This window comes from Notechis scutatus, chromosome 4 (genome assembly GCF_049901735.1).
Source record: "Notechis scutatus isolate UNSWTSFEM ecotype Mainland chromosome 4, rNotScu1.2, whole genome shotgun sequence".
In the NCBI taxonomy this organism is placed as follows: Eukaryota; Metazoa; Chordata; class Lepidosauria; order Squamata; family Elapidae; genus Notechis; species Notechis scutatus.
The window spans coordinates 92,149,036-92,219,076 of record NC_142012.1 but is presented as its reverse complement, the minus strand read 5'-3'; the positions used below and the strand labels follow the sequence as shown (position 1 = coordinate 92,219,076).

The 70,041-nt window shown below is 42.0% G+C and overlaps 1 protein-coding gene across 2 annotated transcripts; it reads left to right on the top strand.

Annotated features, from left to right (window-relative positions):
- The first annotated feature begins 28,800 nt into the window (after window positions 1-28,800).
- Window positions 28,801-61,864, top strand: DNAJB12 (DnaJ heat shock protein family (Hsp40) member B12). 2 transcript variants are annotated; one of them, XM_026681255.2, is made up of 10 exons: window positions 28,802-28,984; window positions 36,372-36,546; window positions 37,602-37,747; window positions 41,777-41,956; window positions 44,607-44,726; window positions 45,373-45,452; window positions 47,709-47,818; window positions 54,311-54,483; window positions 55,220-55,372; window positions 59,445-61,864. In XM_026681255.2, exons 1-9 carry the CDS (start codon window positions 28,852-28,854, stop codon window positions 55,339-55,341), a joined length of 1,239 nt encoding a protein of 412 aa, XP_026537040.1. In that variant the 5' UTR covers window positions 28,802-28,851; the 3' UTR covers window positions 55,342-55,372; window positions 59,445-61,864. The 2 variants fall into 2 exon arrangements, with proteins under 2 accessions (XP_026537041.1, XP_026537040.1); XM_026681256.2 differs by lacking the exon at window positions 44,607-44,726 and having other exon boundaries at window positions 28,801-28,984.
- The last annotated feature ends 8,177 nt before the right edge of the window (window positions 61,865-70,041 follow it).

Genomic DNA, 70,041 nt, shown 5'->3' with positions numbered 1-70,041 from the left:
GGTTAAAACCAGTCAGTATGGCACTACAATCATGCCATGAATCTATACCCTTTTTTTTTTTTTTACATTTGTCACATGCACTTAAAAAATGGGGAAGACTTAAATTGCACAACTGTAATCTCCACCTTGATTTTTTTTTCTCCTCTGGAGACACCAGTCCAGCACATTCTTCCAATTCTCTCGGCCATTTGCTACAGAAATGATTGCATATTGCATTGAGTTCCTTAAGGGTAAACAGTTGCACAAACCTCATTTACATCTGCTGTTGTAGTAAACAGCTCACACAAAGACAGGTGCTCCTTATATAAGTAATCTGAATCCTGGGCTACTACTGCCATCACTCACTCCCGGTTAAGATAGCTGCAAGCATTCAATTGAAGGTCATGTCTCCAGCAGGGTTTCTGAGAACCTCAGAAGTGGTCCTTGCAGTTCCAAGAGCACCTCTGCCATCTGGTGGCCAAATGGACTCATAGCAATGTGGTCTTTTGCTAAGACTTGGCAAGATGTCTCTTCTTTCATTAGACTTGCATTCCTCCTTTTCTTCAAGAGTTCAAGGTGACGTGCATAGCATTCTCACTATTCTTACACCAGCATCCATGTAAAGCAAGGAGGGATGTGGAATTCTGGGAGTTGAAGTCCACCTATTATAAAATCCCCAAGATTGAAAAACACTGCTGTAAAGTATTTATACTTTATACTTTATACCTGTATACTGCATGAGTCAAAAAGAGGGCTGTGAAAATATTTACACAGAGACCCCTCACATTCCGGACATAAAGGGTTTCAATTTCTTCCCTCAAAATGACGCTATAAAGCACTGCACACCGGAACAACTAGACACAAGGACAGTTTTTTCCCAAAAGCCATCACCTGCTAAACAAATAATTCCCTCAACACTGTCCAACTATTCACAAAGTCTGCACTACTATTACTATTAATCTTATCATCACTCCTTATCACCCATCCCTTCCCATTTGTGACTATATGACTGTAACTTAGTTCCTTGTATCCTAACTATTTATATGGACTGTTTCCTAGTATGATTGATTGCTTATTCTACCCTATGACTATCATTAAGTGTTGTACCTTATGATTCTTGACTCTTGATGAATGTATCTTTTCTTTTATGTACACTGAGAGCATTTGCACCAAGACAAATTCCTTGTGTGTCCAATCCTTGGCCAATAAAGAATTCCATTCTATTCTATTCTTTATTTACTGAATTTATATTGCTACCTATTCACCCATGGCGACTCAAGGTGGCTTGCAGAATATAAACTAACAAAAAGAATCAAATAAATTAATAAAGTACAATATAACAAAATTACTCCACAACTTCCATCCTCCATCCTGTGACAGCAGATCACACTAGCCATTTGATGGGCTCCATCCCACTCTGGGTTCCCCAGGCCCACTGGCAAAATCAGGTCTTCAGTGCCTTCCGAAAAAGTGCTAGAGTGGGAGCCATTCTAATCTCTGGGGGAATGACATTCCAGAGAGAGGAAGCCACCACGGAGAAGGCCCTTCTTCTAGGTCTCACCAGGTGTATCTCCCTCGGGGATGGGACCCGCAGCATTCCCTGCCTCCCTGCTCTAATGGGTCGGGTAGATGTGACTGGCAAGAGATGTTCCCTCAGATAACCTGGTTCCAAGTCATGAAGGGTTTTAAAGGTGACAACCAGCACCTTGAATTGCACCCAGAAGCAAATCGGCAGCCAATGCAGCTCCTTACAGAGAGGTGATACATGAGCACACTGGGGTCTGCACAAAACCATGCAGGCCGCTGCATTTTGCACCAACTGGAGCTTCCGGATGCTCTTCAAGGGCAGCCCCATGTAGAACGCATTGCAACAGGCAAGACAGGAAGTGACTAGGGCAATGGTGGCAAACCTTTTTCGGCTCCTGTGCTGATAATTGCGCACGCGCTCGGGCGTTGGCACTTGCATGCCAGCACCCAGAAGGCAATGCATGCTGGACCCCACCTCCCTGCGCATGTGCAGTGATCCCCCCACAGAGTGCAGCGCATCTGTGCATGTGCGCACAATCCTCTTGCCGCACGCCGCTTGTCTGTGCATGCGGGCGCGATCACCCCCCATGTGGTGCGCGTCTCTGCGCATGCTCAGGTGATCACCCCTGTGCTCCATCCATCTGCGCATGCGTGCACAATCCCTCCACGTGCTGAGCATCTCTGTGCATCCATGTGCAATCCCAGCATGCGCTGTGCATCTCTGCGCATGTGCATGTGTCTCCCACGCACCCCCATACCCCCGCGCATGCGCGCCAGATACCCAACAATCAGTTGTCAGGTGGCGGCATGCTGCATGCGCAGTTGGGCTCTTCCAGGTGATCTCTTGCGTACCGAGGGAAATGGCTCTGCGTGCCACTTCTGGCATGCGTGCCATAGGTTCTCCATCATGGGACTAGGGCATGAGTGACTGTGAGTACAACTGAGAGTCATAGACCAGACATTACCCAGTGAGCTTCAGTACCAATGGATGGACCAGAATCTATATTTCTTGACTCCAGATCCACACAACACCATGCTGGCTCTTCTTGTCAAGTAGTACAATAGGTTGCCTTGAATGTGAAGGAATGGCAGTTCTGGGAACTTTAACTGCAGGTGAATTCCTTTTAAGCAGAGCTCGGATCACAGAGCCCTTTCACTGAGATCCCAATCCCAAAAAAGATCTGATGGATTAAGTGGAACTATATCGGGTAATGTTGAGCTATTATTGATACTCTGCATCTCCAACGACAAATGTGATGCTCTGGTACCTAAGAACATCCTATTTTCAGTTTACTTATTCATGGAACACAAACATGAAGGATGATATCAGAGATGACACCATCATCAGAATAAGAGCTGGAAGGGATCTTGGAGGTCTTATAGTCCAACCCCCTAATCAAGCAGAAGACCCTATACCACAACTCTCAAACTCGCAGCGTCACATCATCATGTGACATTTTGCGACATTTTTCCCATTCAGGGAGCTGGGGTGGGTGTGGCCTGCGTGTGATGCATCCAGTCCATGGGCCACCAGTTTGACACCCCTGCCCTATAATATTTCAAACAAGTGACTGTCCAGTCTCTACTTAAAAACTTCCAGTGATGAAGCACCCACAACTTTTGACGGCAAGCTGTTCCACTGGTAATTGTTTTCATCATTAGGAAGTTTCTCCTTAATTCCAGGTTGCTTCTCTCCTTGATTAGTTTCCATCCATTGCTTCTTGTTATTATTCTGCTATCATAAACATAATTATTTTGTAGAGCTACCACTCCTGGTGGCTGCCTGGACAAGTTTTCAGAAGTGGTTTGGTCTTGCCTTCTTCCTAGGGACGAGAGAGGAAGACTGGTCCAAGGTCACACAGCTGACTCCGTGGCCAAGGCAGGACTAGAATTCACCGTCTCCTGGTCTCCAGACCTGACTACTACACCAATCTGGCTTTCATTCTTTAGCCATCTTTAAAATGAAAAGTTCTGGTAAATGGATAGAGCTTGGGAGACAACCAGTCTTCAAATATAGACTATCTGGTGACCATGGACACAACCAGGCAAGAGTTGTTGCTCTCTTGGCACTATTGCAAATGCAGTCTAGTCTTTATTCCCTCTCAGGATGCTGGGATATGTAGTGACAAGTGTCAAAGCAATGATCAGGTGCTGAGACAGTTCTTTTGGATCCAGAGACAATAGCACACCGGTAAATAAAGGGATATAAAGCTTTATTATTAGCTTAGGCAAGCAGATTGAAAAGCATAACATTAAAAGCATATATACAAACCAGATCATATCTGAATCTCTTCCAAGCTGCCAGAAGTTCCTTAATAATGGTGCAGTGATACCCCAAGGGCGGCCAGTTTCCACAGGACCCAGACCTAGGTTCCATACAGAAGTTCCCCATGAACAACACAACCCCAAAGTTTTTCTCAAAATCTGGCACCATGACTTCATGACCTTGCTATGGTCAAGAGATCGCCAGACCTAACTTGACTAATTGAACACACATGACTCTGGGATGGGAATCGAAAGTGTGAGACTTTCACAGCTTTGAAGCTACGTGAAAATTCTCCCTTTCTCCATTATTCAGGGCGACAAACAAGCACGTTAGCTCAAAGTGAGGTCTAAATGACTAGGATTTTCTTAAAGTGGAGGAAAAATCAAAACATGACACTAAACTTCTTGTGAGGACCCAGGGCAAGGCACGGAGGCAACACAGTCAGCTGACAGTTCAAATCGCCCCTTTATTGCTCCAACTTTCCCTCAAACGCTCCCACATCCCAGAGCAAAATGATCACACACACACACACACACACACACAACCTCCAGCAGCCTCTGGCTGCAAGTAGTCCAGCAAAACGCTGTAAGCACAATGGCTGCAAAGCAAGAAATCCAGCAGGGCAAGGGATTAAGTCAATGAGTCCAGGAAGCAAAGGAACAAGGCAATTAATCCAGGAAGCCAAAAATAAAGCAAGAAGTCCAGGAAACTCCAAACGTCAGCAACAGCACACAAAACTCCATGAATTCAGCATTTGTTCCCAACACCTCTTCGCACAGCGTCTCCTTAAGTCTCCATCCCCAGGTGTGCCTTGTGAAGAGAGGCAGACCACGCTCCTCCCGTGTCATCAGGTCGGCCTGCGCTGTTCCCACCTTCACTCTCCATGCTTGGGGATTAGGAGGGGGCGGTCCTTCTCATCACCTGAGCTCCTTCGCTCATTTCCACTGCCTGTAATCTGTTGGTCGTCCTGGCCCCATTCCTCCCTGCTAGCAAGCCGTCCCACTCCTGAAGGCCTCTGGCCCACATTCCTCTGAAGTCAATAAAGCCGCCCCCTCGGTCTTCCTTGGCTCCAGCTCCAGCTCATCTTCCTCCACAGATTCAGTCTCCAATCCTTTGCTCTATCGTTATCGGGATGAGAGATTACCATCTTTTTATACCATAAATTGCAGCTATGCAGAGAATTGGACATTGAGATGAATCTCGACGTAACTGTGAGTTATCTTGAGGATGCCTGATGAACCAATAAAAAGACTTTGTATGGATGCTTTGTGGAGTTATCTATCTGCCTTTATACATTCAGTCAATAATTATAGAGGACGTGGACATGACACTTGTAAAAATAACAGTGATCTTCTGCATTATCACTGCAGGGTGGTGCTGGGCTTCTATGTTGATTTTCCTCGCAAGTACTAATCAAGCCACAACTTGGTTAGATCTAGAATCATCCATAGTACACTTTCAAACTATTGGACCAATAAGGCAGTGGTGGGATTCAATTTTTTTTACTACCGGTTCTGTGGGTGTGGTTTTGTGGGCGTGGCAGGGGAAGGATACTGTAAAATCTCCAGTCAGAGGTGGTGTTTGCCGGTTCTCCGAACTACTCAAAATTTCCACTACCGGTTCTCCAGAATTGGTCAGAACCTGCTGAATACCACCTCTGCAATAAGGGCTAACACCATTATGGTCTATCACTCAGGGCAAATTATGGCCCGCTAGGCTGACAAACACATTTGCTTCCCTCCCAGCAGGTTTCTTCCAGTCTAGGATTAGAAACAAATTTCAGATCATTTTCTTTACTAGGTGCTCTGTCTGTATTACTGTTTCAAAAGCAACACTCACCAGCGTCTCCCTTGTGTACGAAAAGGCAATTTAGGAGTGTTGATTAAGCACAGCTCCTGCTGAGAAAGATTGAAGAGAGTGCCAAGAACAGAGAAAACGAAGCCGGAGGCCAACACACCACTACGTTGTTCAAAGGCACTGCTTTCCAAAACAGGATAAATTAACCCAAATTGGGTAAAGATGGTTTTTCTTTGGGTAACGATACATGAAACTCATTATCCATCACAACCGGGACATTTAAATTGAGTTAAAAGTTTGCCACGTGTACTGAAATATATTCAACGCTTCCCCAAAGTATTCCTATTAAGATAAAAATAGATGAAATTACCCAGGGTAATTTATTGAAATAACACAAAGATGATGCAATGACATTGTTTTATAATGCAAGTAGTCCTCAAGTTGTGACTATTGATTCAGTGAGTTTGAAGGTACAGTGCCCGTGGTGGGATGCTACTGGTTCGGAACGGTTCTAGTGAACCGGTAGCTCCGACAATAGCTGGCCCCACTCACCCACCTGCCCCCACCCTATCCTGTTCTATATTTCCACGTTTTTCAGCTCAGCTTATTTGCATGGCACAGTGGCAGAGGTGGTATTCAGCAGGTTCTGACCAGTTCTGGAGAACCGGTAGCGGAAATTTTGAGTAGTTTGGAGAACCGGCAAACACCACCTCTGACTGGAGATTTTACAGTATCCTTCCCCTGCCACGCCCACCAAACCACGCCAACAGAACCAGTAGTAAAAAATGTTGAATCCCACCACTGTACAATGGTATCGAAGGAAGGGACTTATGACTAGTCCTCAAGATTCATAAGACATTTTGATAAGCAGTTTTGGTTAATGAAGGGGGGGAAATTTGGACAGCACTGCTAAAGAGCTGTAAGAGCATGAATATTGAAGGGAATAGCTTCCACTCAAGAATAATCGAGCAAATACCTTGATAATTGCAGTTGACATCATGTTGTGTCTAAACACATTGTCTAATTGAAGTTTTATTAATTGGGGTCAGCCTGTACGAGCGGCGTGATTTTGCTTCCTCTTTGAAAAATCTAGCCATCTCCATGCAGAGCTCAAGGATTGCAGTCCCAAATTTTACAATTCTCCCACCTTCTTTTCCAGAAAAAACCCTTCATCCTACTCTAGCGTACTCCTTGTAGATTAGTTTGCTTGTCCACGCTTCTCTTCTCAGTTAATAAGACTCTTCACAAGGATGATATATCATCACATATTTTCTATCATCAAATTTTATCTATAACAATCCCATTATGGTAAATAGATGTGAGATATGGATGCTCTGGAAGCAAAACTGCTCCTTTAAAAAAAAAAAAAAGTATTTGGATAACCTTTCCATTCTGATAATGGGGCCATTAACTTGCAATATGCCATGAAAATCATAAATCGTTCCCTGGGACTTCTGCTTTGAATGTGAGCCAAGGTGATTCCTTCATAGAAGGAGAGCAGCAATCATGTAATGATGCGTTGTTAATATGGGGCTTTCTTTTGCAATACGTTGTCCAGGCACTTCAGGAGCGTCTACAGACCGAGAAATTTAAAAAGTCAAGGTGATGGACACAACATTGCAATAAAAGCTTTGCCGCTCCTTAAGTGTGCTCTGGAGCAAGGGTCTCCAACCTTGGCAACTTTAAGCCTGGAGGACTTCAACTCCCAGAATTCCCCAGCCAGCAAAGCTGGCAAAGTTGCCAAGGTTGGAGACCCCTGCTCTGGAACTTCAGTTGGACTGTTGCAGTTGTCATCGTGGCTTTTTTTTTTTTTTTAATTACAGCTTCTAGACACCTCTGGTGTGCTTGGGAGTAAGAAATGCCATGTCTGAAAAGATGCTCATGGGAACAGAGAAAAATGTTGGATTCCATCTCAAAGTTCAGGGAGTAACCCTCATACACATGTGCAATGCATTTCTCAGGTGTTCCTTCTTCCCTTCCCTTTCTTAGTTTTCTCCTCTGTGGAAAGATCAAGGCCATAAGTAAATCGATTTATTGCTCATGCCTATGCACAGGAGTCTAGTCAGCTAAGGGTTAGCACTATTTTGGCACCAGATAAAGTTAACAGAATTCAAGAGGGGTTGGAGTTGGATTTCTTATGTAATGCAGAAACTCTAGACTAATTCCTCATTTGACTCTGCCCTCAGGTTCTGCCACACCTTCTCCCACATCTGGGCACTCTCTCTCCTTCCTCTCCTGTGGCTTTCTTTCCTCTTTCCAGCAGTAGCAATTTTTCTTGCCTTCTTTTCTCCAGGGGGTTCCTGGAAAGTGGCATGATTGTGACATGATCCTGACTCTATCTGTGAGGATCAGGATACGTTGTGTAAGGTCTGGCAGCACACTTAAGCCAAAAATGAACCAAAACAAAGACTTAAACGGAGGCTTGCAAATCAAAGAAAGCAGACTTTATATTTGATCAAAGTTAAAATTCTGGGTAAGAAATTCCTAGCACATCACAAGAGACATGGGAGGAAAATTCTACAAAATACAGAAGGATGTATACTTCCTTCTAATACACACAAAAGTCTTTGTTCTTAGTTCTCTAATTACCTTGTAAAACTCTAGTCATGTAATCTAAGATCTACATCTTCCTGCAACAGACAGATTCTTTTCTGGCGGTGTTATCTTTTTCCATTGTCTTCCTAATCGGTCATTTTGGCCTTTTGTTAACACAATAGGTGTCAAAGGTGTGTGTGAATTGCCTTGACAGTTGCAGATAGAGACAGTTACGTGCCGATTCCTGGAGGAAATAGGGGTGGCATTTATGAAAGGATCATTTATGGAAGGAAGCATGAAGGATATATATAACAGGACTATATACTTGATACAGGAGGATGCAATTGATTTCAGGCAACACTATAGAGTAAATTTCTACTTGATGCTATAATATATTCTACTACATTTCTTTATTTATTATTACTATTCCCTTCAGCTGGAAATCGGTGACTCTCCAAGACTTTCCACTTATCAGAACCCCTAACCCTAACCCCACCGAGTCTCAGCAGCAGTTGATAGACACTCCAGATCAGTAGTGGGATACTACCTTAGTCGCTACTGGTTAGGTGGGTGATGGTGCGTGTGCACCCCTAATGCGTGAGCCCCTAACAAGCCAATCAGCTGAGAGGATGAAGAAACAAAAAGCAAGGAGTGACCCTCCCATCCTCCCATGCGCTTTTCGGTCTTTTATCCTTTCAGCTGATTGTCAGAGGCCTTTTTCCCCTCCTCTCAGCTGATCGGCTTTTTTTAAACTACCGGTTGGGCCTAACCGGTAGTGATTTTTATTACCGGTTCGCGCAAACCGGGCTGAACCGGTAGCATACCACCACTGCTCCAGATTTCAACCACCTCAACCACTCAAGGCTTTCAAGGCTGACTGTAGCTGGGTTCCCAGTTGCTTTCTTATAAGAACTCTCTTGGCTGTGAAACATCACTGCAGGCAGTTTTTACTCCTTTGCCTATACGCTTCAGAACTCAATTCTCCATCAAGGATGGCTTCCTGGTTTCTCTGATCCTTTGCTTCCTCCTCTATCTGCTTGTTAATGATCCCATTCTGTAGACTGCAGTTTGCAGTGCATTCAAACACTATGAAATAGGAGGAGGAGGAGGAGGTGAAAGAAGGAGAAAGAGAGAGATTGTTGGGGATACAGAACAGTGAAGAGAGACACTAATAATGAGCAGAAGCAGGAAGGGCAAGTCTCTTCTTATTTTTATTTACTTTTTAAAATGCATATAGTCAGAGGTTGTATTCAGCAAGTTCTGACCAGTTCTAGAACTGGTAACGGAAATTTTGAGTAATTCAGAGAACCAGCAAATACCATCTCTGACTGGCCCCGCCCCCATCTGTTCTCTGCCTCCCGAATCCCAGCTGATTGGCTAGGTCTTCTTTTGTTGCCCTGCACAGGAGAATGGAGCTGGAAAGCAGGTTAGTGGGGTGTGGAGGGAATGGGGATTTTACAGTATCCTTCCCCTGCCATGCCCACCAAGCCACACCCACTGAACAGATAATTAAAAAATTGAATCCCACCACTGCATACGATACTGGATTTAAGAGTTTTCAAGCCACTCCTGATGTTCTGGGAATCAGCTAAATCAAAAGGACCAGAATGGCCCAAATTCACTTCAAAACAGCAACAGATCTTCTACTCCAGGCAGGAAAATCACCGAAGGAATTGAGTAGCCATCATTATTAAATGAGCCACAATTAGGTTTGACCTAAAACATGACAGGATGCTCTCAATGTGAGGCAAAGGCAAGCCTTTCATTATGAGGAGAACCAGGTCAATGCTCTAGCCTCAAATGGATAATGAATGGCTTTATGACAGCTTACAATACCTGACTGACATACAACACTAAAAAAAAAAAGATAGCATGCTAATCATAGAGGAATGTTAGAAGAAAAATACCATCTGGGGCAACAGGAAACTCAGTTTGGTATTAGAAGGAAACTAGATAATAGACTAATAAGGGATGGTGACTACATTATGACACAGAAAAATCTTTTCTCAGGAGAAAATCGGTGATAATCTATACAAACGCACAAGACATGATGCTGTCAGCAAAAAAGACTGCCTGAAATATCAACCTAGACCTTGTTTTTAAATTCCACTTCATGTCTTCCCAATCACCTGTACATCTTCTGTTAATATCAAACATCTCCAAGGAAGCAGTGTATGGATTTTACAAGCTGCAAAAGACTTTGCAATTTGCAAGAGTTAGCTTGTTCTCTTTACCTGCTAATGAAAATTCAAAATACAATTCTTCCATTTCATCCCAGAAGAGGAGTTGGAAGAGATATTAAGAACTTTTTCTATATGTCTTGATAGAAATTACAATATAACAGAATATGAGTTTGTATTTCAATATTACCATCTTTACAAGAACACAGCCTTTCCGCATATGGAATGTTATTAAATTTTCCTTCTAGCTCTGTTGATAATATTAAACTGCAGAAACGTAAGCGCTTGTTGAAATCTATTGTTTATAAGTTACTCTAGCTACAATACTTCTTTGAAGTGTGTAATGGCCTGATTGTATCTTAGGTGAGAGTTTACTACATTCTAACTGTAATTCTATATCAAGGATCCTTTGCTTAAGTGCCACCACTTGTCCTATGGTTATGAGTATCTCCCTTGAAAAACCCAAAATGTGTATACCTTTTTTTTCTCAATTTGAAGCATTGTTTTCCACTTCGTTAACTTAAGATGGACGAACTTCAACTCCCAGAATTCCCCATGTTGGCTCAGGAGTTCTGGCAGTTGAAGTCCATATATCTTAAACATGGAAAAATTGGGAAACACTGATTTGGATTCCAGGAAGAATCATATTTATTGATTAATGTTAGTTGTGTCAGATTTTGAGATTGGAAATTAACCTTCAGCCAATATGTAACACATATAACTATATCCTAGTTTAAATAAAAAAAAAAACAGATTAACAGAGTTGGAAGGGACATTGTAGGTCATTTAGCCCAACCTCCCCTTCTCCCACCCACGCAGGAGATCTTATAACATTTCTGACAAATGGCAGTCCAATCTTTTATTGAAAGCCTCCAGTGAAGGTCCCACAACTTCCAAAGGCAAACTGTTCCATTGGTTGATTGTTCTGTCAGAAAATTTCTCCTTATTTCCAGGTTGAATTTCTCCTTGATTTGTTTCCATCCATTAACCCCTGTCTGGCCTTCGGGTGCTTTGGAAAATAGCTTGACCGACTCCTCTCTGTGGCAGCCCCTCAAATATTGGAAGACTGCTATCATGTCTTCTCTTGGTCCTTCTCTTCACTAGACTAGCGATGCCCAATTCCTGTAACTGTTCTTCATGTGAGAACTGAATTATTCAATACTCACAACACAGGAACGGGTCTGGTTCACAATTCAAAGGTTTATTAAAGAAAATAAAGCGTTTGCAAACAGGCCTTCCAGTCCCTTCCAAAGTGGATTGGGTACAAGAAGAGCAAGCTTCCATATTCAAACAATACATTTTATACCCCTGCACAGAACATGCCATGCCTAAGGAGCCCTCCTCACGCACCCCTTATTCTCTATATTCTATACTACAAGCTTGATGGTCAGCATGACATTGTTTTCTGTGTTTCAGTGTCTTATCTTGGTTTTACTGCTGGGCTTTGGGCTTTACCTTGGGAGGATATTCCCTTGTTGCCTAGCCCGGGCAGATCTTCCCATTCTCCAAGAAGATTATAACAATGTACTTGTGACTGAACACATTTTAGGTATAGGGTGGGGGTTTTATGCAGAAAAAGAGAAAGCTAACAGAAAAGCATCAGAAAGAGCAAAGAAGAATCTTCTAGTCTAACGACATAAAAAATCCATTATAAAAAAGTAACTTATAATTTTTTTCTCTCATTCATATGTTTTAGTCTCCAGTCCCCTAATCAGCCTGGTTTTTATAGTTTTTATAAACCCAGTTGCAGGCATGTTAGGCCCACACATTTTGCACACTTGGAATAGCTTTTTTTTAAGGAATTTTAACTATACTCTTTCAGGTTTTTGTAATTCATTCGTTTTAACTAGGTTTCATATAACAACCAGGATAACTGTATATGAGTCACCTTTTTTTGGGGGGGGAATAAAGAACTGATGCTGAACTCTTCTGGGCATTTGAATCAAACTGAGCAGTGTACATGTGACATGTTATAGTATAGAGCAGTACAAGACAAATATTCCAAGTATTTGGAACTGGGGATGTGTTCTATTTTATGCCCTTCAAAAGCCCAGCACATTTTTAAAAAAACCTTGTAAAATACATGACCTTTGTTTTGTCATGATTGATCTGTAATGAATGCAGAAATGGAGCAAAGCTCCTGCGGCTCTTCTGAGGCCTATTTTATTTCTGCTAATAAAGTTGCATTGTCTGCATAAAGCAGGGGTGGGCAAACTTTTTGGCTCGGGGGCCGCATTCACTTTTAAAATTTGACAGACGGGCCGGGTCAGCACAAGATTTTTTGGGAATCGCCCCCCTTCCCCCTTCTTCTCCTCCTTCCCCTCCCCCTCGGAGGCCCCCTGAGTCAGGAGTTGCTACTGCCGGCACGGCTCACGCGGCTCCAGTCCCACGTTGCCTCGGGAAGGGAAAGGCAAAAAGGAAGAGCCGCGCGGTGCTTTGCAACAGCAGCAGCGGCACCGGAGGTTCAGGCTCAGCGGCTCCTGGTTTTGCCTTTCCTTCCCAAGGCAACGCGGACTGGGAGCCGCGCGGAGCTGTGCCGGTGTGTAGCAACTCCTGACAGCCCCAGCTGGACACCTGAGCAGAGCCCGGGCAGAACTGCCTGTTGCTGCTGCGGGCGCTGCTGCGGGCGCCTGGCTGCCCAAGTAAAGAACCGCACCAGCTCAGGGCAACTGTGAGGAGCAAGAGGTGAGAGGCAGAGAAGGAGGCAGAGAAGGAGGAGAGCACCTGGCCAGTTGGGGAGGCTTTTGTGCTGCCAGTTGGGGAGGCTTCTTCTCGGCTCCACTCTGCTTCTCCAACATCCGGCGCTGCCCTGTTCTGTGCGCCGGCTGCTCAGACTTGCTGGGCCTGACACAGAACAGGGTGGCGCCGGATGTTGAAAAGAAAGAGCAAAGAAGAATCTTCTAGTCTAACGACATAAAAATTCCATTATAAAAAAGTAACTTATAATTTTTTTCTCTCATTCATATGTTTTAGTCTCCAGTCCCCTAATCAGCCTGGTTTTTATAGTTTTTATAAACCCAGTTGCAGGCATGTTAGGCCCACACATTTTGCACACTTGGAATAGCGTTTTTTAAGGAATTTTAACTATACTCTTTCAGGTTTTTGTAATTCATTTGTTTTAACTAGGTTTCATATAACAACCAGGATAACTGTATATGAGTCACCTTTTTTTGGGGATAAAGAACTGATGCTGAACTCTTCTGGGCATTTGAATCAAACTGAGCAGTGTACATGTGACATGTTATAGTATAGAGCAGTACAAGACAAATATTCCAAGTATTTGGAACTGGGGATGTGTTCTATTTTATGCCCTTCAAAAGCCCAGCACATTTTTTAAAAAACCTTGTAAAATACATGACCTTTGTTTTGTCATGATTGATCTGTAATGAATGCAGAAATGGAGCAAAGCTCCTGTGGCTCTTCTGAGGCCTATTTTATTTCTGCTAATAAAGTTGTATTGTCTGCATAAAGTAATATAAGAGACAGGTTCCTGTCCAGTTTAGGGGATGAAACTCTCCCTTAAGGGTATTAGCCGTTGTGTTGATATAGTAATTAAAGACAAACGAGGCCAATGTACACCCTGGTTGTCATTGTGTCTGCTGCTCAGCTGTGGGAAACCTCATCCTCAGACAGGCGTTTTTACATAGTGCACATATGAGGGTGAGCGATCTCCTTCGATGATAGAGGCCTTCAGTGTCTTCTAGAGAATTTTCCTGGAAATAGAATCAAAGGCCTGCTTAAAATCAACACACGCACCATAAAGAGCTACTTTTGGAGTCTGGTAGTTTTTCTGTCAGGGGAGAAAGAACCCCTCCCTGATCTGTCACGGAGAGGCCTTGTTCAGGAACCGGCCTGCTGTAGGAGGCAGTTTTCTTCCGATTAATCTTTCCATTAAATGCGCCTGGCACATATATTGCCGATTAAGCTTAGAAGGCTCACTGGACCAGGGACCTCCAACCTGGGTAACTTTTAAGGCCAGGGGTGGGATTGTACCGGTTTGGACCGGTTTGTGTGAACCGGATGTTAAGTTTTCACCTGGTTCGCCGAACCAGTATTTCAACTGACCTGCCCACCCCTCCCCTCCCCTTCCCTCCCAGGAGTCTCCACATGGCCTATTTTCAATGCAGGTAAATGCAGGGTCCGCGTGGAGGCTCTGGGAGGGGGGAAAAAGTGCCTTCCAGAAGCCCAGAAACGGGCCTGTTTCCGGCTTCTGGTGGGCCTCCCAGAGCCCGGGGGAAGCCATTTTCACCCTCCCAGAGGCCCGGGGGAGGCTTCCAGACCCTTGGGAAGCCAAAACACAGCCCTCCCAGAAGTTCCAGTAGGCCACACCCAGCATGGCCATGCCCACCCAGCAACTGGGCAGCGAACAGGTTGCTGGTATTTTTGAATCTGGGATTCTGGGAGCTGAAGTCCAGGCTTAAAGTTGCCAAGGTTGGAGACCCTGGACAATCATTTGCTTGTCACATCCTTTCTTTCCGTGGTGACAATAATGGCTGTGCCTAAGTCAATAGGAATAGTTGCTGTTTTATTTATTGGGGTGACAAAGAGGACCAGAAGCAGGGTCCACTAATCCAAATGAGAGCATATTAATTCTGGAGGTATTCGATTTTTCTCTGATGCCTTTCACATCCTTTCACCAGAACAGTGAGACTTTGATTGCCTGGGAAGAAAATTACTGATGTCAATAGTTAGGTAAGCAGGGTGGAATAGTCCCCAAATGTTCAACTCGCATGCAAAACTGGACTGTGGAATTAGATTTGGGGTGGAATTTTATGCTTAGAACCAGTCCTGGCTTTTCTTTTCTGGCATGGCCAGTCTTGCCTCCCCAGGAAGAAAATTCCTGAGGAAGGTAAGAAGTGTGTGGTACGCCAAAAAAAACCTTTCACATAAATGCAAAAATGAAGGGCACGGTGAAATTCAGGATGGATTTATTTATTTTTTACTTAGAATGATCCTGGATTCTGTTTTCTGGAACACCAGAAGCAGGATAGTTCAGTGGTTTTGGTAGAAGATGAATCTGAATGTGAAAAGCATTCTAGGATGAGATTTGGGGCTGAATTTTAATTTTAGGGCTGCTTCTGGTTTCTTGATTTGTGGAGAATTAATGTTTGGACCCTGGCGTGGGATGTGGATAGTCGATGTGTGATTCAGAGGTTTAGGAACAAGTTGAGGCCAAACTCAAAAATGATTTCCTGACTTTTCCACCTTCTTGGAATCTGTTCCTATCTCTGGAACAAATTTTCCTCTCTGAGGACTTGAAAGTTAAGTTATGGTTAGGGCTGTTGCAGCTGAAAACATAAGAAATTTATTTCTGGTATGTTTTTGCACTGCTCTTTTGAAGCTGAGGAGACTGATTTCATTTGAAGAATTTATATTTCATAACCTATAAATTGGTTCCCTCCTGGCTCCCTCTCGAAAGGCTCCTTTGATTCCATCAGAACTGGGGGAAATAATAACAATAAAAAAGAACATTGTTATCTTTAGTAAAAAGAGGGGGAGCTAAACGGATTAGAAACAGTTGGCTTTCAGTGAAGAACAGTTGGGTTCTCTGCCTAATTGTCCATGATAGTATTTCTCAACCTTGACAACTTTAACATGCTGGGGCATACTGAGAGTTGAACGTCCACACATCATAAAGTTGCCAAGATTGAGAAACACAAGTCTAGGACTAACATAATCCGGAAAAAAAGCAATCATGCGAACGTTCTAATGATGAACACTGCCTAGAGCAGGGGTTCCTCAAACTTGGCAACTTTAAGACTTGTGGACTTCAACTCCCAGAATTCCTGAGCTAACATGACTGGAGGAGGAATTCTGGGAGTTGAAGTCCACAAGTCTTAAAGCTGTCAAGTTTGAAGACCCCTGGCCTAGAGTCACTTGTTGAGATGGGCAGATATAGAAATCATATATATATATATATATATATATATATATATATATATATATATATATATATATATATGTGTGTGTGTGTGTGTGTGTATGTATGTGTGTGTGTGTGTGTGTGTGTGTATATATATATATATATATATATATATATATATATATATATATATATATATGGTGTTCGGCTTGGTTCGGTATTTTCCCACGCCATTGTAGTTGTTCTTTTAAAGTTGTAGCAACGTTTCAGCAGAATCTCATCTGCCATCATCAGGCTTCTGTGTTGTGTCCGTCTGTGAGTCAGACTTTTACAGTGGTTTCAGATTTGAATTTGGGGCAGCCTATTGCTGTGCCAGAATGGTTTTTTCTTCATCCTGATTGGTTGGGAGTCTTGGTCTGTGTTTATTGGTCTCGGAGTTTGCTGTGTTCTGCTTGATTGGTGTCTCTAATATCTTCTGTCTGTTTTTGGCTCTTTTTGTATCTTGATTGGCTGGCAGCATTGTGTTGCTTTAATGGAGGCCTTTAGTGCAGCTGGCTTCGGGTAAATGGATCGGCTATCATTAGTTGGAAGCTGGGTTTCATCTGGGTGCCTGGTTGGGATGTGTTTGAGCTGGAGGCATCAGGGGGATCTGTTTGCAGCCCAGGTGTTTGCCTGGCTTGTGGTGTGAAGACTTTTTTTTTCGTTTGTGAGTGCAGGCTTCCAAATGATTGACAGCCTGGTGGAATCATCTCTCTTCTATTCATGACAGCACCGGTTTCTGGTCTTTCCGAATCTCTATGGCTTCTCTGATGATCTGGCAAGTCTGTTCGTCACAGCCTGTGCCCTGGCAGGCAGTTTGCCTGGGATGGCAGAGCTGAGTTGATCGGGTTCCCCGGTGCCGGGTCTTCGCGGTTCAGACATCTGGATGCTCAGCCCGTTACCTTTCACCATGAACTGATACGCGCGCGCCGGTGTAACACGTCTCAGGTTCCGGATTGCAACGATGCCAACCATGGGTGAGCCCAGGGCCGGTTTAGGTCCATCCTGAACAAGGCCCAGCAGTCCAACCGCCTTTTGATGCGGCTGTTCCGTTTTCACAAGACCTCCTTTAGCCCAGTGAGGCACCTGTCGCTCACGAGCTGGTCGTGGCACCGATCCTGGCGGCCGCGACCGAGCCCAAACCCCCGCTGCCCCACCGAGATCCGCCAGTGGCATGCCCCAGGTCGCAGTGGCTGCCTCTTCCGGGGAGCCTGACTGGAGCATGGTCTGAGAGCATGCCTTCTTTGGTATTTTGGGAGGTCGCAGTACAGCATCCTGATCGCTGTGTTGGATCTCTTTGCTTATGTGGCCTGCACTTTTCTGGTTATTTTCAAGATGTGGCTGGCCATACTGTCTGTTTTATGGCAGTAAGGAGTCTTGTATGTGCTGTCGATTCTTGCTGAGTCTTTTCTGTCCATTACTAGCAGTATTCCTCCTTAGTTCGTTGGGAGGAGATGATTATGCTGCCATCTTTTTTCAGGTGTGCTTGATTTCATTTTTCTGTAAGTTGCTTTTTGGTGGTTTGCTTGTGCATAAGATGTTGGTAAATCTTGGTGTCTTATTATCAGCTTCATCTGCATTTAATTTAGTTAGGCTGGATTCTACTGCACATATGATGGATCTGTGTGCAGTAGAATCCAGCCCAACTAAATTAAATACAGATGAAGCTGATAAAATAAGACACCAAGTTACCAACATCTTATGCACAAGCAAACCACCAAAAAGCAACTTACAGAAAAATGAAATCAAAGCACTACAAACCCTGAAAAGAGATAGCAGCATAATCATCCTCCCAGCAGACAAAGGGAATGCCACTGTAGTAATGGACAGAAAAGACTACGCAAACAAAATTGACAGACCTACTCCAAGACTCCACATACAAACCCATAAACACAGACCCAACCACATATCTGGAAAAATTAACCAAGAAGAAAATTATAACCAGCCACATAAGCAAAGAGATCCAACACGCGATCATACCCAGAGAGAAATCTTCCAGATGCCCCAAACTATACGGCTCCCAAAAATACACAAAGAAGGCATACCTCTCAGACCATAGTCAGCTCCAGAGGAGCACCACTACAAAACCTAGCTAAACACCTAGCAAAAGAGCTACAGCCCCATGCTGAAACAGCAGCTTCTCATGTAAAAACTCATACCACTTCTTGGAAATGATCAAAGATCTACACGTGAGCAAGAAGATCTGCTTGTAAGTTTTGACGTGGTTTCACTATTCACTCAAGTCCCGATAAAAGAGACCCTTGAAATCATCAAAAATAAATACCAACCAGCTAAACACCTCATGGAACTAACAGAACACTGCTTAACCAACACATATTTCATATACAAAGGACAAAGATACAACAAATAGAAGGAGCTCCCATGGGATCACCACTGTCACCTGTCATTGCAAACCTGTTCATGGAAGAATTTAATCCAGAGCCCTGGCCAATGCCATCCTCAAACCCAAACTATGGTTAAGATACATCGATGACACATTCGTGATTTGGCCCCATGGACAAGAAAACCTAAACAATTTCCTAACACACCTAAACAGCGCACACCCCAAAATCAAGTTCACCATGGAAACAGAAACAAACAACAACTACCATTCCTAGATGTACTAATCTACAAAAACAGATGGCACACTAGGACACACCATATACCAGAAGAAAACCCACACCAACCGCTACCTCAACGCCCAATCCCACCACCACCCAGCACAGATAAACTCCGTGGCTAAAACACTAATTACCAGAACCAAACGCCTGGCAGACAAGACACACATTAAGACTGAACTATGCACCCTGACTAAAGTACTGACAGCCAACGGCTTCCACAAAAGCAAAATCACCAGCTTGATCCACAAAAACACACTGAAACATAATAGAGACCCAGAAGATGAACAGACCTATGGAACAGCTGTCCTGCCCTACATAAGAGGTACTACAGACAAAATTAGTAAGGTACTACACAGACATCACATCAGGACTGCCTTCAAAACAGACAGAAAAATAGCAGCCATCCTTAGCAACCCCAAAGATAAAATTGACCTGGAAAACCAAGGCATATACGAAGTCCCCTGTGCATCATGCCCGGCCACATACATTGGACAGACCAATAGAAGAATAAGCACCCGCCTGGATGAACACAAAATGCAGTCAAAAAGCTGGAACACACTTCCTCACTAGTCCAACACATGGAAGCCACAGGTCATAGCATCAACTTCAATGGCACCAAAACCCTGGCCACTATAGAAAACCCTAATCACAGAATCATCAGAGAAGCCATAGAGATTGAAAAAGACCAGAAAGCATGAATAGAAGAGATGATTCCACCAGGCTGTCAATCATTTGAAGCCTGCACTCACAAACAAAAAAATCACACACAAGCCAGGCAAACACCTGGGCACAAACAGATCCCCTGATACCTTCCAGCTCAAACACATCTCACCAGGCACCCAGATGAAACCCAGCTTCCTACTACGATAGCCGCCCATTTACCCGGAGCCAAGCTGCACTAAAGGCCTCCATTAAACAACACAATGCTGCCAGCCAATCAAGATACAAAAAGAGCCAAAATAGACAGAAGATATTAGAGACACCAATCAAGCAGAACACAGCAAACTCCGAGACACACACAAGATCAACCAATCAGATGAAGAAAAAACCATTCTGGCACAGCAATAGCTGCCCCAAATTCAAATCTGAAACCACTGTAAAAGTCTGACTCACAGACGGACATAACACAGAAGCCTGATGATGGCAGATGAGATTCTGCTGAAACGTTGTTACAACTTTAAAGAACACTATAATGACGCGGGAAAATACCCGAACCAAGCAAACACCATACATGGGTAGTAGCTCTGAAAACTTAAGAAAACATATATATATATATATATATATATATATATATATATATATATATATATATAATTTGTTTTCTTAAGTTTTCACGGGTATTTATATGTATGGGTTTTTTTTCAGCTTTGTTCGGGTATTTTCCCACGTCATTATAGTTGTGCTTTTAAAGTTGTAGCAACGTTTCGGCAGAATCTCATCTGCCATCATCATGCTTCTGCATTGTGTTTGTCTGTGAGTCAGACTTTCACAGCCATTTCTGTTTTAAATTTGGTGCTAGCCTACTGCTGTGCCAGAATGGTTTTTTCTTCATCCTGATTGGTTGGGAGTCTTGGTTTGTGTTTATTGGTCTTGGAGTTTGCTGTGTTCTGCTTGATTGGTGTTTCTAATATCTTCTGTGTTTTGTAGCTTTTCTTTTTTGTCTTGATTGGCTGGCAACATTGTGTTTCCTGTATTGGAGGCTTTTAGTGCGGCTTGGCTCCGAGTAAACGGACGGCTATCATTTATTAGGAAGCTAGGTTTCATCTGGGTGCCTGGTTGGGGTGTGTTTGAGCTGGAGGTATTGGGTGTGTGTGTGTCTGTTTGTGCCCAGGTGTTTGCCTGGCTTGTGGTGTGGAGATTTTTTTGTTTGTGAGTGCAGGCTTCCAGATAATTGACATCTGGTGGAGTCAGCACCAAAACCCTAGCCACTATAGAAAACCCCAGCTACAGAATTATCAGAGAAGCCATAGAGATTGAAAAAAGACCTGAAAGCATGAATAGAAGAGATGACTCCTCTCTTCAAACTATATAAGCTTGTCAATGTTCCACTGCTTGTCAACAAAAGTTCTTTCCCCCCCCTAATTCTGCTTTGTTTCAATAGCGTGACTTTCCTTTACAGTCATGTTTAATCGAACCATTTTTCAGAACTCTGGGATGGAGCTTCTGACTCAGAGCCATCTGTCTTGCTGAACCCCTTGGCAACCAGCAATTAAAAACAAGGTCTCCGCTGGCCAAGGGGGCATGGCTGCTGATGACTTCCTAATTTTTGGATCCAGCAAGGCTGGGGTGCGGGGGTGGGAATCTGCTCTTCAGTTCTCCCAGCAGCATTAGCAATCTGTTCTGCCGTTGTGCCGTTCTTGAAGGTGACCTGTTCTGACAATCTGCTGATGCTACTTGGCGGTTTCCTTTCTAAGCAGTCTTCTTCCATCAGCCTGATGGGCCTGAGAAGACACCATCCATCTTAATAAAGACCGTAACCTTTGTCAGGGCAGCCTGAATAAAATTATCCCCTTTTCCCCACTTTCTTTCCTTAAGCAACGTTCCTGTAACTTTCTGCCACGGCAGGTGTGTGCCCTTATCAGCGCCATATGGAGGGCCCACTTGAAGTGCAATGAGCCACCTGGCTTTCTTGGTGGCTGGTAATATTGCTGCCAGCTCAGTTCCACTTTGTCCCCAGGCATCTGTTTGTTCCAATGTTGTCTAGCTTGGCCATCTTCGAGTGTCATAGAAATTGAGAGTAGCATAGCCCTAGCTGCGTTGTTAAGGAAGAGTGGTGCATAGTAATGTTGGAAGAATTATCCTTCTGGGTTCAGTTCCAAGTGGGGAAAAAGACACTGAAAACATGGAGGCTGCTTGGAAGGTTTGATGGTGGACAGGATCACATGGCTTGGAGCTCCAAAAGTGAAAAGGATGATCACATGCTTCAAGATGTTGGGTGAAGGAAAAGAAAAAGGGGAAGAGATGCTGAGAGTTCCTGGGTTTTATGACCTCTGTTGGGATTTGAATTTTGAGCTTGTATTCTGATTGGTTATCAGACTCCCATTGGGCCATGCAGGGGAAACTCTGTAGGCTGTCCTGAGCTTGGTTGAGCCTTGCTGGATGATGATGTAATGAAAAGGCTTTGGGCAATTCCTATTATAGCTCTACCTGGAGTAGATCTTTGTTATGTAAAATAGACTGGCTCAGGCCAGAGTAATGGTCCATTAGCAAAGGTGGGGGGAAGAGCTGAGTTTCTGCCTCTTTGAGTTTCTACTTTTCTTTTTAGAGAAAATATTCTACCTTTTAAAATATTTCCTAGGATTTTTCTAGGGGAGGGGTGGGTGCGAACTTCCTACAGTAACCAAACTGTTCTGTTTCTGAATGGAAAGAAGATGGTTCCCCACTGTTTTGACACTGACAATTGTCTCTGACCCTTTCCAAAATAATTAGAACGAAAGGAGGGCAGTGTGTTCTGCAAATACCAAAACAGGATGAATTGACCCATCAATAAACTTGCTGGGGTTTAATTGAGCCCCAAGTAGGCCCTGTCGTGCACAGTATCCTTTACTCAGTCATATTGCAGAAATATCTTCCATTTATTTTTCGTCTTTTTTTTTTTCTAAATCAGCCTTCTTTTTTTTATATTTTTTTTTTATTTTTTAAGACAAACATATACAGACAAAACATAAAAACATAAAACCATCTGCCAGTTATATACATAGTGTGTCAGTTGGTTACAAATCTTTTGTGCTATCCTTTCATCGTCCTTACTCACAAGTTGTATAGATTCTCAGATTGTCAATCTAACATATGCTTATATATTTATCAGTTATTAATCATTCATTTGACTAAACTATTATTCCATCATTTTATATGAGATATTCTAGATTTTATTATAAATTTCTATTTTGCATTCAACCAATGGTTATATATTTTGTATTGTATTCTATATCAATCTATTAATCTTCTATTATGTTCCTAACCTATTTCATTGCCATGTCTTTTTATCTAACCATTGATAAAATAAGTCCCATATCATATAAAATTGTTTATCTTCTTGTTCTCTAATTTCAAATGTCAATTTACTCATTTCAGCACAGTCCATAATTTTCTTGCTAAATCAGCCTTCTTGAAGTTCCCTTTCAAATACGGGGATTATGACTTTTGCATCTCAGGGGCTGCCACAAAGAAGAGGGAGTCAAGCTATTCTCCAAACAAAGCACCTGAGGGCAGGACAAGAAGCAATGGGTGGAAACTGATCAAGGACAGAAGCTACTTAGAACTAAGGAGAAATTTCCTGACCGTTAGAACAAAACAGTTAGAATCAGTGGAACAACTTGCCTCCAGAAGTTGTAAATGCTCCAGCACTGTTTAAGAAGAGATTGGACAATGATTTGTCTGAAATGGTATAGGTCCATGATGGTGAACCTATGCCATGCCTGCCGGAAGTGGCACGCAGAGCCATTACTCTGGACACGGCAGCCATCACCCGTTGCTCTTTCGGTGCGCGCATGCATGCTGGCCAGGTCTTCATCCGTGTGGGAGTGCCAGAAAGCAGAAGAGCAGCTCCCTGGAGCGCATGTGCACACCGGCTAGCTGGTCTTCACGTGTACATGCACATTAGAAACCGGAAGACCAGGTGGCCGGCACGCATGCGCGTACTGGGAATCTAAGCTTCCGGCTGCCAGTGCTCCCATGCATGTATGTCAAGAGAGCTGCTCTTCCGGTGCCGAAAAGGTTAGCCACCACTGGTATAGTTTTTCCTGCCTAAGCAAGAGGTTGGACTTGAAGACCTCCAAGCTTCCTCCCAACTATTCCTGTTTCTATTCCTATTCCATTACCACGGCCAGAAATGAACTGCGAGAATCCTCATTGCACCAGGTGGCAAAGTCCTCATTAAGTCAGGAATACAAGAGCCTCGCTTTCTCTCGTTCTCATTTGGCCTCTATTGAATTCAGTTGAATAGGTTCTGAACCCCATCAGCTTTGGAATTAATTCACCTCTTTAAGTTCAACAGCTGCTAATCCAAGGTGTGCAATCACCTTTGGCCTGTGCAAGTGCAGGGAGTTGCGGGTAGCTGACTTAACATGCTGACTGTGGGAGGGTTTAGCAGAGGAAATTTGCTGGTGCGACCTGATTGCTACTTTTCTTTTCTTTTAAAAAAAGAATCTTTATTTTTAGACAAACATACACAAACAAAACATTAAACATAAAACCATCTTCCAGTTACATACATACATACAGTGTGTCGGTTGGTTACAAATCTTTTGTGCATCCTCTCCGTAGTCCTCACTTACAGTTTGTATAAGTTCTCATATTATCAATCTAATATATATGTATACATTGTTATCATTGTTAATCCTTTTATTGACTAGACTATTATACTCTCATTTTCTACGAGATATTCAAATTTTTAAGTTAATTTATATTATAACAATTCATTACACCATCCTAAGTCCATCCAATGGTAGTACATGTTTATATTATGTTCTATATCATTCTGTTATCCTGATTGCTACTTTCCCGTCCTTGGAACCTGACCACCTAATTTGAATGGGCATCTCTGAGGCCATACAGCCTACAAAAGCTCCAGCAACATATATTTTTTTCCCCCGGGTGCTTCCATGACATTGAATTTTCCTCACACATAACGCCCCCAGCCCAGGAATGAAAAGAGGCTTCCCCTGTCCTTAGAAGTACAAACAATCTTCCCTTGATTCTGAGGTTCAGGTTGAAGGTGTACAAAATCAGCTGGGCTATTACCTTGGAAGGAAATTTGCAGTGACTGACAACAGAGGGGAGGGAAAAACACAAGACAGATTGCCAACGAGGATGGTGAACTTCCTGCAGGTATAGTCCTTCTGCTGATTTGAAGATGGATGGACAGGACTTTATCTTGATAGTGGAGGCACACCTCGAGATTTATATTCCACTCTCTATATCTTTTGCCCGAACTGAATAACCCTGTGAAAAAGATGCTTGGGGGACACAAGAGCTGATCTCTACTTCCTTATCCCAAAGCTCAGTTTCTCACATGCTTCAGAGGGCACTGCTGTGCCACACTGAAACCAAGCATTTTCAAGATTGTATCGTCTCAGTTTGATAGGAATCAGCCAAATTGTCTCATTATTTTCCTCTGTAAGGAATAAAAAATGTATTAAGCTCTAAAAAGGTTTAGTATGCCTATTTTGACTTTTAAACATCTTTCCCCTCCACTTCTTCTGTTCAAACGTGTCTGATTCTCGGAGCCTGTCTGGACAAGTCCCTGCAGTTTTGTTGGCAAGGTTTTTCATCAGTGGTTGCTCTTGCTTTCTTCCTAGGCCAGAGAGAAAGATGGGCTGGCATAAAGTCAGTCAGTGGCTTCATGTCCAAGGCCCAAGGCAGAGGTGGTATTCAGCAGGTTCTGACCAGATCTGGAGAACCAGTAGTGGAAATTTTGAGCAGTTCGGAGAACTGGAAAATACCACCTTTGACTGGCCCCGCCCCCATCTATTCTCTGCCACCCAAGTCCCAGCTGATTGGCTGGGTATTCTTTTGTTGTCCTTCACAGGAGAACGGAACTGGAAAGCAGGTTAGTGGGGTGGGGCGGGAACGGGGATTTTGCAGTAAACTTCTCCCAGGAGTGGGGTGGGAATGGATTTTACAGTATCCTTCCCCTGCCACGCCCTCCAAGCCACACCCACAGAACCGGTAGTGAAAAAATTTGAATCCTACCACTGGCCCAAGGGTATTAAATAGGGTAAAACCAGGACTAAATTGTACCTTATTTAATACAGGTAGTCCTGTTAAGTGAATCTGATTTCCTCATCGACTTTGCTTCTCAGAAGGTCGCAAAAGCCGATCACATGATTCCAGGATACTGCAACCGTCATAAATGTGAGTTAGTTGACAAGCATCCGAATGTAAATCATGTGACTATAGGGATGCCACAATGGTCGTAACTGTGAAAAGGTCACTTTTTTTCCAGTGACGCTGTAACTTCGACCGGTCAAAGTTTAAAGGCCAAAGGTCAAAGGTTAAAGGAACTGTTGTAGGTCGAGGACTAGCTGTACCCTTAAATCGGTGGCCTTCAATGCCATCAACCATGGTATCCTTTTGGGGCGGCTTCAGGGGCTGGGAGTGTGGCCCTGGTTCACTTCCTTCCTCTATGACTGCTCTCAGTCGGTGTTGATAGAAAGCGAGAAGTCCAGGCCTCGTTGACTGTTTTGCAGGGTTCTGAGAGACTCGATACTCCCTCCCTCTGTCTAACATCTACATGAAGCCGCCGGGTGAAATCATCCACCACCATTGACTGAGATATCATCCATACGCTGATGACACTCAGCTGTACGTCTCGTTCCATGGTGGTTTAAGAGCTGCCATGACCTCCCTCACTCAGTGTTTGTTAAGAGCTGGATGGGGAGTAACTGGAGGAAAGTGAACCCTGGCAGGACTGAAGGGGGTTCTTTGCTCCCTATAGAATTGCCATCTTTGGTCTTGGATGGGGTGCCATTGCCCCAAATAGACCCAGTGCATAAACTGGTGCGGGGGGGGGAGTTTCCTCTGGATTCGCGACTCCTGCTTGAAGAGTTGGTGGTAGTCATGGCCAGGAGTGCCTTTGTACAACTGTGTGATGTGTGCCAGTTACGGCCTTTCCTGGACTGTCACTCATGCCCTAGTCACCTCCTGTCTTGACTACGGGATACACTCTACACAGGGCTGCCCTTGAAAAGCATCTGGAAGATTCAGTTGGTTCAAACTGTAGGGGCCTGCATGGTTTTGTGCAGATCCCGGTGTGCACATGTGTCACCTCTCCTGCAGTAGCTGCATTGGCTACTAATTTGCTTCCAGGTGCAATTCAAGGTGCTGGTTGTCACCTTTAACTGGGTTATCTGAGGAACCGTCTCTTCCCAATTACATCCACCCAACCCAACAGAGTGGAGAGGCAAGGAATGTTGTGGGTCGTGTCTCCTAAGGAGATACATCTGGCGAACCCAGAAGGAGGGTCTTCTCTGTGGTGGCTCCCTTCCTTTGGAACATCATCCCTGCAGAGATTAGACTGGTCCCTCACTTTAACTCTCTTTTGCAAGGCTCTGAAGACCTGGTTCTGCCAATGGGTCTAAGAAATCCAGAGTGGGATAGAGCCCATCAAGTAGTTTGTTTGATTATGTGTTGTCTCCAGGGGATGGATGGGTGGGAATATTGTTTTTTATTCTTTTATATTGGGTTTTTATTGTTTGTAAGCCATCCAGAGTCACTGAAAATGAGGGGCGACCATATAAATCTTCTAAACAAACAAACAAACAAATAAATGAATATCTATTTGTAGATTTACTTTTAAATCTATTCCACCTATATCACCCTTAGTCTTACAGATTCCCACAATGGAAGAATGAATGAAGTTCATGGAACTGCCTGGGATGACAAAATTAACTACCTCGGTTGAAGAAAAACTTCTGTGTTTCCACCTGGAAACCACATTTGGACTTTTTGATAAAAACCAGATGAAAGGCTATATCAATTTTGTGATTTGATGAAATGTTTATGATTATAGAAATAGTGGGGGTTATTGAATTTTAGATCTAAACATTAATGTATTTCATATTTGTACCTGTACCGAAGAAAGTTGGAAGCTAATCAGAATCACTGCGGTCCAAGAGTCGAATGAGGGCCAGAAATACTTTCAAAACACGCATAAAATATTCATGTTACTTGTATATAAATACAGCAATACTATCCTCATGCTGTTCAACTTTCCCAGTGTCTTAGCACATCAAGGCAAAACATTAGAAGGGAAGAGAGCCTTTGGCTGCCAACATACCCATATGTTTCTTCAGTATCAGCCCAAATCAAGAGGGACAAGAAACTGAAACGTTGATGTTGACTTAAAATAGGCTGACCAATATCCACAGATGTTGAATTGATCATTGCAGTGATGACCACAAACAGTGATTATTAATGAAAGCAATTGTTGCCCAAATCCAGTTAAGTGGGATTACGTCAACGCAGAATTTCTCAACCTCAACTCTGAAGATGTGTGGACTTCAATTCCCAGGGTTCCTCAGCTACAGTTGTTAAAGTTGAGAAAGGATGGTCTAATGCTGTGATGGCGAACCTATGGCACGCGTGCCACAGATGGCACGCAGAGCCATTTGTGCCGGCACGCGAGCTGCAAACTTATCTCACTGCGCATGTGTGTGCCTCACAGCTGATTTTTGGCTGGTTTAAGGCCTTTTTCGGCCTTCCAAAGGCTTGAGGAAGGCTTCTGCAGGCTTCTGCAAGCTTTGCAGGCTGAAAACGTTTCGTCACTTCTGGTATTTTCGGAAAAACAGGAAGTGACAAAATGGGGCTAGTTTTCGACCTGCAAAGCTTGCAGAAGCCTTCCTCAAGCCTTTGGGAAACCGAAAAAGGCCTCAAACCGGCTGAAAATCAGCTGTGAAGCACAGTGCAGTTAAGGGGGTGGCAGGGAGCAGGTGGGTGGATTGCACGTGCATGCGTAGGGGGGTATGGAGGGGTGCGCATTGCCTTCTGGGTGCTGGCACGCGAGCGTGAGTGTGCAAGTGCACACACAATTTTTGGCACAGAAGCCAAAAAAGGTTAACCACCGAAAAAGGTCAACCGCCATTTGAAGACCTTGGCAAGTTTAAGACTTGTGGACTTCAACTCCCAGAATTCCTGAGCTAACATGACTGGAGGGGGAATTCTGGGAGTTGAAGTCTACAAGTCTTAAAGTTGCCAAGTTTGGACTAACGCATTCCAGGAGAGCTGCTACTAAGTGGCATGCACCTGTAATACAATTTGGGAAAGAACAAATTTCCTACGTTTAATCCTTCCAACTCTTCCTTCTTCCCGCGTTAGCAGCGCAGTTTTTCTGCCATTTCAGAGCTAGAGGGAGACACACACACCCTCTCTCAGCCGTAGATATTATCTTTGCACTGCCGGGCTATTGGCGAGATTATGACATCCTGCGGCGCGGCTATTCCAAACAATACGGCAAAGTTTGCCGCCTGACAATTAGGGAGTTTCCAGCAGGGGACGCTATGACCGTATCATCGTGCGCCGGCGCCTTCCACCGCTACCGCCACCATGGAATCCAACAGGGACGAAGCGGAGCGCTGTATTGGGATAGCGGTAGCCGCCATCAAGGCCAACCAGACCGAGAAGGCCCGCCGTTTCTTGGAGAAGGCCCAGCGGCTGTACCCGTCTCAGCGGGTCGGCGGTGAGCGGGAAAGGGGGCGGGGGGGGGGGAGGCCTAGACGACTGAGGCCTGGAGTAGCCGGTCTGACCTCTCACCCGTACTGCGCGTGAGCAGAAGCGAGCGTGGCGTGAGGCACTCTGGGATTTGAAGTCTCCTAACGCCGTGAAAGGAAAACGCGCGTTGTGAACGGGGGTCTTCGAAGGAGATTTTATGGCCGGCGCAGGGAACAAAAGGAACCCCGACTCAGTGAGCCGGGTTTATGTTGTGCACGAAGAGAACACGACGGTTGTCTTTCCCTAAGCTGAACTGAGGAGACTACAACTCCCAGCGAGCATTGCGCCGAGGGTGAAGCGGGCAACCCCGCACCTGAGTGATAGGGATGGCCCCTGGAGTATTTCCTTTTGCCCCCCACCCCCCACCCAATTGCAATCGCTGCCGGTCCGTGTAGCTTCTCTCCTTCTCCCCTTCCCGCCATGTTCAGGGTTTCCTCCCCGTTTGGGACAGGCGCTGTTTAAGCATTCTCCTCTCTCCCTCTCTCTTTGGCCTTCTCTGCTGGGGATCCGTGGCCCACCTTTGCCAGCTCCTTGCCTAGATCCGCTGGAGGACTGTGCCCCCACCCACCGCCACCTTTAGCCTCGGCCCTGGCTCCTTTCAGATGATGTGGACTAAGCTCTGGGCCTGCTGGGCATTGGCAGGGGCGGTTGGGTAGGCAGGAGTCAAGGGAAGACCCTCTCCAGCTGGGTGGGCAGGAGTTAAGGGAAGACCATCTCCAGTTGGGTGGGCAGCAGTCAAGGGAAGACCATGTTCAGTTGTGTGGGTAGCAGTCAAAGGAAGACCATGTTCAGTTGTGTGGGTAGCAGTCAAGGGAAGACCATGTTCAGTTGGGTGGGCAGCAGTCAAGGGAAGACTCTTTCCAGCTGGGTGGGCAGCAGTCAAGGGAAGACCCTCTCTCCAGTTGGGTGGGCAGCAGTCAAGGGAAGACTCTTTCCAGCTGGGTGGGTAGCAGTCAAGGGAAGACCATGTTCAGTTGGGTGGGCAGCAGTCAAGGGAGGACCCTCTCCAGTTGGGTGGACAGCAGTCAAGGGAAGACCTTCTCCAGTTGGGTGGGCAGCAGTCAAGGAAAGAGCCTCTCCAGTTGGGTAGGCAGCGGTCAGTTCAGTGGGCAGGAATCAAGGGAAGACCCTCTCCAATTGGTTTGGTCCCTGGTGGACATATCAGTGTAATGTTCATGGTAGTAGTTTGGAAACCGTTTGCTGTTCCCTTCTTGCAACGTATTTTTTTGAATAGCCCTCTCTAGCCTACAACTGTTTTCCTAGTCTTCTGTTCAGAGACTTCTCCCAACTCTACAAAAGTTTCAGGGTTAGCCAAGATGGGCTGGATGCTGTCCTCCCTACACACACCCTAGATGGGTTAATGGCAACAAGGGATCCAAAAGTTGTGCTCAGCTGCCTAACCTGCTTAGTTTTCATCACTCTAATCTCTTACCACACTTGAGTGTCCTCATTCCACTGGGGAAGTATTGGAACCAGCAACAGCATTCAACCTAATTGGACTTTCTGTATCCCAAACAGTACTGTGTATTGTACCTTTTGAGTACATGATGTTACAGACATTGTAGGGAGTTGTTGTTTGTGCACGTCCCAGAGACAATTCGAAGGATGCTGGAATATTTCAACTCTCCGTTTGTATGCAGCCTAGATTTGTGAAGATAGGTAGTTTTCAAATAAATGCATTGTTTTGTTTCAAAGTTTTAATAGATGCTCTAGTGTGCCACTTCCTTCCATGTCCTCAATGCCTCAGTCCTCCATGTGGATTGTCTGAATAACAGAATAGTAGAGTTGGAAGGGACCTTGGAGATCTTCTAGTCTGGCGACACTAATTCTGCCTTATCTTCCCCCTTTCCCATCTTCTTTGACTTTCCTGCTTAATTATTCACTTCCACTGACTTCTCAGAGCACAGTTATTTTTGAGCTGTCGACTAAAGACCTCTTGCTGCAAGTTCTTAGTTCTCTAAATAAACCTTCCAGTCGTAACAGTAATAAATGCAGACTTACATATCTCTGATTAACAGCTATAATAGAAAAATTAAAAAATATAGCCTTATATGAGAAAATATTTAAACACATTGTATAAATGCTGCCTTTCAACTTCTCAGATACCTCAAGAAAGACAGTGATAATTATGTGCCTCCAGAAAAAGGGCTGTGCTCTGAATAGTTATTCTTTTTTTGTTAGATTTATATTCTGCCTTTAGGTGAAGAGCTGAAGTTGGTGCCCTGTGAGATGGGTCTCTCTGGCAGTGAGACAGTGACTGTCCCAAATTAGTCAGTGAGCTTCTGTGGTTAAGGGTGGACTAGAACTTGGATCCCACTTTAACCTCTAATCACATAGGCTTATATATGGATGTTTTTTGATCCACTGGTATTTTGCAAGAGCAGTTAGATTTGGCTGTTACAACTTCAAAAAACCTGAAGGCTGCTACATCCAACAATTTATTTTATTTATTTACCTAATGAGTTAGGGATCAGACTGATTATATGTTTTCTAGTCAGTTACTTTGAAATACACGATCACTTCTACTTCCACTTTGATTACATTTTCCCCTTTCCTCTTGTACCTTATTTATTCCCTTTAAATACTTACCCAAAGGGAGTGATTTGGTGAAAATCTATCAAGAGAAATACTTCTGTCACCTTTCCACTTGCAATTACGAGAGAAGGTTCATCTGCATGCAGAATTATGCACATTTACAAATTTTAACTTGGATTGTCTGGGGTGTAAATAAACTAGGAAGGCACTGTGAATCGCTGTAATTCTCTTTGTTGTATGTTCATGGTATAATGATTGTAGGATTTGACGGTTAAGGGTTTTTTGTGCTGATTCTTTGGAAGAAAATATTTTATTTTAGAAATTCAGGAGAGCTGTAGTCTCTAAAAAGATAATAGCTCATTGAAATGAATTTTAACTGATGTGCTTTGAATGTCATAAATATATGTTTATTCTGCCTTTGATTCCTGCTACTAATGCTATTACTACAATTATTATTACTGTTTACTAGCACATTTTTTAAACATACACTTTTATACTGATTATTGCCTAATTGAAAATTAGTCGGTTGGCAAAACAGCTATGAAACATTGTGAAGGCTTTAATAAGATATTTTTTATTCTGTAAAGGTATAATTATATGTTGTTCTTGAACAAACAAAACCAGTGTTGAAACCTTTGGAAGTAACATGTAGTACAGAGAGATTTAAAGCAATCTGATTAATCCCTTGCATAACACATTATTGCAAGACTTTTTACAAATGGGTTTTTTTAAAAACTCCTGCGTTGTGCCTCTCTCAGTCATCCTCAGAATCAGCGTGTTAATTTAAACTTTTTTGGGGATGCTATTTCCAATTATTGATGTAAAAAAAAGCCTGTAGAATCTGGCGCAAGCAGAATTGCCTGGAGTAACAATCACAGTGCTTGGACAGGTTTAAGGTTACACAGATGAGTATGAAAACTTGAAGCCTGCCCATTTCCAAATCAACAGGCGGCTCAGTATTTTCAGAAGACATGTTTGTGGCAATGGCTGAATTTCACAAACCAGTTTTCTTGCTATTTCCCATTGCAGCACAGGTAGACCACTTAGTGAGTTAACAACAGTTCGTTTAATGACTATTCAAAGCTACAATAACACTGAAAAAAGTGACTTATGGCCATTTTCCACAGTTTACAATCATTGCAGCATCCCCATGGTCGTGTGATCAAAATTCAGATGCTTGGCAACTGACTCATGTATGATAGTTGCAAGTGTCCCGGGATCATGGGAACATCTTTTGCGACCTTCTGACAAGCAAAGTCAATGGGGAAGCCAGATTCACTTAACAACTCTGTAACTAACTAAGCAACAATGCAGTGATTCACTTAACAAGAAAGCGATTTCACTTACGGCAAGAAAGGTTGTAAAGTAGGGGGGAAATTCACTTAACAAATGGCTCACTTAGCAGCTGAAATTTTGGGCTCAATTGTGGTCATAATTCAAAGGTTATCTGTAATTGTAAGTTCTAGACCTGTGGTGGCTCACCTTTTTGGGCTCCTGTGCCAAAAATTGTGTGCGCGCTTGCATGATCACGCTCGTGTGCCAGCACCCAGAAGGCAATGCATGGCCCCCCACACCCCTTACGCATGTGCGCGCAATCCCCATCTACTCCCCGCTGCCCCCTTACCTGCACTGTGCCTCACAGCTGATTTTCAGCTGATTTGAGGCCTTTTTCGGCCTCCCAGAGGCTTCAGGAAGGCTTCTGCAGGCTTTGCAAGCTGAAAACTAGGCCCATTTCGTAACTTCCAGTATTTCCGGAAAAACAGTAAGTGATGAAACGGGCCTATTTTTTGGCCCGCAAAGGCTGCAGAAGCTTTCCTCAAGCCTCTGGGAGGCTGAAAAAGGCCTCAAACTGGCTGAAAATCAGCTGTGAGGCATGCGCATGGGCAGTGAGGTAAGCTTTCCTGCAGCTTGCGTGCTGGCACAAATGGCTCTGCATGCCACCTGTGGCACATGTGCCATAGGTTCACCACAGTTCTAGACCATATTTAAGAATAAGTCTCACCTAAAGTACATAGCAGCAATTGAGACCTTGCTGAGTCACCAAGTCTCAGCTGTCCTTTCATGGAATGGCAACAGGTGATGTTCCAAAAAGGAGGGAAAATGTGTTTCTTGCCAGTTCACATTATTAGCTCTCATTATGAGTGGTGCAGTGGTTTATGACAGCAACAGGGAGTGCCAGGATCACTGTCACTATGCAATGCAGTCAGGTGATGTCACATATGATGATGACTCCATCATTTAACAATGGGAATTCCAGTCCTAATTGCCCTTGTAACTTGAGGACTACCTGTATCAAAGAGAAATACTTATGACAGTGGGCTCCAGATCTCTTTAATGACTGTTTCCAGCAAGCTCATACAGGCATTAAATAGCGTTATAGACAAGGTGGCATTTTGTGTGGCCACCAATCTAAAACTAATGACTTTAAAAACGGTGCTCTAAATCTTTATAGAAATGGTTCAGTTAGATGCCATGGTTATTTCCTTGCCAAGCTTAAAGCATAAAACTCTACTATTATTTTAAGAAAAGGAAGAAAGTGGCAAGCTTTTTTTCATGACATTGTGCTACCTTTAACTGATCTGCATATGCATGTTGCTTAGTAAAGTACTGAGTAACATATCTTGCTGGAAATGTTGAGTAACCCTTTGGGAGTATGATAATACATACAGCAGTGCAGTGGAGGCAACAAGGACAAAATAATCCAAGCAGAATACAAAACGGTGTTGGTTATTTCAAGCCCCCATTGGAGAGTTGCTGCAGACAAATCAAACTCTGCACAACTTGTGGTTCCATCTAGTTTTTAATCATGCGATAGATTTGTTGGGAAAAGTCATGAGAACTAAGTATATTTTATATAGTTTCACTTCCTTTAGCCAGGGAGCATTGTCAGGGGTCAGGTATGTTGGAATTGTAATTCAGCAGCATATAGAAAACTTAAGGCTTCTCTATCCCTGCCATAATATCCACCTGCAATTGTAACTCTGTTGGAAGAATTAATGATGAATGGTTTGCACACAGTAGTTTATTTAAGTCAGGGACCTCCAAACTTGGCAACTTTAAGACTTGTGGACGTCCAATTCCCAGAATTCTCCAGCCATCTGTGCTAGCTGAAGAATTATGGGAGTTGAAGTCCAGAAGTCTTAAAGTTGCCAGACTTGGAGGTCCTTGGTTGAAGTGAATCAGGTACTACAAAGTAAGAAAAATACTTTCTCCAGAACTCTGGAAAATCATAGCCAATCCAAGTAGACAAAACTAGATGATCTGTCTCCAAATAAAGCCATTTCATATAGACTGGTTAGGGTTTTGGTTTAGGGCCATGATTATTGTTGCCAATTAATAGGGAAAAAATGAATTTTTAAAATTGCTTTAATTGTTGTCTTTGAATTTGGCTCTGCAAGAACATTAACGTTATGGCAAAGCTGGATCAGATGGGGCTGTTATAAACTCTTGAGATTCATGTTCTTTGCTAAAGTGGGATTAAAGTACTAGACTTTCTCAATATTACATCAGGCCTTTGTGCATTTAGAGAGCTGGCAGCCACTGAGGTTTTGGAAATGGATGTAGCTAATATTCCCTCTGCGATTATTCCATTATATGTGCTCTCTTTTTCCCCTTTATTTTAAACACTCCCCATTGTAACCTATAAAAATCCAGAAAACCACTAGATGGTAGCAAAGAGATACAGAAGACTCATTGTTGTTTTCTACTGGTCATCCAGATTTTTGCCACCCAGATAAGTGTCTTCTGTTTACAATTTGTTTACAAGGTTTACTCATAACATTAAGCCAGAATGTAATTAGTTTCTGATGTGACATGAATTCACCCTTGATAGTTTAGTGTTACAAGTTAGCCAAATCATTATGGTTTGTTCAAAGAAATGTGATTTCAAACATCCTGATGACTGTTATGTATAAACTCAACATAATTCTTGGCTTCAAATAGAATAAGTGAGGATCTTACCAGCAATATTAATTTAGGTGTTCTGTTTGTTGCTGAATGCTAGTTGCTTATTTGTTCTGATTCCCAGTTTTTACTATGCAGGTTTTTTTATTAATTTAAAAATTTATATGTTACTTAAACACATTTCTAGCAACTAACACCCTATCCCCAAAACCTGGATATAATAAATATCACATGAAATACTAAGCACAACTAAAATATTCATAAGGATTAAATATTTTAACATATGTATCCAATTTTAATTTTGGAAGGTGTCCCATTTCAAGAATATAAAGGAATAAGTATTCTGAAAATACTGTATTGGTTCTAATGCAAACAAGAGAAATTTTAGGGTATCAGAAAGCAATCTTTCTGTTTTGAGTTTCTAATGTTTTTCAAGAAATCTTGAAACCTGCCCATTTATATCATGCACATCTTTACGCTGCTCAAAAAGAAATGGAGAAACTTCTGGAGTCTTCTGGATGAAACCAAACAAAAGCTTAAGGAATGGTTGATTGGTTGCAATGAAAAGATTTGTCAATAAATGATACATATTTTATTTATTTATTTGTCAATAGCTTACAAGATAATAAACATAAGTATAAATACAGGAAATGGGTAGGAATAATTGGGGACAATAGGACAGGAACGGTAGGCACGACTGTGTGCTTATGCACAATCTTTCTGTTTGGGTATCAGTGCAATGTAATTCAGCCAACCTGATTGACACTGATATTATTGGAAATGGATGAAGTCCAGCAAAATGTATATTTGAGGTGTGGAATGAGAAGTTTTGGCAACGACTGGGGCGGGGGGGGGTGAGAGAAAACATAAATTTGTGAGAAGGAACCACTGGATCTATGCAACGTTTTTCCTTGTAGCGCTGTTGGACTCGCTCATCAAGAGCAAACAGTCAGCCGATGACCATTCGCAGCCCAAGGAATCCTCTAACCTCGGCAGTCAAAAAAGGACCGAGGATTTTGCTTCGGCCAACGGAGAAGCTGGGGGTGATACCAGCAAAGGCTACACACAGGATCAAGTGGATGCTGTGAAGAGGTAAGCCTTAGTTAAGATTCTGACCAACAGACCACAGTTACAATCATAGAACAACTTGTACAGTCATCGTTGGAAGAGCAACTGTGGGACGTAGTGGCAATCTCATAGAGTAGACTACTTGATTTGGCCAAATGTGATTGGATGCACAAGGAATTTGTCTCCAGTGCAGAAGCTCTCAACGCACATACAAAACAACAGAGTAATAATAATCGTAATGATGATACCAATAAGAGAAGATAGTAGAAAAGATGAGAAAGTTAAAATACAGCCATACTAAATGGGTAAATATACGACAAAGAAGTATTACATGTTGATCAATAGCAGCCTCAGTCTTTGGGGAAGGGAGAGGGAATTCAGAAGACATCTGACAGGATGTGTTTCCTACGCAAGAGTTGTCGCTATGGGTAACTGACCAACGGATTAAATAGCAATAGTAATAGCACCGCTTCACGGTGTTTTTTACAGCCCTCTCTAAGCAGTTTACAGAGTCGGCATATTGCCCCCAACAATTTGGGTCCTCATTTTACCCACCTCGGAAGGATGGAAAGCTGAGTCAACCTTGAGCCTGGTGAGATTCGAACTGCCAAATTGCAGGCAACTGGCAGTCAGCAGAAGTAGCTTGCAGTACTGCACTCTAACCACTGTGCCACCATGTTTGTTCCTTGTAAATGATTTGTTTTGGCTTATAATTTGCTTTTTAAATTAATGTGGTTTGAAGTGGAAAATACACTGCTGTTATAGAGGATAATAATTTTAGTGGTCTTTTAATCTAGATTTCGGGGGTGGGGGATTATGTCTAAGGATATTTTTTAAAAAAGCTTTCCTCTCCTGTTTATATTTAGTTCCCCGAGTTCTTTTCTTTAAAGTAATGTAGGTGTGTGCCACTTGAGGGCACCGTTTTCACAGAGTTGAGTCTGATCTTTAATATTTCAGTTCTATCCGGAAAAGGGAACCAAGGGACTTTATTGCTGTGAGTTTTAATTCAGGAGAAGCACAACCTGTAATTTTAAATACATTGTCAAATGAGGTGTTTTGTCTGTCTTTTCAACTTTGAGGGTGAAACAATGTAAAGACTATTATGAAATTCTGGGCGTCAGCAGGGATGCCTCTGATGAGGATCTGAAAAAGGCCTACCGGAAATTAGCTCTAAAATTTCATCCTGATAAAAATCATGCACCGGGTGCCACAGAAGCATTTAAAGGTAAAAATATCCTTTTTCTTCCAAGAGGCGTGTCTTTATACCCTGAAAATGGTACCTTTTAGTGACAGAAGTCCACCAAAGGAGGCTGTTGTTGGTTTGTGTAATCGTTAAAAAGGAAGTGGAAAGTGTATAGTAAATTGTCTCTTACGTTAAATGGTCCTTAAAAAAATCAAGTAAAAAGTTGTAAAATAATTGTTGCACATGTGATTAACTTATTCACTTCATGCATTTGATACAGAGACTTCTCAATCACTTTTAATAGCTGCTGCAAGAAAGGGAGCAATGGGATCTACATAGCCTTTGAATGGGTTGGTGCAGGGGTGGGATTCTACAGGTTCGCACCTATTCGCTAGAACCAGTTGTTAACATTCTAAGCAGTTCGGAGAACTGGTTGTTAGAAAAAATTACTGGCCTAATCCTGTAAGGAAGGCAGGAAGGAAACATTCTGGTGTTGCTTAAGAAACTGCCTCTCTGTTAACTCTTATTACATTCTTGGCAGGACTAGACTTCCTGTCTCTGGAACTTCTCTGGAGGTTTTTTCCCCCTCCTTTGCTGATACTTTGCTTGCGTGGAGTGACCATTCAAAGTTACAATGGCACTGAAAAAAGTGACTTATGACCATTTTTCACACTTACGACTGTTGCAGCATCCCCACATCCCCATGAGAGGCCAGGCGAGGAGATGCCTGCCTCAATGTGAGTGATGTTGAGTTGGCCACGCCCAGCCAGTCACATGACCACCAACTAAACCACACCCACAGAACCAGTTGTTAAAAATATTGAATCCCACCTCTGGGTTGGTGGTATTTATTGCAATCCTTAATAATTTGGTGCATAAATAAATAAATGAAGACTCTGACTTATCTATAAGTGCTTAAAAGAAACAGATACCCAACTGATTAAAAGTTTTATTTCTGTGCTAAAGGCAGACACATGATGCTCCCTTCTCCATGAGTTAAGCTCCATTGCAAATTGATATGTCTTCTTTCTAAAGAGATGACGAAAGACACTCAGTCTGGCTACAGTTTGAGCTGCATTTATATTTACAAGTGTGGGACCCTGAATGTACTTGTCATCAAGTGTCAATCAATCTGAGTGTATCCTGAACACATGGACATTTTTGTCTGAAAAGTTACATATGGGTTTATGGGGCAAAAACTCCCTGATTTTGCTGTAACAGTTAAGATTATGCCTAAATATTAAAATGCTGAAATGTTCCCTCTGTGATCTTCATACTTAATTAGTGCCATGGATTGCAAGTAGAAATTGGTAATCAAAATTAAAACACAGCTTTAAAATTGAATTTCAGTTTGTCACCTGAGGAAAATATAATTTTTTTCTTCAGACGGAAACTACTAATTTTTGTTTGTGTGATTGTATCCCACCTTTATTATGTTTACAAATAAAGTGGTGAGTATTATCAACACACCTTCCTGCTCCTATTTTCTCCACAACACCCCTGTGAGGTGCGTAAGGCTGAGAGAGAATGACTGGCCCAAAGTCATCTAGCTGGCTTTCATGGCTAAAGCAGAACTTAAACTCAAGGTCTCCCACTTTCTAGCCTGGTGCCTTAACCACTAGACCAAACTGGATGTACTTTTTGACTAATAATACCGAAGGGTTAATTGCAGCCATGAAATCGGGAATTTGGATCAGGATTTGGATCACAGCACTGTATTTGTCTGTTCTCTTTCAGGTTTTAGACTCAGCTTCCAACTCTTCTTAGTTGGAATCAGATTAAAACTGTCCTTGTCTAGACATCCACAGTATATCTAGCACAAAGCTAACACTTCACAGGTTTCTTCATTTGTAGACTTTATATTATTATGTTTATTGAAGGCTTTTCGAAGATCCGTATATCACAACTGTGATGCATGAGCTAAATAACACTTTAGCCTCCTTTTACTGGACCATCTTCCAGGACTTTATCTTTAGCTAAGCATGTTTTATTCCTCTTGTTTAATCTTCCAAGAGTTTAGTATTCTCTCTCTGGAGATGCCTTGGTTAATGTTTTTCAGTCACTGATGTCAGTTGATCCTTTAATTTTCGATTTTGCAGTGCCAGATGATAATGGTGTTATTTTTATGTTTAGATCTTGCTTAAATTAAGCATGCCTCTTAGTTTTGCAGAGTAAACTCATGTAAGCCAAATTCTGCACGTAGATAGTTTCAGCATCTTTTAAATAGCTGTATTTTTAATAAATAACAAGAGTGTAAGAATGCATCTAGCTTTGATAAAATGGAAATATCATGTTTTATATTTTTAGCACATTGTATTTTGAAGTTTCAGGCTTCTGTTCCTTTTTATAACTCCTTTTTCAGTTAAATTTGATCATTCAGACAAAGAAAATTAATAAGTCTTACCACTCCATTGAAAACAATGAGACGAGACATAATATGAGTATGCACCGAATATATTTCTTAAAGATATTTTTGTTCTTTTTCATCAAATATAACTAGAATTTCTTTTACACAGGTACTTAATCCCTGGCATTTTTCATGTTGATTGTTTTTAAGTTTTGTGATTATAATTTATTGCAGATTTATTCCTCTTCTGATCATGCTTTTTTGGTAATGCTGTGAAACTGTCAGTGCTGTATTGTGTTACTGTGTTTTTTCAATATTGTGCTTAATACAATATCGTGCTTATTATAGCATAAGTCTGAACATCTGATAATTATGGATGGGAACTGAAGTCAAGGACAGTTTCCTATAAATGGGAAAATTAATTTGAGGAATAAAAATATTAGATATAGAGGAAAAGAAATATAATTTATATTACCGGTAGCAATGAACCTGAAACCAAAGCAAACAATAGCAACAATATGATTTCAGAGATGAATTTGGATTTGGCCATTGTATTTTTCCATAATAATAGTAATGTTGATGATAGCTTCTGTGCCTCAACTAATTATAAACTTTTTATTCGCCCTGAGTTCATTTCTGTTGCATCACAGTTCTTGCCTTTTGTTTTACTCCCTAGTTGTTTTCTGTTAATTTGCATTTCTAATTATTCCAAAATGAAGGTATTTTTTTTCCAAAGAAGAATATCTACTTTATTAAATAAATATAGTGATGCAACCAAATTGAAAAGTCATTACCAAAGGAAGGGAAAGTAAGAATCAAAAAGAGAAGCTATAATAAAATGTAAGGGATTAATGTGAATCTTCATTAATCACACTTAAATCAGTGTGAAGAGTTCCTCCCCCACACATTTCTTACTTAATTCCCAATGATTGGTCCAGTCTAGATCCTGTATTAAGCTGTATTTCATTTCGTTTCTGAGGAGCTGCCTTTTTAAAGATTCACCAAAAGCCAGCTCATGTGTATAATAAGAAAAAGCCAATGCATGCTAAGGTTCCACTTTTAACTATTATTTCGGAATACAGCTTTGTATAATGTATAAATTATTGGCAGGGCCACTAAAGAAACCATGTCTCTCAGTTATCTGGACCTCAACTTGACAAAGACTTGTGAGAAGATTTCAGACTTTCCAATCCATAGTTGCAGTCTGGAAAATAATGGGAGCCTGCTTGCAATCTAATGTTAAACAATGTAAGAAAATTAATACTGTGCACCACCAATCACCTGATAAGTGCAACGGTCATTTGACAAAGGAACATTTGAATACAGCTCCTAAACATAGCCAGAAGATCCAGTCTTTGCACCACCAATGCAGTCTTTCTTTCCTCTACTTTTCTCTTGGAAATATCTTTTATGGAACAAGTTGAACTGAGTTTCAAAAAAAAAAAAAAAAAGATGGGATGTGGTTATCATTTATTATTCAAATGGTTTCCTAGGTTCTCAAGACGTGTGATTTAAATTTATCAGTAATCTTTTCTCTAGAGATAGGATGAACATCTTCAGAACACTATAGAGGCCACAGGCTGAAAGAAATGATGTTGTGAATGATGAGTTTGAATGTAAGGTGAGAGATGCTGGACTTTTCCTGATTTGTTCCCTCATAATCACCAATTAACACATTAGCCGTTGCTAAAGGAATGACTATTTCCTTCTTTCTTACGTTTTAGCCATTGGGAATGCATACGCAGTCTTGAGCAATCCAGAGAAAAGGAAGCAGTATGATCAGTTTGGAGATGCCAAAGTCAACTCTACGCGACACGGTCATGCGGACTTCAACCGAGGCTTTGAGGCAGACATTTCTCCAGAAGATCTCTTCAATATGTTCTTCGGTGGTGGTTTCCCCTCTAGTAAGTCATGAATTTTATGTGCCTGGCTGGCAAAGGGAAGGCTGTAAAGGAAAGGGGATACCTCTGAGTTGGCTTTTCTCCTGATTCCTCAAGGAGGGAATCCAAGATGGAAGTGTACTCATTTGTCATGCCAGAGGGAACAGTGCTCATTGAAAGGCCTAGGCCAGCCTTTCTTCACAGGGCAGTCCTTGAAACTTCCTTAAAATTATAATGGAAATTTGATACTATATTTAACAAATATATGTATGTGTGTCCTGTAATCTGCCATCAACCAGCTCATGGGCTATCCAGCTGGACACGATGGGAGTTGCAACCTCCAAAATATTGTCCATGTGTGGGGGGGTGTTGACCTAGGTCTATAACGCTATGAAAGTTTCTAATAGGTTTCACATGCTGGACAGATAACAAGTTTGTTAGAAAAATGGTTATCGGAGATAGAATCTGAGTCTGAGGCCAGGAACATTTGGAGAAGAGAAGTATTTTGAAGTTATTGTCTGTTCCTCGGGCCCAGACCTTGAGAATGTAACCTGATCTAAGTGTCTTCAGGCTAGTAGTAGAGGTGCTGTTGCAGATTTAACACGTTATAGCTAAGAATGAAGCTATATAGGTAGGAAGGGACTCCTGTTGGGTGACTTCTGTGCTTTGCTATGGGGAAGGAAATTGAGAAAAGCAAAGCTTTTTGCTGTCTTTCTATCTTGAACTTTCTTCTAATCCCATCTAAGAGGATGGGGGATCGCCTTTTTGGGGATCCAAAAGGCATTTTTCTTTGGGTATAATAGTCTAGACCAGGGGTCTCCAACCTTGGCAACTTTAAGACTTGTGGACTTCAACTCCCAGAATTCTTCCTCTGGTAGCTCAGGGATTCTGGGAGTTAAAGTCCACAAGTCTTAAAGTTGCCACAGTTGGAGACTCCTGGTCTAGAATACTGGTTTGGGTGATAGAGTCCAGTTGAGGTTGCCTTCTTGTAGCATGTAGCTTAGCCTGTTTGTTTGCTCGAGTTGTTTGGAACAATTTGCTAATGCTTTTGATCGCAACCGAATGGGAATAACAGAAGAAGAAAAAACTCAGGAGTCTTTGCAAACTTTACCATTATGTGGAAATCTAAGCCAGGAGGCCAATGTCCTATTTTGATGTTGGTGAACAACTCTCACGTTTTGTACCGAGATTCAGTATTTGAGTTTTTATCATCATTGTCGCAGAGAAAAAGTTCCACTCTTCCAAGCGGTACCCTGCAATGGTTTTCCATATTCCCCCCAAATCATAATACTAATCCACAAAGAAATTACTTGTTGAACGGCAATGTACCGTATTTTTCAGACTATAAGACGCTTCAAAGTATAAGACCACCTAGATTTTGGGGAGGAAAATAAGAAAAAAAAAATCTGCCTCTACCTCCCATCAATTTTCCTCCTTGCAGCAAACAGCCTGGTCAGCTTCTGCACAGCCTAATTAGCACACGCTGCTGATTATCGGTTGGATCGGCCTCCCGACAATCAGCTGTTTTAGGCTGCAGGGATTGCCTATTGCTGCCTCCAGGCGCCCCATTTTTGGCTTCCACATCCCGTTTTTTGCCTCTGCGTACCCCATTTTCAGCCGTTCTAGGCAGCACGGATTGGAACGGGCAAAAATGGGGCATGTGGAGGCCAAAAATGGGACACGCGGAGGCAGCAATAGGCGATGGCAATCCCGACAGCCTGAAACAGCTGATCGTCAGGAGGCCGATCCAACCAACAGTTAATCAGGTGTGCCGAAGCTGACCAGGCTGTTTACTGTTTGCTGCAAGGGGGGAAATTGCTAAGAGGCAGAGGCTGAAGGGTGGGGGCCAGCGGGTGGGCGGGGCTTTGGCAACATTCGCTGTATAAGACGCACAGACATTTCCGCCCACTTTGGGGGGAGGGAAAAGTGCATCTTATGCACCGAAAAATACGGTAGATTTATGTCCAACGTCCCAAGTATCCACAAACGTGCATTTTGTGAGTTCCACCCCCTTTGAACATTTTTATAATCAGAATTGCCAGCAACTCATGAATTGCGTGGTGTCCGTGAGCTCTTCTGCCCAGGTGCTGATTTCAGCTTCAGAATCACCTTGAAAACTAAGCCCAGTATCCAGATAATATTCTTTGACTTTCCGCTGTCTGCCTTTATGACCATCTAACCTATTGATAACTTTTTGTGGCCTTCCACTTGCAATCCCAGCAGGTTGCTATGCTCTCCCCTAAACCTTTGTAGCTTGCACGGCATGCCTTGGCTTGGCTGTTGAAAGCAGTGATTGTCCATTAAAAGATGAACCCCTTCTAGAACAGCATAACTGTGAGTGATTCACGGATAGATTCCCGAGTGGGATTAGATTGCTAACTTGAGTGGGAAAAATTTCCAGGGGCAGGGCTGTCCCAAGACTTATCAATTAAAACTTTGTTTGATCAAGTTCCATCCGGCTTATTGGTTTATTTTTTTAGTGGAGCCGAGGGTCAAGGAGGAGATGTAGAGATCGCTGGTCCATCCCAAGTGATGGGAAAGGGAAGGGAGGATCAGCAGCTAAGCCAAGCGAAAAGGAATCAAATAACAGCAACTCAATCTGCAGGTGTTCGAGAAGTGAGGAAGGGGTTTCCTGAGAGGCTGGGGGGCATACTTACCTGAGTCTCCCTGGCAGGCTCCACCTTTAATAGAGAGCCCAAAGGAAGAAGACGCTGCGATTACAACATCTCAGTCCGCAACAGAAAGCCTCCGAGAGTGGTGGAGCCTACTTGGAGAGAACACCAGGGAGAACCGCGTGAGATTATCGTCCTCTGGGAATCCACACCCTTTGGCTAAGGAGTTGGGGGCCCCAGAGCAGCCATCTGAGGCTGCTTATCTGAGCAGCCAGATGGTGCAGCAGGTGGGGGAGAGAGAGAGAGAGAGAGGGAGGAAAGGGCTAAAAAAAAGTCCCTGGACTTCACAATTTTTACCACCACTTTATTCCCCGAATCAAAAAAGGCTCACAACTGACATTCCTGGAGAGCGGAAAATAAGAGTCAAACGATGCTGAGGCTACTCCTTCAATCTCAGTGATTGGAATTTGGCTTCTATGCTCCATGGCCAGGAACGGAGGGTTTAGCATTTTTCTATAAAAGCCACTTTCCAAATAAGCTCCCACCCCACCCTCCACATACCCGCCCCAAAGAACCCAGTCTGCCTTTGTTATTATTACAGTTACCGTTCTTCCATTCATCAGTTACCACCTTCTAAGCTGGTCTTTCCTGAACTTGCTCGCTACAACATCCACAATTCGCAGACAACGTACGAAACTTGGATTGTGTTCAGTTGAAAGCACCCTGTTAAACTTAACTTTAAAAGAGGGACAATTAGGAGCTTCTCTCTACGACATTTGGCTGATGGACAGTCTTCAACCATTCTTAAAAAGTCCCTTTCTCTCATAGGTAACGTACATGTATATAGCAATGGCAGGATGCGGTATACCTACCACCAACGGCAAGAGAGACGAGAACACCAAGGCGATGTAAGTTGAAGCAAGGCAGAGGGAGAAAATTAAAATATTTCAAACGTGCACAGATCTGTTTCGGTCAAATGGCATTTTGCAATATTGTTTGTATGGGTCTGTTCATTTTTTTTTCTTGGCTAATTCCAAAGTGCAGGACGATGCTAGATTTTTGGTTTTTAGTTAACTATGGCTTTCAGAAAGGCAGTTTTCATTGCTGGTTAGGTGTAGGAGTACAGTTCCTTGCCTAATACTAAAATAATGGCATTATTGTGCTTTTGTAATGCATTGTGCTGAGTGTCTTTGAAAATGTGTTTTGAAAATGATCTCTGTTTTGTTGCAAAAGTCTTTCACCAGAACATTGGGTGCCCATGAGTCGCCTACGGAAATCTGCAAACAAGAAAAGTAAAGAGTCATGCCTTTCCACTAATCTTCCTTAGCACCTAATATTGAGGAACAGTCTGCCTCTGATCTTGGAGTTAGCACGGAGTCATTCTGATTGCTATCTATGACCAGATTCATCCTCCAGAAAATAAAACCTATGAAGCAGAATGCCATTTGTTCAATATCAGCCTCTACCACAGACTCTCTAGAGTCATTAGGCAAGACTGACTTCTACCATCCCTAGTTATACCCATTCATAAAATAAGCCAAATGTCACGGGTGGAATTTACGGTTGCATTTCTATCGGAATATTGTTTATTAGAGGATATGAAGGGTCCTTGGTGCTCTCTGAGCTTGCTTGTTTTCTTGCAGACGTTTCATTACCCTGACTAGGTAACGTCATCAGCGCTATTAGAGGATATGTCTGGTCCATTCACAGATCATTGTTTTTCTCCTGGAATGTTCCAAACTAGATAGGGCATGAATATTTTGTTAATTTCCAGAAGTTAATCTTCAAGAACAAAGAATGGAACATGTAGAAACTGTTAGGGATATACACCCTAGCAGAAACGTGCAACGGCAGTCTAGCAGGCAGGCAGATATGTGAGACAAAACGTTGTAGTAGCTTACACTCAGTAAGACAGATACACTGTGCAAGTTAAATAGTTTTTATTCCAGCAAGAGTTATAGCATAGTCAAACGGTCCATATGTCATACACTAAGTTCAGTCAGTCCGGGGGTTATTCAGTTTGCAAAGTCCAGTGTCGAAAAAGAGTTCATTAAACTTACAATCAATCAGTCCAGTGATATATCTCTTTTGCAGTCAGAGATATGAAGAAAAATCAAACCCCTTTTCTTCTCTCAGCAAACACTCAGTTATCACCATCAATTCATCATTGTCAGCAATCCAGTATAAGCCAGGGAAACAGTGAGCTCTCTTGCTCCCTCTTATGGTGATTTTACAACCGCACCCAAAAACTTGGTTTACAGTTTAAAGTGATACATACACTTAAACTCACTAACATAGTTTATATATATTATTTTGATCCAAACTAAGTTAGGTAACCAATGTTATCCCTAACAGAAACAAGACAAGGAGGAAGTAGAGAGCCATAAGACACCAGGCTAGAGAACAAAAGATCATGAGTTCTAGGCCCATTTTAGTCATGAAATCTAGATGGGTGACCTTGGGCCAGTCACTCACTCTCAGTCCAACTCACCTTACAGAGGAGTTGTGAGGAAAACAGGAGGGAGGTGTGTTGGATATGCTTGCTGTCTTGTTTGTGAAAATAATAAAAGCAGGATGTAAATAAATAAAAACAGGACTAACTTGAAGTCTCTTGTACTTCCTTCCAGTTTTTTCTCTCTCTGGAACAGAGTTCAAGGAAGATCAAAAGCTGTGGATAAATGTACAGTACTTTAGATTGTTCCCAGTACTTCAAAGAATTGTTTAGAAACCTTCTGGGTTCAGCAGTATGCTTGGTCATAATATAAGTTGATTTTGTTTTTACCAGGTTGTGGGTGGACCCAACCAACTGTAGCTTATGCAATAATCATGGTCACATCATGCCACAGCTTGGTCTGTAATACAGACACAGCTAGTACATGCAAAATACTTCAAGCATTTGCTGAATTGGTATGAAACCATAGGGCCTTTCAGAAGCTAGTCTTCACACACCATGCTAAGCCATGGTTTGACTAACCACGTGGTGTTGACGTAAATCAAATGTGAGCAAATTCACATGACATCCAAAAGCTTAAGTTAAAAAAACAACAACAACCCACATTGTGGGCTACCAAAGAGACCATAGATGCAAGATTTGAGCCAAAATTGTTAAAGGTAAGTGGTTTGGAAGATGCAAATGATTGATATTTTCAATTCTTTCTTCCCAGGGTGGCCTTGGGCTGTTTGTCCAGCTGATGCCTATCCTCATTCTCATCATCGTGTCTGCCCTCAGCCAGATGATGGTCTCCAGTCCACCTTACAGTTTGAGTCATAGACCGTTAGTGACCATTATTCTTGTCCCTATAGTTAACCTGAGTAGTAAGGTTTTGGGAAAGACTGAAGAGTATAGCTTATATTTACCAGTGATTCCTGCTTCTTGGTGTGTTTTTCTCCATTTTTCTTTGTTTTCTTGGTTTCACACCATGCCTGCTGGGATAAGATTGCTTAAAACCATGATGGCGAACCTATGGCATGCGTGCCACAGGTGGCACACAGAGCCATTTGTGCGGGCACGCGAGCCTCAGGCAAACTTACCTCACTGTGCATGCACACACCTCCTAGCTGATTTTCGGCCTCCCAGAGGCTTGAAGGAAGCCTCTGCAGCCTTTGTAGGCCGAAAGCCAGGGCCATTTCGTCACTTTTTGTATTTCTGGAAATACCGGAAGTGATGAAACGGGCCCATTTTTCGGCCTACAAAGGCTGCAGAGACTTCCCTCGAGCCTCTGAGAGGCCGAAAAAGGCCTCAAAAGACCCGAAAATCAGCTGGGAGGTCAGGGAAGGGAAGGGATGCGGGGGGGGAGGGGGGAATCATGCGCACATGCGCAAGGGGTGTGTGGGGGGGCACACACATTGCCTTCTGGGTGCTGGCATGTGAGCTCGTGCGCAATTTTTGGCACAGGAGCCCAAAAAGTTTAGCCACCACTGGCTTAAAACATCCAGGTATTTATGTGGTAAACATTTACATGTAAGTTGTAGGACTTCACAATCTATGGAAGTAGAACTCATTTAGTTGAAACCTGACCCAGCCTATCATCTGTCATAAAGTGTACTATTTCACACATAGAAGCATTTGTGTGGCATCTGAAATCCTCCACAGATTGACTGTGCAGATAAATGATATTGACCATGTAATTAGAGGATGCCTTTCGGTTGCCATTTTCTGGGTCAGAAAATCCTCAGTGTGGAATTTTTCTAGTGACTCTAAATGCTGAGGTGACAATGACGGAAGGAGGGGATATTAGGTAGGGTACGTACCTCAAGTTACAACCCCAGAGTTCCCATGTATGTCAGAAAAAGCAACTTCCTGAATGCTAGGAAGGTTCCTACCAATCAGTGTTCATGGTACCAGGAAAGATAGACTCAATTCATGAAAATTGTCCAAAAAGGAAAGTAGAAAAGAAAGAAATGTGGATTTTCTGTAAGAATGGGCTGCCCCCTTACTATAGGAAGGGCTTTAGGTGGTTCCGGCAGAAGATTGGTTTGTTGTGCAATTGTCAGTTTACGGATGGATTGACATGTAGGATTGACAGAGGTAGGGCAGGAGATATTGCCCACAAAAATTGCTTATTCTGTGAGGACAAGATTTTTGGTTATTGAGGCTATAGGTACTTTCCCATTCTTTCCATACCATCGTTGTTCAATGAACCTTGAGGCATAGTCTGATTTTTCTGCGGGTCCTTCTCCAGCCTGGCATTGAATCGGCCAGAAGGGAAAGAAAATGTGGGCACTTGAGCCCTTGGACTGGAGGAGACATCCATTCTTTGACTGACAGGTTTTGGTTCCAAGTGGTCTGCTGGCAAAAAAAAGTCACAACTAATAGTCATAAGAGAGGATATAAATCTCATACGTTGTATTGCATGTTAGGATGCCACCATGGTTAACTGGGTTTTAGGAAATGTTGACTGCACAAGAATTATATTCTTTAAGGAGGTGGTTAGGTGTGAACTTCCCATATCTGGTGCCATTCTAAGATTATTTTTTTTAAAAAAGGATTATAAACTATACATTCAGATTGGCACTTTTGACATCCATATACTAATTGTTTAAATTGATATAGCACATTTTTATGATAAAATACTTTCGGTTTGGACTTCAAATTTTGTAAATTCTACATTTCTTAAATATCGAATTCCAAAACCTAACTCAGATCTCAAAACAACTGATTCAACAAATCGATGTTGGAATTCAGCATTTAACAAAGGCAGAATTCATGAATATTTTTAAAATGCAGTTTTAAAAACTGTGTGTGGTGGTGGTGATGTTCTTTGACGTTCCCTCCTCCTCTAGCTATTCTTCATAGCAACATCGTGCTGTGATATTCCATGGATTTTTATCAGCTGGTGACATGACTATAGGCCCTTGTGCAAGACCACAGCTTTGATAAAAACTCTTAGTAGCTTTCCATGTCATACTCTGGAAGAAGCCAAGATATTTCTCTTTGTCATTAGATGCAGAAGTCCTCTTTTTCCTGAAACTCAGAAGAAACCTTCCCTTTGTTCAGTCTACATCTCCTTCCTCAATGGCTTGCTTCCTTAATAATTTATTGATTAGTCCTATACCGTATGTTTAGAAAAGTCAATATAGGAGCTACGTAGTTCTAGGATAAAATAGACAAGAGAAAATACAGTAATAAAATACACATTCATAAGAACAAACAGATAAATGTATCATTTTTACAGGATATAATGAGTTCTTGTATACATTAGAGCCCAGGAGGAAATAAGACAATCTGAAATCCAGATCCCAGTGTGCTGTTCTTTCAAGTAGTGATGTTAAGTACCTACTTAAGGTACCTATGTAAGAGCGGCATATCAGTCAAACAACATGAGCAATATCATATATTGATGTATGTCATAATGTATATAATATCTGGGGCACTGCATGTACACATTCTCTCATGATATGGCAGGTGGTAGAAGTGTCCGTATATGGCCATGGAATCCAACAACTCAAATTTTGCTCTAGAATAGCCCTTCTTGAGAATCGTGTCAAAACTCATTGATAGGTATTTTTCAAATTGAAAAAGAGTTTTCTTCTTTGCCAAGCAATTTTTTTTTTCGATGCCAAAAACTCTTTGTCATCTTGCACACTGATATCTGGGGCTCCTATTTAAAAATTTCCAATAAAGAAGAATATTTGTAGCTCATGGTTGGGGGTGAGGGGGTCCTTGACGCTCTCTCAGCTTGGTTGTTTTCTTGCAGACTTTTCATTACCCAAACTAGGTAACATGTTTTTAGGGAACCTATCTGGGGTAATGAAATGTCTGCCAGAATACAGCCAAGCTCAGAGAGCGCCAAGGACCCTACATTGAAAAATCCCCTTGCCTAGGAGACAGCTGAGAGTAAATATTTGGTGTGAAATAACGTTAGTAAGTCAGTTTACTTAGGAAGTAGGCTGAGCCAAATTTCCCTGGTCCGCTATACATATTTTGGGTAGCCTATCAGGATCCTTTGATTAAATCCTCTGCCAGCCATGTGGGAATTTTATTATTCTCTGTGTGTGAGGGTGGATACCCGTTTCCGTTCTGATCATACGAGCTGGTGTGTTCTTATCCATTCCCAGTATGCTTAAACAATGAGCCTGAACTTGTTCAAGTGAGGTGACTTTTATAAGACACGCCCCCCCCCTCCCATCCTTCTCCAGTAGAGACTCAAAAGGGAAACCAAATGGATTGAGTGCACCGGCTCACTGCAGATAAGTCCGCAGAATTAACCAAACGGCAATCATTTTGGAAGCAATGGCATCCCCTGCCTGAGCAACTGAATGCATTTATACAGGCACGGCACCAGCCATTTGCCGCTAGAATACAGCAGATAATAGACCGATGTATATGGATAGCCAGAAGGGGGCAATGCTGCCTTATCCATTCTTCCTTCCAAGAAGACAAAGTTGTTAGAAGAACCTGACCTTGCCAGCTGCCTTGGTGGAGGAAAATGTATTGCTGCTAAAAAGGCCGGAGTTCAGCCATCTAAGTGGTAGATTTCATCCTTGTTTGGATTATCACCCATGTAAACAAACCTGTCAAATGGGGAAAAAAAAGATTTGTCTCCAATTCATGTGCATAATGCTTGACTGTCTGTCTGTCTTGGGTTAAGAGATCATCTTCTGACACAAAGCCCAGGGTACTAAAGTGTTCCTTTCTGGATGGCATTGGTGGGGGAAGTGGGTAGGAACATAGACAGCCAACTAGAGGTTTAAGTGTCTGTTGCAGAGGAAAAACAACAACATCCCATTTCTAAAAATCCCATCGTGTGTAGAAGAAATCTCTAGTATTCTAGAGCCTTGGTGGCGCAGCCGTCTGCCTGCAATTTGGCAGATCGAATCTCACCAGGCTCATGGTTGACTCAGCCTTCCATCCTTCTGAGGTGGGTAAAACGAGGACCCACATTGTTGTTGGCCATAGGCTGACTCTGTAAACCAGGGGTCCCCAACCACCGGTCCGCGGACCGGTCCCGGTCCGTGGAACAAGTCCTACCGGGCCGCTGGTTTGCTGGGCGCCGCCATCTTGTTTTGATGAAAAAGTGCTTCGGTGAGCTTTTCCGGTAGAAAGCCATTTCTACCCGGAAAAGCTCACCGAACGCTAGCGCTCCATCTTGTTTTGATGAAAAAGTGCTTCCGGTGAGCTCACCGGAAGCACTTTTTCATCAAAACAAGATGGCGGCGCCCAGCTGATGCCGGTACCGGGCCGCGCCATAAAAAAGGTTGGGGATACCGGGCCGCGGCATAAAAAAGGTTGGGGATCACTGCTGTAAACCATTTAGAGAGGGCTGTAAAGCACTGTAAAGCAATATATATAAGTCTAAGTGCTATTGCTGTTCTCGTATGTGATGCAGACGTATGATTTAAGGAGCAATACATTTTTGTTTTACAGTACTACCTTGGTATTCAACTGCTTTAAAACTCACCAAATTTGGTACTCAACGCATTTTGACGTGAAAATTTTGTCCTGGTGTTCATTTGTTTGATACTCAATGCACAAATTAGAACGTATTGATGTCGGTTGTCTTGAGATTCACTAAATTATTCCTTGTGGAAAAAAATTGTTCGTTACAGTTTTTGGTGCTCATTGTTAACTCACCAGTTAACAATGAGTACCAAGGTATCACTCTATATAAACATTTATGGATGCTTTTATCTTATTCAGGAGGAAATAGCAATTGTTTGTTTGAGACAGTACCATCTCTGCGGGGTTGAGGATAAGGTATAATAAGTAGGGTGAGTTGGATAGGGTTCCTAAGCTAGGCTAGGAAAGCCAAAAGCACTATTTCTTTGTAAATATCTAGCAAGTAGATTCACAAGAATTCCTCCCTCAAAAAAGGTACTCAAAATATATGGAAATTAGATATGATAAGAGTAAACAAACAGATGGAACTAAACATAACATAGAGCGATAGACATTTCTTCCATAAAAAAACCAATCTTTGCAATTTCTAGCTCAATCCATAATATTGTCATTTTTCTGTAACAATGAGAGTCAGGGCGCTTTTGAAATGGAGGGATTCTGTAAGTACTCAAGATACCAAGAACTGGCTCTAGCTTTGCATAAAAACATGGCTTTTGGTCTGAAACAAAGAGAACGAATAATTTGCATGGCCCAAAAACTGGGGGGATGGACGGATGGGGACACATTTAAGACAAAGCAATTAGTGATTTGCAAAGCCTGATTAGATTATCATTTCTGTTGCAAGGGCTTATACATAGTCTTGAAGGCATTAAAATAAAAGTATTTACTAAACATAGGCGCAGCTTTCAAGAACAACTAATTCCTCACCTCAAGTGCTGAGAAACTTGGGGAAAGGCCTGTAGACATTCTGAAACATGAGAATTACGGAATACTTTCAGTAAGAGGAAAAAGTCTTCTCAGCAGATTACTTTTAATCTAGCCCCGTAGCAAAGAGAGGATCAGGTTCCTTTTTTTCTCTTTCCAAAGTAATAAGGAAGAGCTCCATCTCTTTTCAAGTTAGCACAAGTTGTTTCTTTCAGGGTCCCTGACATAAGAGACAAAAGTGCCCCTTTGTTGCTTCAGCCGTAGGGAAACCAATTGGTTGTCTCAGAAATATGTCTCTTTTGGGAGCATCTGCAGCAGGTTAATTCAGACCTTTGGTTTCTGGTGACATGCTTTAACTTGCAGACCAAAGGCCAAGGCCCCCAAACTTGGCAACTGTAAGGCTTGTGGACTTCCAACTCCCAGAATTCCTGAGCTACCATGACTGGAGGAGGAATTCTGGGAGTTGAAATCCACAAGTCTTAAAGCTGTCAAGTTTGAAGACCCCTGGCCTAAATTGAAGAGGTTGCAGAAGGTCTGTGGGATGTCAGTAGTGGTCAAGGACATTGGAAAGAGGTGACAAAATGGGATTTTCAGGAACAAACCGTTGAGATAATGGAGAGATTGTTGAGGCAGACCCCTTCCTCTATTCCAAATCACATTCATTATTCTTATACAAAGGCTTATGTTTATTTAATGTCCTCTATTAGGCTCCTTCTCCCCTTGTTAAATTTTCCCTTCCCACGAAGTAGCTAGCAACAACCTGTTCTTAAGCTTTACATTGTTTCTGCCTGTGGATAATCCACACCAAAGGGCCTGACAACCACTCTGTTCTTGCAAGAGCAGCATGGCAGAGGATAAAGGAAGATTTGGGTAGCAGAGTTTGCTTTTGGGTGGGATTGGCTGGTATTGGGTCTTCGGTCTCCTTATCCCAACAAATGTTCCTTTGCATGTGGGTAGGGTGTGCAATTTTGACCGTTGCTTTTGTCCTCTTTTTTCCTCCAGGTCGGTGGGCCATGTATTTAAACGAATGACTGAGCATTTGAAAGTGTCTTACTATGTAGGGGACAGCTTTGCAGAAGAATACACAGGCACGAATCTTAAAAACGTAGAGAGGAGCGTGGAAGATGATTATATTGCAAACCTCAGAAATAACTGTTGGAAAGAAAAACAGCAGAGTGAGTAGCTCCGCTTTGAAGACATTGGACAAAGAGATATGCAGGATCAAGGCATTGTAAACTGCATCTCAAGAAATTCTGTATTAGCTTCTTTATTATATTTATATCCCATTCCTGTAGATTGGGCCTGACAAAGATGTTGGAAAGAGGTTTATTGATAGTTAAAATGAAGCCCCCTTTATAAGTGAGGTGCATTTGACAATTTAGCTGTTGCAGCTCATGTGTGATTTATGTGTGCCCCTATGTACAAACAGACCCTGCAAAGAGCCACATGAGCTTTCCAGAGGATATAATGTGTTTATGCTGAGGGGAAGAATGTTTGACTTGTGCTAGCATGTCTTGCAAAGCGTTCCTTTCAACTGCTTTATACAACCCTATTGATCATTACAATCTGCACTAATTCTATTGTCCTGTTTCCCCGAACTTAGAGTTTAAAATATCCAAATTGAACAATAGTTCCCAAGCTTTCCATCTTTGCACTCGACCTCCTTTAAAAATTCTGCTTAAGCCAACCTGTAACTACAACATCTGAGGCAGGGGGTTTAAGCCGTGAATAAATATTTTTGACAACTCCTTTTTGCAGCTCCCAGCTGAGGATGGCAGGTGACAAAATGAGGTAACCGTATTCTCTCTCCAGTGAAATCCACAAAAGTAGATCAGAAATGCAATACAAACTAAAAAGTTGCAAAGCTCCCTGGACTGTTAACTTTGATGATTTGGCTTTCTTCTTTTACAGAGGAAGGCTTACTTTACCGGGCCCGTTATTTTGGTGATTCAGATCTGTATCAGAGAGCACAGAAGATGGGCACACCCAGCTGTACCAGGCTGTCTGAAGTTCAAGCATCAATGCATGGATAGCTGTGGCAGAAAACAGTCCCTAGAGACCTAAGTAAGAGCTGGCAATTTCTATTTCTGAGACCTGGGAAGTTTGCTTTAGGAATGCTCATTTTCCAGGGTCATTTAGAATCCGAAAGCTACTTATTTGTTTTGTGCTAAATCGTGGTTAGTTTTAGCATAGTTCGCCAAATAAGCAAGTGTTAGGCTTGCAGACAAAAAAGACACCTCTTTGGTCGTTCTTAGATCATCCTCTCCATTTTTTGCAACATTTCCTATGCATCTCTCTGAATTAGTTTCATGTTCAGTTTGGGTACATTTAAAGTCAGTTTAATGTCAGGGTTCCAAGTAACACACCCATAGCAATCAAAACTCCAAAGCAATTATATCCCTCAGAGATTGGACGTGTCATATTAGCATGAGCTGGTGAAAACCAATTCTAAATGTGCCTACCGTTTTCACCTAATTAAAAGTGAAAGTTCTTTCACTTTCTCCAAACAATCAGTCACATGGTCCAATCAGGATACAGTCCAGTTGCTAGATGACTCCAACTCCCTTCTTCTGGACACCTGATGGGAATATGCTTGGTTCCCAAGAGAAAAGAATTTTATCTGGGCTACAGCACCCCAGCTATCTCTACTTCCCCACCTCCCTTTCCCATAGCTCCAGTTGTGGTAGCACCGAAGCCCCAAAATGGCTGCAACCAGGTCAGCTTCAGGGTTGACAAACAAATTGGGAATAAACAAAATGCTCCTATTTACGCATCATGCTAAGCCATAGATTTCTCTTGAAAGCCAACATGAATCATGGTTTCAGCAGTTTATTACCCCAAACCCATTTTTTAAAGCTCACTGACCCCATTTGCCTGTTATGTTAAGACAAAAAATAATAATCAAACTGCATAACAACCAACCCAAAACGTGACTTCCTGTATGCTGTCTGGTCCCTCTTGATGCTCATGTGCTCTTGTCTTCATCTCTTTGCCAAGCCCTTTAGCTTAAGTTAAATAGCTGCACTTTCCCGATTGTCAGCAGTGTCTCTGGTTGGTGGGCAGTTGTCAAAATGAGCAAGGTGGCAGATGGAGCATTATGGTGCAAGGCCCACCCCTTTTCTACATGCATTGTTCACAGGTATCAAAGGGGCAGGACTTGCTTTGTCTGCCATCTTGCTGGTTTTGAGTGGCCTCCCCCTCTCTGCAAACACTACTGGGGGAGGGGTCCCTTCTGTTTCTCAAGAGCAATGTTAATTTCGGTGCAGAAATAATTATTGGGAAGCTGATGGGCCTGTTGCACAATGGTTGGGGAACATCTTCTTAAAAGCACTCACTGTTAAAGCTTTTGAGCAGCAGTGGCTTCAACGAAAGGTAGAGTATCAAGAATCAAGTTGTGCAGTCAGCTATGGATTGTTGCGGTAGTGTTGAAATACTAGTTTTGCAAACTGAGTTCAGAGGTGGCTTAAAGGCTCCTGTGATTCTTCAAAATCATTTAAGCAATTAAATCACTTCACCCATGTGTGCTTAGCCAACTTGCCTTACTCTTCAAGTCAAAACCAATTTAGTCATAATATCTCAGGCATTGGACATTTGGAAGATGACACTCTAGTTCATTTTAAGAGTTAGTATCAATGCAGGAATTTACAAAAATAACAAATCACACTGATTTGTCCCTCATAGTGAGAATTTCCTACCAATAATGATTGGTTGGCCATAAAATTGTAAGCATTGAAATAATACTCAACAGCTTCAAAGAGATGAGAACATCTGTTGCATTTAGCCCTGGTTAAATGCCTTTAAAAGAAAACAAAAACTTGTATAAAATACACAGCCACTGATTTAGGATAGTGATGCTTCTGTAACTTTCCAATTAGAATTGTTTATCACCTAAAACTGTTGTCTTTGTCACCACCCTTCTTTGTCTTGTTTCTTGTATTCCATTTTAATATGGGTCAGTTCTCCACAAAGCAACACACAACATGCACATTACACAATGAACAGAAGCTTTGGGGTGATTGCTTAACAAATCCATAGACATTATATCACCTTATTTATGTGAATATTTCTAAAGTTGAAACAATCTTCAAACACTTCATATGGGGCCCACTGATCAAAATATAAAATAATAATTTTAAGCACTGCAAAAATAATACAGTACATTGGAATGTAAGAGTCAACTGATTACTCCAGCAACAAATTCTAAACCAAACTCACATTCACACAGCTGAGAAGGCAAAAAAACAACAACCCAAAAACCATAGTTAAGATATGCCCCCTATTTTATTCCAAACATGCACACCGTTGAACTGTATTTTCTACCCCAGAAGCAATTATTATTTGGGGGAGCGGGTTCCAGAAACTGGAATTCTGAAACTTAAAGTTTGGGAAGCTTCAAATGGAAGTCTCTCTAGGATGTTAATCCCACTAGCTAATGGGATTAAGATGGTGGTTAGGTGCACTAATGGATTGGGTGCTTTGGCTTAGCCCAGAGATCTCCAAACTTGGCGACTTTAAGACTTGTGGATTTCAACTCCCAGAATTCCTCCTCCAGTCATGTTAGCTCAGGAATTCTGGGAGTTGAAGTCCACAAGCCTTAAACTTGCCAAGTTTGAAGACCCTTGCTGTAAGAGATAGCCCACAAGATTTTAGGCAGCACGAATGACAGTTGCATTAGAATCTTCCAGGGCTCTGCCCTCCCTCCCAACTGGAGCTGAGCTAGATTAATGATCATTGATCAGGTGAAACCTGGCTAAAAACTTAACTGACTTCTAGTCGCACAACTCTTCTTCTTCCTGTGGCATGTGTTTTATGTTGAGTGAGAAAATGGAACAGAAAGAGTTAGATTGCAACTGTATTTGATATAATGGTGTTCCATGCTAAACACACACACACACACACCCTTCCTTCTGGAACCGATTTGACTTGAATTTCAAGCAAACCACCCCAGCCATAGCTATGCTACCTTGGTGAGCAAAAGATTTTAGTCATTTTTTTTATAAATGTTAGAGAGGCTTAACAGACTTCTATTTAAGGCATCCTAGATATCTGAGGCTGCTATAGGTAAGGCACTGTGGCTTTTTGTTTAAGACTTTTGTTCCTAAGAACAATGTTCTGAATGTTGATATATGTTTGGGAATAAAGGGAGAAACATTTGAAGAACACCTGAGAAGCCTTCTGCAGAGTAAATACTAAATACTCACACTTGTCTGCAGCGATAGTCTTCATTGACCAGTGTTCCTTTTCAGGGAAACCCATAAAAGGAGAGAAAAATAGTCAAGATGACAGAAAGCCATATAGGAAGAGTTATATTTGATAATACATGTCATCCCTGCGGAAAGAATGGTATTTGCCCAGAAGTGGAAGGAGAAAGAAATCCCTAGTGAAGACAAAGTAATAAATACATTTCTGATATGCGCTGAAATGGATAGGCTAACCCTAGAGATGAAAAATAAGGATGAATTGGAATATTATATCATTTGGAATAGATTTTATCATTGGTGGGGACAGAAAAAAAGGACGGAAAAAAAGATGGAAAGCGGCTGTCAAGAGGATATCTGTGACTATGAAACTAAAATAATACTAAGAATGTGGGAGGATGTAATTAAGGATGAATAAATATATAACACATATATATATGTATATGTATATGTATATGTATACACACACACACACACACATACATACATACACATGCACATATGTATATAAGATCTATATTATATCACGTTATAATAAAATGATGACCAAAAGTTATGTCAAAACGATTTCACCATGTTCAATGATTTTTTTAAATGTTATGTTTAATATTAATATTAATAAAAGATGGTGGAAAGAAATACAACTGTGTGATTGAAGGGGCTCCAGTTTTTGTAGGCATTCAAGGCACCTGGCTTCAGTCAATGTAGTCACGCCAGCTTCTCTTTTTTGTTTGTTTTTTAATCTTACCCTGCAAATGCCCCATTATGCATTTTATTTCAATGTTTAAAGACCAAAAAAAAAAGAAAAAAAAGAATAAGAATTGGGTTCTAAATTAACATTTCCAGTTCTGTCAGTCTGTTCTTTAATGGAAAGGCCAGTCCTGTCGCCCTAATAATGGACTAGAGACTAATGATGCTTCTGCTGTTTTTCTCCTCAGACTCTTCAAATGCCTGAAGACTTTGGGGGAAGTGCACTGAGCCAAGGAGACAGACTTTCTATTTAAAGAATCAGTCCTTAAATTAAAATGGCATTGGAGTATTAACAACGCACAACTGCCCTCTCCTCTCTTTATCTGTCCAGCATTAGACTTGAACATCTCTTAAGACAAGGAGGGAAAAGACGGCTGGTCTTATTTTTCTCTCTCTCCCTCCCTCCCTCTCCCTCCCTCCAAAGGATCCCCTTCCCCCAAGAACAGTTGTTGAGTTGCTTTGGTTTCCTTTCAAGATCTGCAGAAAAATCAGGAGCAGTGGAGAAAGTTCTGCGATTGCACTAGTCACTTCAGAGAGCAAGGGAGGAACTGGAAGAGCTAGAAATTAAGATTAATTTTAAAAGACATTATTTAGAATTTAACTCACCATTGTAAATATGTTGTACTTCTAAACTATGCAGGGATAGAATTAAATTATTTCCATTTTTTTTTCTTTTTCTTTTTTCTTTTCTTTTTTGCTGAACTTCATAATTTACTATCTCTGAATTCCAGCTTCTTTTTCCCTGCCTGGGCCCTCGTTCCCTTTTCTGGCCCAATGTCCTGTTTTCTATCAATGGCAATCTTATCTGACAATACAAATGTTTTATATTTTATAATGGCTTGGACTTTCTGGGAAAGAAAGAAAAAAAAGTAAATTCACAAACCCTGAAACTGTTTCCTTTTTTAAATGTGAAATACTGAGCCCAATAGATATATTTTCTACGGACACGTTTTGGCCTAGTTTCGGACTTGCAACATATGGCGGCTTTTGCTCAACGACTCGTTCTTCCTAATAAACGGAGAACAAATTGTCTCAAAATGATCTTCAGTTCACCAGGATGGCTTTTGCTGTGTGAACTTTTTTGGGGGAACAGGGGGTTAGATTTTGCAGACTTTTCATTTTTTGCCTTCCAATCAGGGTTCATTTTGCTACCCAGAGGTGTGCTATTGTTTTCCCCCCCGAAGTGATATCCCTTTCTGCCTTTTCCCCTGCTCCCCAATCAGATTTCCTCTGGCTCTACAAAATAGTTTTTCTTTAACAAAATGTTGCTGCTGATTTCATTCCAGGGACCTGCTTTGCGCTGGCGTGGCCTACCAAGTAGTGATGCGTAGTAGCTAGCGTACTTTTCCATTTGGTGAGACTCTATAGAGCAGGGGTGTCTATGGTTGGCAACTTTAAGACTTATGGACTTCAACACCCAGAATTCCCCACACGGAATTCTGGGAGTTGAGGTCCACAAGTCTTAAAAGTTGCCAAATGTGGATACCCCCTTCTCTAGAGTAAGGAAAGGCTGTGTAGCAACAATGCTCATAGACTCTGATGAGAATCTTCCTCAGGAGAACGGGACTCTTATGTCCCTTTCCTCAGGAAAGAAGGCCATCTCTGCCCAACAAGCTTTTGCTACTTTCCGTTATTTAAGCCACCAAAAGAGGCAAAGAATAATTCTTATTACTTGACTGGGCTGTGAAGTCCAACTTTGAAAAAAATGCTACATAATGCCAGACTTTTTTAAAAACCTTTTTAACTCCATACAATGCTGTCAGAAGAGCCTTAAGAGAAGTTACTTCCAAGAGCTGAGCCATTCACTAGAGTTAACAGTTAATGCTCCTAGTTCCAATAAGCCTCATCATCTTGAATTAGCAGTAATCTGAAGATGCTTCCACCCCTGCAAGAGGTTTTGTGTTTTCCTTAGTCAAAAAAGATTCCTTTTACAGGCATGGCTCAACTCCTACCACCAAAGCAAATCAGCCCTCAGGATCAGGGTAATAGGTTAAGAAATGGCTTAGTTATGCCAAGGAAGTAGCATTACTATTAATTATTTCACACTGGAACCTTCTTTACATTGCTGTTAGTTTTGTCCAGAAGCCTTTATATTATTTTGTTGGTGAACACCCATCTAAAGACCTGTTCAGAATTGTTCAAGTACCAAATGAGAGTTGATGGATTGGGGCGGTCTAATAATTTCTTTGGCATCGACAAATGGATCTTGATTTGAACTGAGTTGCTGGGTTCCCTTTTTCCTGTCATAAGCGGCCATCTTGATGGACAAATCCACTCCATTTGTCTGCGACCCCAAGGAGATGCCTTCACTCCCGGAGAACATACCGTGACTCAAAACCTCAGCCCTCCTGATTAGCATTCAGTGATCCCTCTGGCCATTATGTAGGATCACTTGTCCAGCTGCACAGCGCAGAATTACCAGCTTGTGAGATGGCAACAGGAGCCCCAGGCCATAACAAAATCAGATCTTTTTGATTTTCTTAAGTAGATAGCTGGGGATGAATGAGCAACGTGCAATAAAAAGCATAGGTCTTGAAAGATATTGAAGAAGGCTGTATTTCTTAATTATATAATTGTACATCTATAAATAAAGATTTATAACATGAAAGTTTGTTCTTAGTGTTTGTGTCACCGTACAAGCAAAGGAGTCATTCCACCAAATGCCATGATGGGGTCATCCCAGCAGCTGCCCTTAAACTGAATTGGTGCTTGTTTTTAGTAATGAATATATTTCTGGACTCCACAATAGGCAAAGCTTATTTACAAGAATCCATAGAAACTGAATGTTCTGCTGATCCAAATAACATAAACCTTAGAAGCTCTCTTTATGAAAAGCTGCTATGCTGTATGCTGAAAATGGCTGTCAGATTACCTAATGAAGAATACTCTTCCCCGATATCATTTCAACCACAATGTCTCCTAATATTTTAGCATTCTTAATGATACCATGAATTCAGAGATTCCAGAGACAACAAATTGTAACTCTGCACATAGTTGGGGAGGTGATTCCCACCGTAGAAGATTGCTCTCATGCTTCCAACCAAGCGAATGGTTAATACTGCCATGGAATAAAAAAATAATATTCCAGAGTTGATGGAACCTACAAGCTACCTCTGGAGCTGATGGTTGGCATTTCATGTTAAAAATTATGTGGAGAGAAGCTATGTATAGTGCCTCACGGGATTCCAGAATATATAGACAAGACTTTCAACCTTCCAAGGACAAAATTAGGTGTATTAATTTTGGAGTTTCTTCCAGGGATATCAAAGGTTGCTATCAGATATGATGGCTCTCCCCAGGGTATAGATCCTGGATGTGATAAACAGATTATTGAGACTTGTCAAGTTCATGGATAGTGATTCATATTCACTAGATTACATGGAAATGAATAATACTTCCAGGTCTTGTGAATGTATTTTGTCTGACTGAAACCCTGAAGAGGAAGATAATGGACCTGGTTTGAGTGTTTCTATGTGTATAAATGATAAGAGGACTATAAGAAAGTTCTAAAGTTAAATGATGGTTACAGGAGTGATGATAGAAAAAGTTCATTCTTGAACCACCAGCTAAGTTCACACCTACCTTTCATTTACTTTGAGAGCTTGTGAAACATAAACGGCAGAGATGGGAATGCAAGAATCTATTCTAACCTCCACTCTCACACACACACACATATATATACACACACTATGAAAAAATGGCACAAATACCCTTTCCTAGACCCAGAAATATTCATATTTCTGGAATATTTCCTGCAGCCAATTAGCTCATCAGGGAGATAGATTGCAGACTCAACCTGGAAGAAAATCAACCTTTACTGTAAAAGAAACTAAGAGGATATGCAGATACCTAGAAATTTTCCAAGAAAGCAGTTGAGAGATATTGATACTCTGATGCAATACAGTTGGAAAGAAGATGAGCTGATCTCTGTTGGAAATTGAATATGATAGAAGTCGCTGAAGTTTGACAGGATGATTCCCCAAATTGGAATGTAGCAGTGGAAGGATGTCATTACAAGTAGTCCTCAAATTATGATCACAATTGGGACCAAAATTTTGTTCACTAACCGATGTGATTAAGCAAGTCATCATGTGACCAGACCCAATTTTATGACCATTTTCACCATGGTTATTAAGCACATGTGGGTTCCCCATTGACTGTCAGAAGCTAACTGAGAAGGTGGCAAATTTTAATCATCTGACCTCAGTGGTGATGTGGCAGTCATAACTTTGAGGATTGGTCGCAAGTCCCATTTTAGTGCCTTTACTGTATAACTTTAAACTATCATTAAGTGAATGGTCGTAAGTTTAGGGGTACCTGTAAGTAGAGCAAATACAAGAGAAGTAGCATTATATGTCACACATTTACACCTGCAAAAAATAATAAAAATCAAGCAACTGAATAATGGCTGTGTGAGGAAATAAAACTAAGTGGAGAAAGTAATTCAGATGGCATTTTTAAGAGCAAAAGTGGATGATGTTTTTTTCCAAAGTTATACCCCTTACCAGAAAGCAAAAACTAATAATAATAATGAGTTAAACAATCTTGATATCTGAAGGGGGTAAGAGCTAATGGGTTTACAGTAAGTTACATTACGGTGAGCTTCAGATGAACATAAAATGGAATATATTGACGCTAACAATCCTTCACAATGAAGGCTTTTAAGTAGATCGGAGAAGTTACTTGCTTATGTTCTGAAATTCTGGCAGTGAGGTTAGAGCCTAGCCTAAAGAGTTTACAACCCACTACCCACTTATAGATTATATAGACATTCTGGACATTATCCTGAAATATTTTGTAGCACTTCATATAAATGAAGAGTTCATGAATGACTTATGGAGACAGCCTTCACTTGAACAACTTACCTCTGTGCAACCTTCAAGTATCATATGAGGGCAATGTGGGTAGTTCGACTCACAACCACAATTGAGCCCAAAATTTTCACTGCTAAGCAAGACAGTTGTTAGGAGAGTATTGCCGCATTTTATGACTTTTCTTGCCACTGTTGTTAAGTAAATCACCCCAGTTGTTAAGTTAGTAACAACATTGGCCAAAAAATGAAACTTTGATTTTGGGTTTTACCAATTGGATAGATTTGTAGTTATAAAAAGGGCTAGTTTAAACTATTATGTAAAAGTAAAAAGTTGAGGTTGGATATGAATGCCTTATTCTACTACGCCGAAGGGAGTTGGACGTCAATGCCTTTTCTTTCTTTTTCCCCTTTTCTTCCCCACTTTTGTCTTCCCCTTTTCCTTCCCTATTTATTTTTGTATTTGCTTTGTAGGCTACATTATAAACTAATAAAAATTGTTATTTTAAAAAATAAAGTCACATGACAATGGGGATGCTGCAACAATCGTGTGTAAAACAGTCATAAGTCACCTTTTTCAGTGTCGTTGTAACTGAATGATCACTAAACAAATAGTTGTAAGTCAAGACTGTCTGTACAAATAGTAAGAGATATTTAGCTTCCTCTCTCTTAACTCCAGGAGAAGATTCCGTAATATCCTTAAGCATCTGTTGTTCCCTCTGTGCTTTCCGCTCTGGGTTTTCTTAGGGTGATGAAAAATACAAAAACTGTTACTGTGCCATGACAGTGTGTCTCATCCTTTGTGACCACACAACTACCCCCCCCCCCTTGGGCTGATTTCCTTTGTGTTAACATTGTCCAAATTACTTATATTACCACACATATTTTCCTTGTATCCTTTGGCCAATTGAGTTTAAATAAGTTGAAGACAAAATGGTTGTACCTGAACCATTTTTAGGGTGTTCTTTCCCCAAAGGTCAAAGAAATAGAATAAAATGTTGTTTAATGAACCAATTACACAAATCGGCTTCCTTGAGTCTTTTTTATTTATTAATTTCCCCCTTCCCTCTGCCTTCACCAAACACAAGCCATTTCATTTCCTTTTTCTTCTAGAGGAAAAAAATATATACTGAGTGCATATTACAGGAGGAAACAATATGCATATGAATCACTCTCCCTAAGAAGTGTGGAGTGGACTTGTGTAATTGTAGGTGGGTCTTGGAATGACCTGTTTAGCTACTAATCAATCAGCCTTCTTCTGAAATACTGTGAAACTTTTGTCCAAAAATAGCCTAGCTGGTAGGTTAGCCTGAAAGGGGAGTTTGTCAGCTCCCACTCTTGCATAGCAAAATCCCTGGCTAGGCCTGCTCAGCCTAATTGCTGGAGTAGTGGTGGAGTTTCCCGAAACTGGTGGTTCTGGAGAACTTCAACCTACTTTTCCTGGACAAGAAGTCTAGAGCGACCCAAGAGTTCATGACCATGAACTATGGAACTGACCAGTGGTGGGATTCAAATGTTTTAATTACTGGTACAGTGGGCATGGCTTGGTGGGCGTGGCAGGGGGGGGGCATCATGCGTTTTCTTCCTGAGGCACCAAAAAGGGTTGATTTTTTTTTTAAAACAGCAAGCAACACCATTTTAAAGCATGGAATTACATCCCGAATATTGTCCTGGTGTCCGTCTTTGCATTTGCATTGAAAAAATATCCCCCCCCCCCTCAGTACCAGTTCACCAGACTGGTGTTTTCTTCCCTGGGGCACCAAAAAGGCTCGATTTTTTAAAACAGCAAGCAATACCATTTTTAAGTATTAAATTTCACCCCGAATCTCGTCCTAGCATTCGATTTTTCTTTTGGTTCAAAAAAGTTTGCTTCCCAGGCACCAATCTTCCTGACCGCGGGATACTGTAAACTCTCCAGTCAGAGGTGGTATTTGCCAGTTCTCCAAATTACTCCAAATTTCTGCTACCGGTTGTCCACAACTCATCAGAACCTGCTGAATACCACCTCTGGACCTGACCCAATTTACTGAGAGCCCAACATGCATAAGGGATCACACCCTATATCTCAGGTCTGTCAAACTCATGGCCTACGAGCCGGATGCATCATGCACCGGCCACACCCACACCCGGTTTAGCGAAGGGGAAAAAAGTCCTGAAATGTCATGGGATGCCACCGTGACCAGTGGTGGGATTCAATTTTTTTTTACTACTGGTTCTGTGGGCGTGGCTTGGTGGGCATGGCATGGCTTGGTGGGAGTGGCATGATTTGATGGGTGTAGCTTGGTGGACATGGCAGGGGAAGGATACTGTAAAATCTCCATTCTGTCCCCACCCCACTAACCTGCTTTCCAGCTCTGTTCTTCTGTGCAGAGCAACAAAACAAGACCCAGCCAATCAGCTGGGACTCAGGAGGCAGAGAAGAGATTAGGGCGGGGCCAGTCAGAGGTGGGATTTGCTGGTTCTCCGAACGACTCAAAATGTCCACTTCCGGTTCTCCAGAACTGGTCAGAACCTGCTGAATACCACCTCTGACAGTGACATCATGAGTTTGATACCCTGCTCTATCTGATTGATGTTTGAAGACAGACATAAAAAGATCTGAAAGTGAAGAGGATTCAATTTAGCTTCTAATCATGGACTGGTCTCTCTGATTTCTATGGAGCTTCACAAAATGAGTCTCCTCCACAGTGGAGTCTATTGCATCAATCTTCCCTAAGTGCCTTATTGATCCAATTGGTTTCAGAGTGGGGTTGAGTTAAAACTCAGGTTCACACTGGACTAAGAAGGTGGTTAGGAGCCTTGATCAAATTGCACTAGAGTATTCAAGGAGATGAAGCAGCAGCGAAGATACTTGGAACATCATTGTAGGAAGACACATCTCAAGTCTGACCAGATATTGGAAAGTTGAAGTCCAACCCTACACAGTGGCGGGAAGTTTATGTTTTGCGATATATTATTTGCTATAGATATTGCCTAGAAAGTAGAGCAAGAAGCTATTCTGAAGGATATAACTATTTACCGGAACAGAATGGAAAATGGCGAATCCCTCAGTAGAGACCGATAGGTGGTTAACAAATGCTTTTATTTGGAACAACAAATAAACCTCTGGTTGAAACAACCATGGCACTTAGGTTATGGTCATTGTATGATATTCTAACTTTTGTTTGCAAAGTAATACGATGTGACAAGGATCAAGAATGACCAAGCTGAGGAAGAAGAACAAAATTACTACCATATTCCATTCTTTCCAAAGTAGGACAGAGATTGTGTTCTTTCTTTGCAACTGAAACTATAATGGTCTCTATCACTCTTTGAACCAACAGAAAACCACAGTGGCATATACCAATTTACAGCTCCCCACATTGTTTGAACCATCAGGGACAATGCCAACAAATGGTAGGGTTCTTATTTATGGTGTGCATGTTAAAGGCAGAAGTTTATAAATTGCTCCAGTTGCTCCCTCTTCTTTCACCAAATATCACCAGTAATCACTTACCTTAAAATGTGCTGGGGGGATGGGTAAGAAGCAGGCTTTGACAGATGTCTAGACCAGCAAATTGAGCCATGTATCCCAATTCCCTCTGGTTTTGAACAAATACTTTTGTGGGATGAGTTCAAAAGGAGCCCAATCATCTGTTAAGTTCAGCTTATAGTTGGCATTCCATCTGGCACAGATTTAGCACTATTCCAGTGAAGTGCCTGTGTTGAACAATAACTAATACAGTAAATGCCTAGAAAATAGAGGGTGGGGTGTGTCCCCCTTACCCCTCCCTTATAAAAACCTAAAAGACTTGCTGAACTGGTGACTAAAGGCTGGCTGGAAATTTTGGAAATTGAAGTCCACACATCTTAAAGTTGACACAGTCAAGAAATCCTGCCCTAGAGGTCAACCTGGGTGCACCATGATTCAGGTGGTCAATGAAGTTATCTCCAGTATGCTAAGGATGATTCATAGCTATCTCAGGTTTGGACTAAACTTCAGGTGAATGCAACTTCATGAGGACACAGAAGAGAACAATAACCTGCTTGTGGTACTCTCATTCTCATAGCTTCAAGACATGAACTGACAAATAAGTATATACATAAGTATATACCTAATGAGCATGAATAAATGGATAAATGGGAACAGTAGGACAGGGATGACAGGGACGCTGGTGAGCTTATGCACGCCCCCTTACAGACCTCTTAGGAATGGAGTGAGACCCACGGTAGACACCTTAAGGTTAAAGTTTTGGGGGTTTGAGGATGTAACAACAGAGTTAGGTAGTGAGGCATTGACCACCGTTGCTGAAATCATATTTTCCGCAATCAAGTTTGGAGCGGTTTACTTTGAGTTTGTATCTATTGTTTGCCCATAGGATGTAAATACAGAGGTGATTTTTTTAACCCTGTACCTATTTGCTGGTTTAATCCTGCAGGCACCACCAACGTTGACCAAATGTTGGTGGAGACAAAGGGGAAACTTTGAAATACCAGAAAGGATATGTTCCCTGCATGCTCCCTAAAATTATTCCTATGTACAGGATTCACCCAGAAAAAAACCAAACAGAAATATTCCACATAGAAAGGCTTATTCTTTCTTTGTGCATATCTTGTTTTATGTGAAGATTTAAAAAAAAAATATTCCAATCAGCAAAACAAAACACAATCATTGAAAATGGTGCTATTTCTTCTCAAAATCTTATCCCCTTCAATTAAATTCTTTTGTGGGTATTTAAAAACAAACAAACACCAATGTCTTTGTATAGAGTTCTGCTTAAATAGTTGACTTCCCTTCACTGAGGCGAGTCCAGAAATCTACCATTTCATTCGGAGAGAAATCTTTGCTTCTCTTTTCTTATCTCAATGGTATTGCAACCCCCAGTGGCTCATCAAGCCCAGAGCTTCAGATCTTGATTGAATGGACGACAGGCTGTGGAGTGGCTGATATGAATCAGGAAGCAGCCCTAGGAACATTCAGTTTGGCATGATCTGAAAGGGTGGAGAAGCAGGCTTCTGACCTGCCTTTGTTAAGGGAGGAAATAGAGGTGCCTTGAAGTAAGATACACTTCCTTGTTGGCCAAAGATACAAGCTAAGAGATATTCATAGGAGGGGAGTGGGAAAAAGAGGTGAACTCCTGGATTAACAAGCTCTGTTGAAATAGTTGCAACCTGACCCAGAAGCCTTTGTCACACACTATCCTGAAAGATCTTAGCACTCTGTTGCTCTATGGTAGGAACATCGAATGAATAATGCAGGGGCCCCCCAAACTTGGCAACTTTAAGACTTGTGGGCTTAGCTGGCTGGAGAATTCTGGGAGTTGAAGTCTACAAGTCTTAAAGTTGCCAAGTTCGGAGACCTCTGGAATAACGGATGGGAGAAAACTGAAGATCTGCAGTAAAGAAGGTGTGGTTTTCTCTAACCCAAGTGCCTTTATTTCTGAGTTTCCACTAATTCTTTATTAGAAATGTCTCTTGGGAACTCAGGCAGGATGCTGTTCTCTGGGTTATCTTTTTTTCCAGTGGGTCATGTAGCAGCAAGGGGTGTAGAATTGTGCATCTGGCTAACTGCCAGCCCTGAATCTAAAAGTTTAATTGTGCTGACAGGGAGGGGATTATAGAGAGAGAAGACGGAAAGTTTAGCCTACTAAGACAACCTCCTTTCCCCTCCCCCCCACCTCAATTTTCCTATGCAAACTTGCAGAACCAGAATGTGAACAGATGGAAACCATTCAGTGACTAGTACGTCTTTCTCGTTTCTTTTCTTCCTATCTTTTCCTCTTTCTGCAATGCAGGTGGTCCTCGACTTATGACTGCAATGGAGCCTGGAATTGCGGTCATAGGTCATTGCGGTTGTAGGTTGAGACATCATCTGAGTGGATTTCAAGTTACAACCATTTTTTTACAATGGCCATTAAGCAAGCGCTCCAGTTGCTAAGTGAACATGATGGTCATTAAATGAATCCATTTCTCTCAATGAGCATTTTTCTTTTTTG

What these genes read in the sequence shown, in the direction of transcription:
- DNAJB12 (XM_026681255.2), top strand. Translation starts at nt 28,852, where the DNA reads ATGGAATCCAACAGGGACGAAGCGGAGCGCTGTATTGGGATAGCGGTA. An exon ending in AGAACACCAGGGAGAACCGC is followed by an intron (nt 44,727 to 45,372) that starts GTGAGATTATCG and finishes TTTCTCTCATAG; the next exon opens with GTAACGTACATGTATATAGC. An exon ending in GACGAGAACACCAAGGCGAT is followed by an intron (nt 45,453 to 47,708) that starts GTAAGTTGAAGC and finishes CTTTCTTCCCAG; the next exon opens with GGTGGCCTTGGGCTGTTTGT.